Genomic DNA, 72,089 nt, shown 5'->3' with positions numbered 1-72,089 from the left:
GCATTCATTAGAGCCCGAGCTGAAGAGCAACCGAGCAAATGGAAATCATAACAGAGATGTATCTCTGACATTGGGAGATTGATGAATGCACAAAATGGGTTGCATTTTTTCCTTGGAATGTCTTCACTGGACCATTCCTAAATCTTACCATGGCCCAGATTTTATGCATTTTTGTACAGAAGAATATTATTTCAGGCCACATACGATAGGCTACAGATATATAGATATATAGCCCATAGATAGTTATCAGAAAAAATAACTGGGCTCATATGCACACATTATGTTTGAACAAAGCCGGGCATTCTTGAAATGACAGTTATTTCTAGATCATGAAATAAGGTATCTTCACTGGAAATTATAGGAGTGTGAATGACATAACCCTAGTGTCTGGTTATTTACATTTGTTTCTTTAAAAAAAAGCACTAAAAACCAAACCATGTGTTGACAGAAACTTACACTTTTCACACTTGAAAATAAAGATCAATTTGCAAACACAGCACAGTGATAATATATGAGTACAGAACAGGTACAGACACATCTTAGAAACTATAAATTAATGGCAAGGCATTATAAGTAGAGATGAGCGAACTTTTCAAAAATTCGATTCTGCCGATTCGCCGAATTTTCCCGAAAAGTTTGTTTCGATCCGAATTTGTTTGCGGCGAATCAATATTAAAAAAGGCTATTTCTAGCCTACATACAGCCTCTATAGGGGTATAGAACACTTTTCTGTGTCCTAAAAGGCACATGAAGTGTGCTGGGGTAGTGAAATAATACTGTTATTCAGAATAGCATGCAGATTACCGGCATCGCTCTTAGAATCACTGCCGCACAGCAGCACAATGACCGAGCCTGGTGGTGGCATCAGTGTCAGGAGACCATATAGTGACTGAATAACATAGTGTGGACATGTTGGCAGCAAGAGGAGACCATTTAGTGGCTGAATGGCACAGCGTGGAGTTGGCTGATGCACTAGTACACTACACACCAGGGCTTCACAATCCCCCCCAAAAAAACAACACAATATATGACATTTTTGACAAAGATTTCTCATTGGTAGCACCCGCTATCCAAAAATTTGAAATTAACAGACCCAGGCTCCACCTCTGCGGCATCAGTAACCCATATATTGCCTGAAGGACACAGTCTGGAGTTGGCTGATGCACCAGTACACACCAGGGCTTCACAATCCCCCCTCCAAAAACAACACAATGAGAAATTTTTGTCAAAGATTTCTCATTGGTAGCACCCGCTATCCAAAAATTTGAAATTTCCAGAACCAGGCCCCACCCCTGCGGCATCAGTAACCCATATATTGCCTGCATGACACAGCCTGGAGTTGGCTGATGCAAGAGTACACACCAAGCGTTCCGTTGTGTAACGATTAGCATTCTGAAAAATGCAATTTTATTACCGATAAAATTATCAATAAAATAAAAAAAAAAAAACACTACGCAAGAGTGTTTAATTACCTCATACATTACACCAGGAGCAGTCAGGAGTAGGCCTCAGCAGTACCCAAGAGGCTTTGATAACCCCCTACCTTTGCACGATCAATTGCGAGATCGAGCAATACCAGGTGTGTTATGCCCTCAGATTTCCGTGGCCGCAGGTGCGCTCCGCTGAACGGATTAGCGTGTCTCTATCTTTCATCGACCGGTGCTGGTAACCCGCTAACTCCCGGAAAGGTAAGCTGCCGCGAAGCAGGTGGTCACCCCCGGGCACGTTTGGCTCCAGAATTTCCACTATTGCCACACCACGCTGATGCACCCCCCTTCTCCTGAGATCGAGCAATAACAGGTGTGTTATGCCCTCAGATGTCCGGGGCCGCAGGCGCGCTCCACTGAACGGATTAGGGTGTGTCCATCTTTTTTGGTAGCACCCGCAATCCAAACATTTTTAATTCCCAGACCCAGGCCCCTTCTCTGCGGCATCAGGAACCCATAGATTGCCTGAAAGACACAGCCTTGAGTTGGCTGATGCACGAGTACACACCCGGGCTTCACAATCCACCCCAAAAAAAACCAAAATTTTATTGAAATTGTCTGACAAAATACCTGATTTTTAAAAACAAGCGCATATACAGCAGTTCAGAAGACTCTATAATGCAGTACGGTGGACCACCAAAAGACATTCTTCTCAAAAATAATAAACCACACAATGTTTGAAAATTTGGTTGAAAAATTATTACATGTGTGTAAGCGCATCTGTCTCCAAAAAATCAGATGACAAAAGAATTCTAATCGCCAAAAATGATTAAGCAGTGTTAATCCCTCTCCATCTATTTATTTTAATTTTTTTTCATTAAAAAATCACACGCAACAAGCGTTCCGTTGTGTAACGGTTAGCATTCTGCAAAATTCAATTTTATTACTGATAAAATTATCAGTAAATTTAACAATAACACTACCCAAGAGTGTTTAACTACCCCATACATTGCACCAGGAGCAGTCAGGAGTAGGCCTCAGCAGTACCCAAGAGGCTTTAATAACCCCTTACCTTGCCCGATCAATTGCGAGATCGAGCAATAACAGGTGTGTTATTGCCTCAGATGTCCTGGGCCGCACTAGCGCTCCACTGAACGGATTAGCGTGTCTCTATCTTTCAAGGACAGGTGCGTGTTGCACGCTGAAACCAGCTCGTGATAGGGATCTGGGATTGCAATTAATTAACCTTAAAACGAGGAATTACCAGTAAGTGAGGGTCATAAGCTGGCGTTTATTAAGTCCCTGCCCTTTGTACACACCGCCCATCGCTATAAGCGATTGGATTCGTTAGTGAGTTGGTTAGTGAGGTCCTCGGATCGGCCCAGGCGGGGTAGGAGAAGGCCCTGGCAGAGTGCCAAGAATTTAACGATCATTGTTGAAATTTGCATTAAGCATGTATTTAGCTACTGCTAAATATCCAAAAATTTAAGGCCCAAGGCCAGAGGCACCAGGGAGGCAAGTAGTTCCTGAAAGACACAGAATGAGTCTGGAGCATGCATTTGCAGTACCCAAGAGGTTTTCATAACCACTTACATTTAAAGATCAATGTTTACATTTGCATTAAGCATGTATTTAGCTACTGCTAAACTTCAAAAAATTATAGGCCCAAGGCCTGAGGCACCAGGGAGGCAAGTAGTTTGTGAAAGACACAGAATGAGTCTGGAGCAGTCATTCGCAGTACCCAAGAGGGTTTCATAACCCCTTACATTTAAAAATGAATGTTGACATTTGCATTAAGCATGTATTTAGCTACTGCTAAACTTAAAAAAATTATAGGCCCAAGGCCAGAAGCATCAGTCTTCCCCATATTAGAAGCATAGTTGTCCCCCACATTAGGCAGCATAGATGTCCCCCAGATTAGAAGCATACTTGTCCCCCAGATTAGGCAGCATAGATGTCCCCCAGATTAGGCAGCATAGATGTCACCCAGATTAGGCAGCATAGATGTCCCCCAGATTAGGCAACATAGATGTCCACCAGATTAGGAGTTTAGTTGTCCCCCAGATTAGGAGCATAGTTGTCTCCCAGATTAGGCAGCATAGATGTCCCCCAGATTAGGAGGATACTTGTCCCCCAGAGTAGGCAGCATAGATGTCCCCCAGATTAGGAGCATAGTTGTCCCCCAGATTAGGCAGCATAGATGTCACTCAGATTAGGCAGCATAGATGTCCCCCAGATTAGGAGCATAGTTGTCCCCCAGATTAGGCAGAATAGATGTCACCCCGATTAGGCAGCATAGATGTCCCCCAGATTAGGAGCATAGTTGTCCCCCAGATTAGGCAGCATAAATGTCACCCAGATTAGGCAGCATGGATGTCCCCCAGATTAGGAGCATACTTGTCCCCCAGAGTAGGCAGCATAGATGTCCCCCAGATTAGGAGCATACTTGTCCCCCAGATTAGGCAGCATAGATGTTCCCCATATTAGGAGCATAGTTGTCCCCCAGATTAGGCAGCATAGATGTCACCCAGATTAGGCAGCATAGATGTCCCCCAGATTTGGCACCATAGATGTCCACCAGATTAGGAGTTTAGTTGTCCCCCAGATTAGGAGCATAGTTGTCCCCCAGATTAGGCAGCATTGATGTCCCCCAGATAAGGTGCATACTTGTCCCCCAGAGTATGCAGCATAGATCTCCCCCAGATTAGGTGCATACTTGTCCCCCAGATTAGGCAGCATACATGTCCCCCAGATTAGGAGCACAGTTGTCCCCCAGATTAGGCAGCATAGATGTCACCCCGATTAGACAGCATAGATGTCCCCCAGATTAGGAGCATAGTTGTCCCCCAGATTAGGCAGCATAGATGTCACCCAGATTAGGCAGCATAAATGTCCCCCAGATTAGGAGCATACTTGTCCCCCAGAGTAGGCAGCATAGATGTCCCCCAGATTGGAGCATACTTGTCCCCCAGATTAGGCAGCATAGATGTCACCCAGATTAGGCAGTGTAGATGTTCCCCAGATTAGGCAGCATAGTTGTCCCACAATTAGCGCGGGCCGGTCAGAGCCAATCAAAGGGTCATATGTGGCAAGCAGGCCGTACAATGCCCAGGTCTGCCCCAGAGGGTTTCATAACCAACCACAATAGAGAACATTTTGTTGTAGGAGCATGGTCAATCTACTCAGACCCATCTGTCATTGGTGGCTGGAAATCCTGGCTGATCCATCCCTGATTCATCTTGACAAACGTCAGTCTCTCCACATTTTTAGTGGACAGACGAGTTTGCCTTGGGGTGACTATGGCCCCGGCCGCACTAAACACCCGCTCTGATGGCACACTACTGGCCGGGCAGGACAGCTTTTCCAGGGCAAACTCTGCTAGTTGCGGCCATAAATCGAGTTTGGCTGCCCAGAAGTCCAGCGGATCTTTAACGGTTGTTGGCAGGGTCATGTCGAGGTAAGCCACCACCTGCTGGTTCAGGTCCTGCTCCATGTCCACCTGCTGCTGATGAGTAGCTTCACTATGCGGCTGAAGGAAGCTACTCATCAGCGACTGTAGACTCAGGCTGCTGCTGATTGAGCTGGTACTGCTCCTGCCACCCCTCCCCTCCCCAGCAGCCGTGGCAGTGGAAGGTGAGCGCAGAGGGCCCCCCGAGTCAGACCTGCGAGTGGATGGACCATGTGGCCGATAGGCATCGGCCAACCGACTACGTAGAAGCTCCCTTAAGTAGGTCAGTTTGTCCTCCCATCTCAGTGGGTGTAAAAAAGGCCCCCATTCTGGGCCGGTAGCGAGGGTCTAATAAGGTGGAGATCCAGAAGTCATCGCGCTGATGAATTTTGACAATTCAAGGGTCACTACGCAAGAAACTCAGCATGCATCATGCCATTTGTGACAGTGACTCGCTGGGACTACCTGCCTCCATCTCCACTGCATACTGCCACGGTGTGTCTGGGTCCTCTGTCTCGCCTCCCTCGTAATAACCCTCCAGCTCCTCTGGCTGCTCCTGCTCCTCCTCTCCTGTCCAATGACCAGAAACACCGGCCATCTCATCCACCGTAAACTGTGCTCCGCTCTGCCCCTCATCATCCTCCTCCAGTTCATCCCCCACAGGACTCATGTAGCCTTCTGATGTAGGCGCAACATCTCCATTGCCGTGACCAGCCATGTTTTCAATCATTTTTTGGAGTAAATGTAGGAGTGGAATTACGTCGTTCAGGGCGTAATTCGAGCGACTAACAAAAAATGTGGCTTCCTCAAAGGGCCTCAGCAAACGGCAGGTGTCACGTATGAGCTGACACTCGTTCACATTGAAGTTACACAGGGGAGTACTCCTATCTACTTGTATCATCAAAAAATCCGTGATGGCTTTTCTTTGTTCGTATAGTCTGTCCAACATATAGAGGGTGGAATTCCAACGTGTGGCAACGTCACAAATGAGACTATGTTGTGGGATACCGTTCTGACGCTGCAGCTCAAGCAAAGTGTGCTTGGTGGTGTACGAGTGGCTGAAGTGCATGCACAGTTTCCATGCCATTGTCAGGACGTCTTGCAAATGGGGTGAAGACGTGATGAACTTCTTGACAACCAGATTCAACACGTGTGCCATGCAGGGCGAATGGTTCACAATTCCTTGTCGCAGCGCGGCCACAATGTTCTTCCCATTGTCGCTCACCATGGTTCCCATTTCCAGATTTCGTGGAGTAAGCCATACTCGGATTTCTTCCCTAATGAACTTTAGCAGTTCCTCCCCTCTGTGACTCCGTTCGCCAAGGCAAACCATGTGAAGGACGGCTTGACACCTTTGTGCCCTACACACGTGGTACGATGAAGGGCCACCGAGATCTGGACGTGCAGTGGAGGCCGAGGACACGGGGGAGGGGGAGGAGGAGGCGCACACTGTAAAAGGAGCAACTGCCTGGGAGCCAGAGCGTGGAGGAGAAAACGGTGTGACCTGTCCAAGTTGCTGTTGTGGCTGTGCAGGAACAACATTTACCCAGTGGGCCGTAAAAGACATGTATTGTCCCTGCCCGTAGTTACAGCTCCACACGTCGGCGCTGCCGTGCACTTTTGAACACACCGACAGGCTCAAGGACTGGCCCACCTTCTCTTTTACAAACTTATGAAGGGCAGGTACTGCCTTCTTCGCAAAGAAATGATGACTTGGGACTCTCCACCTCGGCTCGGCACAAGCCATCAATTCCCTGAAAGCTGCAGAGTCCACCAGTTGGAAAGGGAGGGACTGCAACACTAGCAACTTGGACAGGAGCACATTCAACTTCTGCGCCGTTGGATGAGTGGGCGAATACTGTTGTCTCTTGGACATGGCTTCGTCGATCGATTGTTGGCGGAATGGCTGACTACGAGCGGAAGAAGCAGGAGCGCAAGAAGGAGGGTTTGACACAATGCTCCCTTCGGCTGAGGTGGTGGAGCCTTGGCTGGATGACGGAGGGAGCGGATGGCCACTGGGTGATGCGGCAGGCTGGACCACTACCTCGGAGCCACTGTTATCCCAGGCCGCTTTATGGTGGTGAATCATGTGTTGACGCAGGGCCATGGTGCCGAGATTGGGACCCTGGCCACGCTTCACTTTCTGCCCACAGATTTTGCATGTGACTACGCTAAGGTCCTCCGGATTCTTTATCAAGCACACTGCAGAGTAGCTGATTTTCCCACCAGCAGTCCGCACTATTTCACTGCCATTGGCGCCGTCTCCAGGAACCCCTGTTCCACTACCTCCCTGAATGGTAGCTTGCCGCGAAGCAGGTGGTCTCCTCCTGGCACGTTTGGCTCCTGAATTTCCACTACTGCCACCACCAAGCTGATTGCCAACCGTGCTACCGCCTTGCTGCCTCATAGACAAAGAGCAAATCTCTTCTCCTGATGATGATGAAGCCCCGGCTTCTGCACCCGGCTCCCAATTGCGATCGGCTTCATCATCATCAAAAGATGTGTGCACGTCACTGATGTCCTCCTTGTGTTCCACAACAGTGTCTGCCTCAGGACCCTGAACAATTGAAACACCGCTTCCCACATCACTCTCCGCATCACTACTTGCCCGCCTTGCGGAGCAAGCGACGCATGTCTCCTCACATTCTTGGCTGCCCATTAGCTGCTGACTGTCCTCTATTGGATCATCCTCAGTAAATAGTGGAGCTGAACCCAAAGCATGAGATACTTCTTTGGTAGAGGGAACAGCATAGGACAAAGGCAATGGGATTACAGGGACTGCTCCCGGGCCATGCCAACTGAGGGTTGTTTCTGAGAAACCCACCGACTCTTGACTGGGGTTGTGAGATGTCGCTTGTGATGATGGGAATGAGTGTGCAAACCAATTGACGAGGAGAGATGGGTCGACGACACGACCGCTGGGTGTTAACAGGAGCTCAGGCCTATTGCTGCAACTCCTGCTGCCACTAGCCCCAAGTCTGCTGCCAACTCTGTCTGACATATGTAGGCCTCTGCCCCTTCTCTGTGCACGTCCTGGCACTTCCCTGCCTGACATACTTAGTGCGTTTATGAGGGTATAGAACAGCAGCAGGCGATTACTTACGACTGTCCTTTCAAAGTACATAGGCCCTAGACAGAATAACAGTTACTAAATAGTACACTCCTTTGTTGTATGCATTCCCTTTGCAATGATGAGCGCACTGGTATGCGTATTTCTGCGCAGAAAAAACACTTTTTTTTTTAAATACACCAGTAGGTGTATACTAATGTGTGGAACAGCACTGAATTTAGCAGAGACAGAATAACAGGTAGTAAATAGTACACTACTTGGTTCTATGTATGCCCTTTGCAATGATGAGCGCACTGTTAAGTGTATTTATACGCAGAAAAAAATCTTTTTTTGTTGTATACACCAGCCGGTGTATACTAATGTGTGGAATAGCACTGAATTTAGCACTGAGACAGAAATACAGGTACTAAATAGTACACTACTTGGTTGTATGTATGCCCTTTGCAATGATGAGCGCACTGTTAAGCGTATTTGTACGCAGGAAAAACTTTTTTTTTCTTTAATACACCGGCAGGTGTATAACGTGTGGAATAACACTGAATTTATCACAGAGACAGAAAAAAGGTAGCATATGGTACGCTATTTGCTTGTATGTATGCCCTTTGCAATGATAAGGCAACTGAAAAAGCATATTTGTACGAAGGAAAACCTTTTCTTTCTTTAATACACCGGCAGGTGTATAACGTGTGTTATAACACTTAATTTAGCACAAAGACAGAAAAAAGGTAGTATATGGTACGCTATTTGCTTGTATTTAGTCCCTTTGCAATGATAAGGCCACTGTTAAGCGTATTTGTACGCAGGAAAAACATATTTTTCTTTAATACACCGGCAGGTGTATAACGTGTGGTATAACACTTAAATTAGCACATAGACAGAAAAAAGGTAGTATATGGTACGCTATTTGCTTGTATTTAGGCCCTTTGCAATGATAAGGCCACTGAAAAAGCGTATTTGTACGCAGGAAAAACTTTTTTTTCTTAACAGTGAAAAATGGTAAAAAGGCACTAAAGTCCACACTAATATGACGTATTTGTGAACAGCAGCAGGACCCAACAGTGCAGCACCACAAAAAAAAAATCCAGGGATTAAACCCTAAATTGCACTCTGTCACACAACTCTGAGCAGCAGAAGATTTGTGGAGCAAAAAAAATCTCAATTGGGCTGAAAAATGAGGAGATGAGATGCTTCAGAAAGTTCAGGCAGCTTGGAGATCTGTATGAGGCAGCTGACAGCTATCTGCCCCTCTCTGCTGCAATGCTCAATAACGTGAATAGGAGGTTTAGCTATCAATGATCCTTCTCAGTGTTACAGCAAAGTACTCTGCACTCCTGTCTTTCCCTAATGCTGATGTGACTAGCAGTTACAGTGTAACGCTTACTTTCAGCCGATGCGACTTGTCACTGAAAAGTCGCTTTTGATAAATTCAGCACCAATGCATTTTTCTTTCTAAAATAGACTAGAATGCATAATGTTCTGAAAATCCTCTAACGCAAAAGTTGCAGAAATGTCGCACATATTTAGACTGCGACTTTCTGTGCGACAAATTTAGACAGGAAAGACCCATCTAAATCCTTTGATAAGTATTCCCCATAGAGATGTAAAAAGTATACCTACAGGTAGCTTATTGTATGTAAGCAGATTCAACCAAAAACAAACCACTTAGGTTCATACCCAAACACATTTTCGGACTGAATCTTTATTTGCCAGGTTTGGTTCTTTCAATGCTTTTATGAACCAATCATCAGATACCTTCTGCTATTGGTCTTCAATTATAATTTTATATGTTAATTCTAGTATCTTTTCACCCACTACAGCATAAGACTTGCCAGTAATGCTCTCTATAAGGATCTTAATGGATTTACTCTTCTGTCCTTGCACTTTTGTTAAAACAATGAAAAATGCAAATATCTACATGGTCTGTGTCAAAAGGGATCTTTCTGTTAAAACTTTTTGATAACCTTTTGTCAGTAACCCAACTTAACTACTGCACATAGTAGAGAGCTGATAGCTTCTTTCTCTGTTGACTGCGTGCCAGCACCATCGCACTAGCAAACAGCTGATTGGCACAGATGCTGCACTTGCCAGAAAAGAAAAGAAATGCGTATTTACCTGTGGGTTTTTCAATTCATGTCCCCAAAAATTTGTCAAAATAATTAATAATTTAAATTTCCCTTAAAATAATAACAAGGACAACATATTCTGCAAACAGTTCCTCATATGCATGAACAGAATTTTTTTTTAAACTATGTAAAGTCAGTGTTAAAAAAAACTATACATATTTGTTATCACCGCATTCATACCAATCCATAGAGAAAAGTTTGCATGTTATTCTTATTAGCACACAGTAAACAGTGAATCTAATTATTAAAATATATGTACTATATAAATGATGTATTTGAAAAATACAGTCACCTGGAAAAAAAATCCCTCATACAGCTACATCAAAATAAAAATAATACACCACATTGTGCTTAAGACAAAGATAAAAAAAAAAAAACTTTAAAAAAATGAAAGGTCTTTAAATGGTAACTCTCATGAAAACAAATTCTTGCTATTGCACTCCTTATGGTAAATAAAAACATTTCTAATAAACGTTGTTTTAAAAAAAAATGACGTTTTCTATGTTTTATTTGTGTTTAAAAAAGCTCAAGAGCACATTTTCCCCCATCTCTTACACAGACTTTGGACCGAAGTCCATACACAGGAAGTGCAGCCTAGAGTGGACACTGTCCAACCAACAGCATATGGCAGTTGTGTGAGAGGAGCTATCATTGGATGAGACTGGACACCCCCCCTCCCTCAGCACTCCAAGCTGCACTTCCTGTGTTTGGGCTTCAGTCCAAAGTCTGTGTATGAGATGAGGGAAAATGTGCTCTTGAGCTTTTTTAAGCACAAATAAAACATAGAAAGCTTCATTTAAAAAAAAAAAACAAAGTATATTAGAAATATCTTTCATTTACCATAAGGAGTGCAATAGCATTAGTTTTAATGAGAGTCACAAATTAAGGCCCAGAATAGGCTTGTCTTTAAAAAGTTAACTTGAATTTGCTTTATAAAAATCAATGCAATTTGTGGAAAAGTGCTAATATATTCTGAAGCGCAAAAGTAATTTTAACTGCCAATGTTTATTTCTATTACTATTTTCCATTTTTTATTTCTCCATGGTACCTGCATATGCTTTCAAACTCCCATAAGAATACTTACAGCTGCAGACAGTAAGCTGTTAAAATCCCACAGGGTAGAAACTAACTGCTTATATGTTGAATGTCATCATAACAATAAAAAACTCAATATGTTCAGGAAGTCAGCTGTTATATTTGTGAGCTAGATTATCTCCCCAAAAAGAAATGAAATCCCCAAAAATACTATTCTGTAATGTAGGACATTATTAATCAAGGTAATCATTATCATTTCTGCTCTCAGTCAGTAAAATAACCTTGTTTCCCTGTCAAAAGTTTTCAAAAATGATGTGTAGAGTTCAAGGAGGTTGGTATTGATATAAGAACAATAAGTGAATGAGCCTCTCTTACTGCATTACAGATTAAGGAAACAAATAGTTTGGCTTTGTGATCTGAGAAAACGTAGATGATAAAAAGCCAGATGACAAAAATAAAAAAAGTTTTTCCCTATTTTTTTCAATACTTTTGATGAAAATTTTTTGAAGGGGAAAAATGCTTACAGGGGTTGTCATGATGGATAGCGTGCCATGTAGGTCAGGAGAGAGTGAGCCATAAGCTGACCTTGAACCTCTTTCACTGACTACTTGCATAGCCACCCTAAAATGGTGACTCTACAACTGAGCGACAGTCCATACACTAACTAAAGTACAGGAGCGTCATGATAAAAACAATAAACAGGAAATGTACAAAGTTGGGGGACACATGTTAGGAAACCAGAATATAAAATAATGGCAGAAATGCAAAGTAGTAAACAGATATCAGGGAATCGTAGCAGCAGGTAAATAGTGTATAGACAACAGTCTCAGGAACAAAAACAAGATAAAAGGCAGATATAATAATATAAACACGAAAGGATAACAAAAAATATGTAGCAGCAAGACTAGACCAAGAATGTAGCGAATGGACAGGTTAAACTGAAGTAATACACTGTGTAAATAAAGGTTGCATAAGAACCAATTCCTAATAGACAAAATACAAAATGCACAAAGACCCACAGGTCTGAACACTGACCAAGATCAGGATACACAGAACTAATTCACACTAGAAACAAGAAACCAAACTGACTCCTAGAAACTGACTCCTATGCTAAGACAATAGCAAAGCTCAGAAACAGACCTAACTTATAGGAGGAACAAGATAGGAACCAGAAGTACAAAGCCAAACTCCATTCATGGAGGGAGACAAAATACAAATAGACTATAAGTTAGGGGGACACAACTATATGGGGCAGGACCTAACCTTGTAGAAATGCACAAATTACAAACACATCTAAACATGGGTAAAGATTCAGTTATTACAGAAACAGGTGTGAACACAAACCAAGACACAGGACTGGTTATAGGACAAGACTAAGGTTCACATATTCAAGCAGGACAGGCTAATACTGACAAAGTACACACAGAATAACTGAGACCAGAACAAGCTCAAATCTAAACACGACAGAAAATCAACGTTTGCACAAACATAGACAAGAGTGCAAGATGAATTAAAATCAGCAGCCAAGCCAGAAAGGCTGGAGACCTACAAATACAACCCACTAGCTGCTGATTGGTCAAAGACTGTAACTCTTACCTTACCAGGGAGAAGAAAACACAGATTTGCCAGGTGTACTCATGACAGGGGTTATCCAGAATCAGAAAAACAGAGTTGATTTGTTCAAAACCAGCAACATACCTGTCCTCAGGTTTTGTATATTATTGTGAATATACACACACAAACCGAGTACAGGTGTGGCATTGTTTTTGGAAGAAATTGGCTATGTTCTTCAAGTCTGATGTTGGGGTTTCCCTTTAACCCCTGTGAGAAGGTGAAAGACATTGTGGTGGATGAGCGATATGTGTCACCAAGGCTCCTGGCTTTGGTGAAGTAAGAGCCGGTATTCATTCAGTGTCTGTGCTGTGATGCAGACTGACACTTCGACCGTGGTATGGCTGGAAGGCCAATTCGGGATGGCTCTTACTGGGAATGACCAAGTGCAGGGTGGGGGTCATTCCCCATAATCCAGGCCACCTTTTGTTGGCCTTAAAGGCAACCTGTTTCACCAGCTTAGGGGAATTTGCCAGTTGCAGCTCACACTGCCAGAGAGAGCTGTATGTGGAGTTCTTCCCTACGTTTACTCCAAGGTTGGAAGCTGGTGACCAGTCTGCCTGGAGGCCAGGAAAAGACTTGCTTGATGCCGCATGGCATGGTCTGAGATGTGAACAAACACCTAAGGAATACAGATGAACTTTTGTTACATTTTCCTTAGTTCTGCATTTAAAGACTGTTTGCTGTGTGAATAAAACACTGAACTTTGATTTGGAAAATACTGCGTCCTGGCCTCTATACTGCAACTGCACCTATTTGCAAGAGTGAGTCATCACACCCCTTAGGGACCAGGGGGTTTTCCAATTTTGAACTTTCATTTTTTTCCTCCTTACCTTTAAAAAATCATAACTCTTTTAATTTTGCACCTAAAAATCCATATGATGGATTATTTTTGCGCTACCAATTCTACTTTGCAGTGACATCAGTCATTGTACCCAAAAATCTATGGAGAAATGTAAAAAATATTATTGTGCGACAAAATTGAAGAAAAAAACACCATTTCGTACATTTTGTGGGCTCCCGTTTCTATGCAGTCATTGTTTTGGTAAAAATGAAACTTTATCTTTATTCTGTAGGTCCATACAATTAAAATTATACCCTAATTATGTAGGTTTGATTTTGTCGTACTTCTGAATAAAAACATGACAACATGCAGGAAAATATATATGTTTAAAATTGTCATCTTCTGACCCCTATAACTTCTTTATTTTTTTTGCACCATGATCTGAAGTTTTTAGCGGTACCATTTTTGTATTGATCAGACTTTTTGGTCGCTTTTTATTCATTTTTCATGATATAAAAAGTGACCAAAAATTTGCTAATTTGGACTTTGGAATTTCTTTGCGCATACGTCATTGACCGTGCGGTTTAATTAATTATATATTTTTTATAATTTTGACATTTCCACATGCGGCGATATCACATATTTTTATTTACACAGTTTTTCTTTAAATGGGAAAAGGGGAATGATTCAAACTTTTATTAGGGAAGGGGTTAAATGGTCTTTATTCACTTTTTTCACTTTTTTTTGCAATGTTATTGCTCCCATAGGGGGCTATAACACTGCACACACTGAACTTTTACATTGATCAATGGTTTCTCATAGGAAACCATTGATCGATGATTCTGATCCTTGACTGCTCATGCCTGGATCTCAGGCACTGAGCAGTCATTCGGCGATTGGACACCAAGAGGCAGGTAAGGGGACCCACCTCGTGTCCTACAGCTGTTGCGGCGGTCCCAAACAGCACCCTGAGCTAACCGGCATTAGTTTACTTAAACTTTAGAAACGGCGATCAACTTTGAACGCCACGTATAAAGGGTTAATAGTGCTCGGCACTGTGATCAGTGCCTCGCACTATTAGCCACGGGTCCCAGCCATTGATAGAGGCCGGGCCTGGCCCGCTATGACAGCGTGGCCTCGCGTTATAGAAAGGGAAACGACCCAGGACGTACAATTACGCCCTTGGTCCTTATCAGGTTAAGAGTGATAAAATAACCATATTGTTTTTGGTAGAGTACAGGCAATCTCCAATAACCATTGTGTGTGTGTGTACAGCATGAAAACAGAGAGTAAAGGGTTACAGAGCAGGGCTGTCATGCTCCTCCAAGAGCGGTGAATCAGCAGAATGAGGTAGGAGGAGGGAGGAGTCATCACAGTAAATGCAAGAGAGGGACAAAGACATCAAAATTACATGTACATGATCAGGAATAGGTACTGAGTAGTATATAACAGTTTTTTTTTTGTGGGATTTGACAGGTACGCTTTAATAACATATTGAAAAATGTATTCAGTTCCTACTATTAAATTAAAGGGGTACTCCAGTGGAAAACAAATGTTTTCAAATCAGCTGGTGCAAAAACTTAAACAGATTTGTATATTACTTCTATTTAAAAATCCTAATGCTTCCAGTACTTAGCTGCTGTATGCTCCAGAGGAAGTTATGTAGATCTTTCCAGTCTGACCACAGTGCTAGCTCTCCCCATATCGAACCTCTCCTGCTCTGGACAGTTCCTGACTAGTGTTGCTCGCGAATATTCGCAATGCAAATTTTATTCGTGAATATTGCATATTCGCTAACTCGCGAATATAGCACTATATATTTGTAATTCCGAATTTTTTTTATGAATTTTTTTTTTCACAGTACACATCACTGTGATCATCCCTCTCTGCTTCCAGCTTGTGTGGTGTAAAGAAGGCTCTAATACTACTGAGTGAGACTGGCGTGCAAATTTTCGCATATGCAAAAATTAGCAAAAATTAGTTAATTTTTTAATATGTTAATTTCCACATACGAAAATAAAACGCAAATATTACGAATATGCGAATTTAGCGAATATATGACGAATATTCGTCCATATATTCGCGAAATATCGCAAATTTGAATATGGCCTATGCCGCTCAACACTATTCCTGACACGGACAGATGTGTCAGCAGAGAGCACTGTGGTCAGAATGGAAAGAACTACACAACTTCCTCTAGAGCATACAGCAGCTGATTAGCACTGGAAGTATTAAGCTATTTAAATAAAAGTAATTTGCAAATCTGTATTACCTTCTTGCACCAGTTGATTTGAAAACATTTGCTTTCCACTGGAGTACCCCTTTAAATACTAGTCAACCATCCATTTAGGTTGGATACAGATAAGATGACAAAATATCTGTAGAACAAAATTGATCTAGAGAACCATTGGTGCATATGTTTTAAACATCTTAACTCCAATTCTCAAGCACCCTAAGGTTTAAAAAAGACATTTACGTGTGAGTACCACTGGAGTTATCAGTAGCACAGTGTGATATGTAACAGATACATTTTTACACAATTTTACTGATTGATCTGTGTGCGTTCAATTGAATATTGATGATTTTTGCAACCAAAAGGAAATCTTTGTTATTCCAAATAACTGACATGCCTGCTGCAGTTTGTTGAAATTTTTTTGCACATATTTAATTTTGACAAATCTATTGTAATGTCTCCTCTGGTCAGTTTGTGCATGCTGCACTTTGGCTAGTTTAGTGTCAATGATTCTAGCCATTCAGAACTTAGATGGGGTTATATTAGGCCTCCAGCCTTTGTGGTCTGTGCTGCTGATTTGATTTAAGTTCATTCTGCACTTTGTCTCTGTGTGTGCACGTACACTTTGTATTGCCATGGCTTTTTGCTCTGTTGTGTTTTTATCCCAGTTATCTATTCTGCAATTCTTGTTATTATGTGTATCTGGTCGGGTTTATTATGTTCTGTTTGTGTGTTGTTTAGGCTAAGTTTCAACTTTTTTTTTTTTTCTGACAATTTTTGGATATCTGCTACTGCAGTTTTTGAGCCAAAGTCAGAAGTGGGTCCATAAGGGAGGAGAAGTGTAAGTCCTTCCTTTATATGTCCTATTCCTTTTGAATACACTTCTGGCTTTGGCTCAAAAACTGCAGTGGCAGTATTCCAAAAACTGCCAGAAAAAAAAAACAAGTGAAACTTAGCCTCTGTATTCTTAGTTGGTATGTGTTTACACCCGCTTTTGTGAGTCTTGTATCTTGACTCTTGTTCAGACCTGCTGAGATGTGTTTTGAGTTTCCTCTAAGGTTAGATTGCCGTATAAAATTCCAAGTTTATGCTGAATTGTTCATATATTATATCTGCCATTTATCTTGTTTTGGTTCTTAGGCTGTAGTCTGTACACTATATTCATGTTGGAAAATAGAAGAAATAAGGTTGCTGAAACGCGTCACTCTACTCCATGATCCGTGTTGCTATTTGCTGTGTGAATCCACAATAAATTATCATCTTGCATCGTGCTTTTGTGCTGGACATTCTTCTATTTTCCATTATCTGTCCTCGTGGTGTCCGCATGAGTCCGTGCACTGAGGCGGCGAAGGTGAGCTGGACGACTTTCCATTTCTCATAACTATATTCATGTTACCATGTTTTGCTCATGTCTGTTTTTCTTACTTTGTATTCCTACTATGTTCTGTATACTGGTTTACTGACTGTGTGTCCCTGACCTGTACAGTTCTTGTTTATTGTTTTGCCTATGATGCCCCTGTAGGAAGAGACTAGCGCTCATTTGTTAGCCACCAATAGGGAAGTTGAGCAAGTAGGCAGGGAAAGAGGTTGAGGGTCAGTTTACACACACACACACACACACACATATGATAACAGCAGTGTTTTCTGTCTGAAGTTGGCCCTAAATAACACTGAAGAATAGGGTAGCACTTCAATCGAGGACACTTATCAAAGTTACTTTTGGAAGCAAGTCCTGTGAGCATTTTTTTTATTTTTTTTTTCTTTGCTTTAGTTTTGCTTATGTATGACACATTTGTCATACTATCACTGGCGGTTGATAAATTTGGCTCACATAAGCAAAAACCAAAAAGTCACTTTTGAATACCATTTTTTAGCACACAAGCAGAAAACAATAAATTACTTCAGAACACTACTTTGCAGCTTTGAAAAAAAATGTGTGATGAGATATATATATATATATGTTTTTTTTGTTATCAATTTTTCTCCCCTAAATGCACTAACCTATATTTTTTTTGCTCATTTTCTCATTTCAGATCTGTGTATCCTGTGGACTACTTTAGATTCAGAGGAGTACGGAGATCAGCGTTTTTTTTCTTTCTATTTAATGTTAATAAAATGGTTAATGAGGGCTTGTGGGGGAGTTTTTTTTTACTTGACAGGCTTAGTAGTGGAAGCAGTCCTACATATGGAGTCCATTACCAAGCCGGGCTTAGTGTTAGCCACAAAAAAAGCTAGTGCTAACCCCCAATTATTATCCCATTTTACAGGATTGCCAGGAAGAGCCGGCACAAACAGGCCCCGAGCATCAAAAATGGCGCTCCTGGGCCTAGGTGGTAACAGGCTGGCATTATTTAGGCTGGGGAGGACCAGTAAAAATGGTCCTCGCCCACCCTGGTAACATCAGGCCGCTGCGGCTTGGTTGTTGTTTGGCAGAGAATAAAAATAGGGGGAACCTTATGCTGTTTTTTTTGCATAAATAAATATATTAAAAAATCGCATAGGGTTCCCCCTATTTTTATTCTCAGCCGAAAACCAACCAAGCAGCAACAGCCTGATGTTACTGGGGTGGGCGAGGACCATTGTTACTGGCCCTCCCCAGCCTAAATAACGCCAGCCTGTTACCGCCTAGGCCCAGGAGCGCCATTTTTGATGCTCTGGGCCTATTGGTACCGGCTCATCCCGACACCCCTGTGGCGGTGAGTACCGGGGTAATTGGGGGGTTAGCGCTGGCTGTTTTTGGGGCTAATGCTAAGCCCAGGCTTAGTAATGGACTCTGTCTCTTAGACAGCTTTCACTACTAATCCTGTCAAGCAAATAAAAAAAACATGTTTAAAAATGTTATTCCAAAATAACACTCCCCCACAAGCCCTTGTTAACCATTTTATTAACATTAAAAAAAAGGATCTGAAATGAAAAAAATAGGTGAATAAATTTTCACCTTCCCGCAAGACTACAACTCCCAGCATGCCTTACAGTAAGGACATGCTGGGAGTTGTAATCATGTACTGCAGGAGATGTGGGGGCGCTTCCTGACTACAACTCCCAGCATACCCTCACAACAAGTAGTTGTGTGGCAGGGGGCAGGTGACAAGCTTGTTATCAGCCCTGGCCGCACAACTATAACTTCCAGCATGCCCTTACTGTAAGGGCATGCTGGGAGTTGTAGTCATTCATCCCTGCCATCTCTCAGTGTGTACCGCAGCAATGAGGGATGACAGGGACAGCTCCTACACATCTCCCAGCCTATCTGCGGGAGTCCCAGGCTCCTTTTAACATATAACGGAGCAGCAGAGTTTTTCTAGGTTCTAGTGTAAGATGAAATTTCTAGCTGGGTCTCGTAATTGGCTGCGTGGTCCCGGACAATCAAGGGAGCAGCGGGAAATGTGAAATTACAGTAGGGACTAGAAAAACTCTGTGGCACCAAGGTATATTAAAAGAATCTCTAGCTCCATCTGATGCTATAGCCACTACTTTATTTAACTTAATGAGGGGACAGGGACACTGCTTACAGAACCCCCCCCCCCCCCCCCCCGGGTCTCCCGCCCGTGCTGCACATCTCCTGCCCACTACAAGACTACAACTCCCAGCATGCCCTCCTCAATGCTGGGAGTTGTAGTCTAGTAGCGGGCCGGAGATGTGCAGTGCGGGCGGGAGACAAGGGGGGAGGAATGTAAGCAGTGTCCCTGTCCCCTCATTAAGTTAGTCCCGGGCAGCTGCAGAGTGATGCCAGCCCGGGCTCTTTTTAACATGCAACGGAGCTGCAGAGCTTTTCTAGTCCCAACAATAATATCAAATTTCCCGCAGGGTCTAGTGACTGGCTGCTTGATCCTGGCCAATCACGCGACACAGCGGGAAATGTGAAATTACAGCAGGGACTAGAAAAACTCTGTTGCGCCGAGGTATGTTTAAAGGAGCCCGGGCTCCATCTGATTCTATCCCTGCTGCCCTAATTTAATGACAGGGACGCCGCTTTACCCCCCCCCCATTGTCTCCCACCTGTGCTGCACGTCTCCTGCCCGCCACAAGACTACAACTCCCAGCATGCCCTCACTGTTAGGGCATGCTGGGAGTTGTAGTCTTGCAACAGGTAGTGGGCGGGAGAAGAGCCCAGCGGATGGGTGGGAGACAAGCGGGGGATGTAAATCAGTGTCCCCATCATTAAGTTAGGGTAGCGAGTAGAGATGAGCAAAGTTACAGCAATTTGATTCGTCACAAACCTCGCGGCTCGGCGATTGCTGACTTTAGCCTGCATGAATTAATTCAGCTTTCAGGTTATCTGGTGGGCTAGAAAAGGTGGATACAGTTCTAGGAGAGAGTTTCCTAGGACTGTATCTACCTTTTCCATCCCGCCAGAGCACCTGAAAGCTGAACTAATTTCTGAAGGCTAAACTCAGTAACCGCTGAGTCGCATGGTTCGTGACGAATGGAATTACTGTAACTTCGCTCATCTCTAATAGCGGTGATAGAATCAGTTGGAGCCCGGGCGGCTGCAGAGTGATGCCAGCCCGGGCTCCTTTGTACAGTTGTTAAATCATATTTCCCACTGGAGCCGTGATCACTGCTGCCAGCGGGAAATATAAAAAGATAGCTTTTTGGAGGGGTTGGAACTTTTTGTGCAACTTTCGCACTTGATAAATCCCTGACCACTGCAAAGTGAAAAATAAAATTCACTTCTGTAAGCTCTTTTGTAGCTTTTTGTTTACAGCCAAAAAGTCGCACAAAAATTAGCTTAGGCGCTTATGCGACTATTTGTGCGACTTTTGTTAGAAAAAAAATATCTAAACGCCTTGACAATGTCCCCAATAAGTAGACAGCAGCACTCCAGTAAAATGTGAATCAAGATGTCTTTATTGGCCAAAAAATGTACAAATTGCAATATTTCAACCCTTTTAAAGGGTCTATTACAAATTTGAAAGGCTTAAAGGGGTTATCCCCCATAATGTGATTTTTAGTACGTACCTGGCAGACAGTAATGGACATGCTTAGGAAGGATCTGTGCTTATCTTGGGGCTAAATGGCTATGTCATTAGATTAGCATAACACTGTGGCTAGCTTTTTGTGAACTGGTATTTCCTGTTTGACTTTTCTTTTTTTGACTACAAATCCCACAATTCCATTTTCCTCAATTCCCAGACATCAGCCACCCCACCCATTAAAACATAAATGAGCTGCATCCATCAAAAGACCTGTGGTTTTCAATCAGGGTGCCCACAGCTGTTGTATTAGTTGCAGTTGATCTCTCTCCCACCAAGCGATCCCTCCACTCACTGAAGCAGACAGGCTTCTTGTCATCAGCTGACTAGTGAGTCAGGTCTCAGCCACATTGCAACCTGGGAAAAATCTGAGACAACAGTCATTTTGTATGCTGATAAAAATTAATATTGGAGTGAAAAATCACAGGAGAATTGTGAGAAAACTGTCACACACAGGTACAGACACTATATTATGAACCACACTAACTTTACAGCCCCTGTAGTATAGTCAAATAAAAAAAATCCTGGAATACCCCTTTAATAGAGAAGGGCTGAAATATTGCCATTTGTATACTTTGGGGCAAAAAATTCCCTGCGATTCACATTAGGTGAAACAGTAAAGTAACAAGTGTACCAAATATTGCAACAAGTAACCAAAAGCTTAAAAATATCTAAAAGCAAAAAAAATATCCATGCTGAATACAGGTAAAGTACTCCAGAGCCCCTTCCAAAGTTACCAACCACACCTCTGACATGCTTTGTTAACAGGGTTTGTCCAGGATGCTTTCTCCAAGATTACTGGTAGCCATATCCTTTGCTCAGCCCACTGTAGTAGGGGCTATGAGGATGAAGGTAGGAAGGACAGTGGGCTCAACAGAAGCTTTTTAATTATTTTTTTATCCCCTCGCTTAAGAAAATCCTGGATACGCCTCTGGTTCTACAATGTTCCCAATCTAATATGGCTTAATCACAATTTAGTTATTTATGGTAGCAAAATTATTGTATTTCAACAGCTTTCAAGTTACTAAAAATGCCTACCCAATGAATAAATAAGATGTCCCCTGTTGGACATTGTTAACCCCTTAAGGACGGAGCCCATTTTCACCTCTAGGACGAAGCCCTTTTTTGCAAATCTGACCACTGTCACTTTAAACATTAATAACTCTGGAATGCTTTTACTTATTATTCTGATTCTGAGATTGTTTTTTCATGACATATTCTACTTTAACATAGTGGTAAATTTTTGTGGTAACTTGCATCCTTTCTTTGTGAAAAATCCCCAAATTTGATGAAAAAATTTAAAATGTTGCATTTTTCTAACTTTGAAGCTCTCTGCTTGTAAGGAAAATGGATATTCCAAACAATTTTTTGGGGATTCACATATACAATATGTCTACTTTATGATTGCATCATAAAATTGACGAGTTTTTACTTTTGGAAGACACCAGAGGGCTTCAAAGTTCAGCAGCAATTTTACAATTTTTCACTAAATTTTCAAACTCACAATTTTTCAGGGACCAGTTCAGGTTTGAAGTGGATTTGAAGGGTCTTCATATTAGAAATACCCCATAAATGACCCCATTATAAAAACTGCACCCCCAAAGTATTCAAAATGACATTCAGTAAATGTTTTAACCCTTTAGGTGTTTCACAGGAAAAGCAGCAAATTGTAGACCCAATTTTTGAATTTTTACAAGGGGTAAAAGGAGAAAATGTATACTTATATTTGTAGCCCAATTTCTCTCGAGTAAGCAGATACCTCATTTGTCTATGTAAAGTGTTCGGCGGGCGCAGTAGAGGGCTCAGAAGTGAAGGAGCGACAAGGGGATTTTAGAGAGTATGTTTTTCTGAAATGGTTTTTGGGGGGCATGTCGCATTTAAGAAGCCTCTATGGTGCCAGAACAGAAAAAAAAAAAAAAACACATGGCATACCATTTGGAAACTAGACCACTAGAGGAACATAACAAGGAATAAAGTGAGTTATTTTTATTGGGGAGGGGGGGGCAGTGTACGTGTGTATATGTAGTGTTTTACTCTTTATTTTATGTTATTGTAGTGTAGTGTTTTTAGGTTACATTCACACTGGAGGCAGATTACACTGAGTCTCTCGCTAGGAGTTTGAGCTGCGGCGGAAAATTTGCCACAGCTCAAATTTGTAGCTGGGAACTCACTGTAATCTGCCGTGCCAGTGTGAATGTAGCCTGTACATTCACATGGGGGGGGGGGGGGTCAAAACTACAACTCCCAGCATGCACTGACAGACCATGCATGCTGGGAGTTGTAGTTTTGCAACAGCTGGAGGCACACTGGCTGGAAAACCTTGAGTTAGGTTCTATGACCTAACTCAGTATTTTCCAACCAGTGTGCCTCCAGCTGTTGCAAAACTACAACTCCCAGCATGTACTGATTGCGGAAGGGCATGCTGGGAAATGTAGTTATGCAATGGCTGGAGGCACGCAAGTACAACTCCCAGCATGCCAAGACAGCCTTATGCTGTTCCTGAATGCTGGGAGTTGTAGTTTTGCAAGATTTAGAGGGGTTCAGGTTGTAAATCACTGTCCAGTGGTCTCAAAACTGTGGCCCTCCAGATGTTGCAAAACTACAACTCGCAGCATGCCCAGACAGCAAACTGCTTTCTGGGCATGCTGAAAGTTGTAGTTTTGCAACATCTGGAGGGCTACAGTTTGAGACCACTTAGTGATCTACAACCTGAACCCCTCTAAATATTGCAAAACTACAAGTCCCAGCATGCCCACACAGCAAACAGCTGTCTGGGCATGCTGGGAGTTGTAGTTTTGCAACATCTGGAGGGCCACGTTTTATAGACCACTGTAACCTGTGGCCCTCCGGATGTTGCTAGGCAACAACTCACCTAGCATGACCCGGAAGTATTGCTGGCGCTGCCGCCGCCGCTGCACGTGGGGGAGGGTCGCACTCGGGGATCCGGGATCCAGGTAAGGGACCTTCGGCGCCGACCTTCCCTGGACAGTTCCCCCATTTTGCCCAGACACCGATAGGTGGGCAAAGCGGGGGAACCGAACTTTAACCCCCCCTCCCCCGGTTTGCTATCGGTCGGTCACTCGGCCGACCAATAGCAGGGATAGGAGGGGTGGCACCCCTGCCACCAAACTCCTATCCCTTCAGGGGGATCGAGGGTGTCTCGGACACCCCCGATCCCTCTTATTTTCCGGGTCACCAGTGACCCGTATGACCCGGAATTGCGCAGATCGCAGGTCTGAATTGACCTGCGATTTGCGCGCATTGCGGTCATGGGGGGGTCTCAGGACCCCCCTCGGCGATATGCCGGGATGCCTTGTTAGATAACAGCAGTAATCCCGGCCCGATCACCACTACCGGTGACGCAGCGCTCCCGGAACCCCGCGACGTACATGTACGTCGCCGCGCGCCAAGTGACACTTCGCGGCACCGTCGTGAAGGGGTTAAGTTGATACAATGATTTGCTGTGGGTTTAAGTGAGGAAACAACTGCATCCTATCAATTAATTGTCAAGCTTATAATTTGGTTAACATCACAATGCCTCTCATATTTGTTCTTTTAGGTGGACATTTAATAAGGTACTAAGAGCCTTTTTTTTGCTTACTCCGGGCGCACAGAGTCGCACGTGTATCTAAGTACTTTTTTTGCGACTTTTGTGGGTAAGCAAAATAACAGCCTTACCTAAGAATATTTCAGTTTTTACTTTGCAGTGGGCATGTATTTCTGATGTGCGAATGTCGCATGTAAGCAGATAAAAGTCGCAAAACTCTTACAAAAAGTCGCAAGTCTGCTCCAGGTCTAACCTGGAGCACAAAACTCCCGAATGTAAGCAAATTCAAAAAGTCGCAAAAAAAGTCGCACAAAAGTCTCAATTGCGACTTTTTTGTTTTGCTTATGTGCTCCAAATGTATCAACCCCCCCCCTCCCCACTATGATAGTATGATAAATATGTAGCACATAAGCAAAACTAAAGGGAAAAAATACTACAGAACTCTCTTACCAAAGCAACAATGAAAAATGCCCTCCATAGTTCTTAGCTCTTGTACATGCTCTAGTAACAGCTCCATTCAAATACAGATTTTTCAGTGTAAGAAATGTCTCCAACAAATGTATCCTATATGAACATAACACTATCATAGAATGTCATATTGCAGGGCTGGCCAAACATGCATATAACATATTTTTACAATATTGTAGTTAAGGAAGGCTAAAAAATGTGATTTGTAAAGTATAAAATCCATGATTTTATTGGAAAAGCCAACTTGATTTTATGGGATTTACTTTTATTTATATGGAACATAAAACCTCTATATTTATGAATACATTTTCAGACAATGATACAATTAAACTAAAGTCACAGAGACCATCACTAGACGCATCTATTAAATAACTATCTGACAATTTGAGAAAAGTGCCTGCTATATCATTTTCCATGCTATTAAATAGCATTATAATTGCTAGTTATGAATAATATCCTTCTCATTACCTTCATTCTGAATTAAAATAGCTTATTTAAGGTAAGGCGCACACACTTCAGGGTACATTTAAAGTCTGTCCCCTAATGTGTTCATGTAAGTAAGGACGGAATCTTTATAAATTGTTCTGTAGCTGAACAAGCCATATTAAACTTTTAGAAGTCATATGGGGTATGAATATTTAGGAGTTAATTTCAATATCTTAGCAACAACCCAGAGGCATGATAGTCCGACTAATCATCTAAGTATTACTACATCCAATAACATTTTATTCAAAGTTGGGAAAAAAAAATTCAGATGAGATGGAGTTGTTTGTGATTATCCATTAACATTAAGCAGATCATTATTATTCACGCTTTGGATGAAGCATTAGTTATCAGTGAGGATCATGACGGAAGAATTAAATTGTCTGAGTGATTTACAGTTTTACAAGAAAGCTTCTCATGGTCCTCTGCATTTAATAAAATTATTAAAATTTTGAATTTTATGGCTTGTTTAGTCAAATTGGAATTTTGAGCAAAAGTAAAAGCTGATCAAATGAAACTCCAAAAACTCCTATGGCCTGAATAAGCAGTCACATGAATGCTTGGTGCGGGTGGCCGTGATTGTGATGTCATGGTCACGCCCCATTGTGATATCATGCCACGTCCCCTCCATTTATGTCTAGGGGAAGTTGTCATGCCACTCCCATAGACTGGCAGATGCGGAGGACGCGTTGTGTGACATCATGATCACATCACCATCACGGACACCTGCTCCAAGCATTCTGAACAAAATGTTCAGAATGCTGGGGTATGGGAGCACCCCTTTAATTTTATATCAGATTAAATATATGTCTATTTTTCTGAGGCATGCATTTTTTTTATTCAACTTAGCATTTACAGTAGGTGTCATTTAGCAAACATAGAAAGAATGGAAGGAACACTATCAGGGTATAAAAACTTCAATTTATTCCATATCAAAAATGATAAAACAGTGTAGTGGGGAGACAAGGAGCAAAGGGGAGCGTGGATAGGCGACAATCGTTTCTCACCAAACAGGTGCTTCTTCCAGCCAGAATGCATGATTATGAGCTATTAGCAATACAAGCTTCAAACAATCCCTAAAAAACTAAGCTTTTATGCTCACTATATTCCAATGGGATCTGGAAATTAGGGGGTCCATGAAATATAATCTATGGTCCTTTTCCTAAGAAGTGTCATATTTGAATAGACTAGAAATTCAGCAAACCTCAGACTTAAAGAAATTGCTTGTCATCTAATAAAAAAAGGTGTTTACACTTAAAAAATGTTTTGTTTACTTATTTAAAAAAAACACAAGAAGAAAAAAACGATTTAGTGAACTCCTTCTCCAAATAGTCGGGTCTATCACAGGGATATTGTATATTGGTCTTTCATCAACATATACACATACTTCAACCAATCTATTATGATTGGAGATTAGCAAATTTTTTGAAAAATTCGATAAGGCCGATTCAACAAATTTTCCGAAAAAATTTGGTTCAATACGAATTTATTTGCAGCAAACAGCTTTATTTATTAAAAACAGCTATTTCTGTGCTACAGAGAGCCTCAATAGGGGTGTAGAACACTTTGCTTTGTCGTAACACTCATAGGGAGTGTGCTGTGTTAGTGAAATAATACTATTATTCAGTATGATATGCAGATTACAGGCATCACTATTAGAATCACTGCCACACAGCGTCTGGATGTGGCAGTAGGGAGATCATTTGGCGTCACAATTGAAGAGATTAAAGAGATTTTTTAATGAAATTTTTATTTAATTAAATTTTTATTTATTTTAATTATTTTAAATCCTTTTTTGAAGACCCATTCTGGTGAGCATCGAGCTGGCGGTTCGCTGCCTCTCAGCTATATCGACCCCCCCCCCCCCCCGACTGTCTTACTCTGTGTGGAACTGCAAATGTTTCATTTAATCAGTTATGGTTCATTGTCATCACTCCAACCTGTTTCATTGGATTATTGTGGTAGTTCCAGAGGTAATAAAAGACGACGACCATGGTGCCTCAATCTTGAAAAGATTACATAGATTTTTTTTAAATTTAAATAGAAGATGTTGAATAGATTCACAAAATCACATGGCGGTACAATGACAGAGCCTGGTAATTGGAATGAGCAAACTTTAAATCCTTTTTTGAGGACCCATTGGAAGGCAAGTCTGGTGCCAGCAGCCTTGGTAATTCCAGCTCCAATAGTGCAAAATTTCTGCAGTGTAAACTATGGTAAAGCTCCCAGTTGTATCTTAAAATCGAGCTGGTGGTCCGCCGCCAGGCAAGCTACCACCTGTACCAGCCCCTGCCTCTCAGCGCACCCCCATGCTCTGAGTGTCCACTTGAAAAGGGAGGGGCTGCAGTATCAGCAACTTGAATAGGAGCATATACAGCTTTTGTAGCATTGGATAAGTGGGCGCATAAAGCTAGAAGTGTCTGCAGTGAAATAAGCTAGTACTTGTATCTTAAAATCGAGCTGGCGGTCCTCTACGAGGCGAGATACCTCCTGTTCCAGCCCCTGCCTGATTTAATCAGTTATGGTTCATTGTTAATGTTCCAACCTGTTTTTTTTATTTCTTGTGGTAATTCCATAGGTAATATATGACGTCGATGACCATAGGGCCTCAGATTACATAGAATTTTTTTAATTTAAGATTTTGATTAGATTCACTTAACGTTTACCTTCAACTACTAACGTTTGACCACAAAACCCAATAAAACAAATAGAGTCACATGGCGGCACAATGACAGAGCCTACAATGAAAGAGGTGGCAGCTGCCCGACGAGACCATGGGCCTCAAAATAGAGAAGTTTAAATATATTTTGTAAAATTTTAATTGAAGATTTAAAATAGATTAAAATCGTAAAAGTTACATTTTATGGTGCCAACGGCATGAGGAGACCATATGGTGGCCCAATGACACAGCCTAGAGGTGGCAGCAGTATGATGAGACCTTAATGTGGCAGAATGACACAGCCTAGAAATGAAATGGATATATATATATATATATATATATATATATGCATTTTGCAATCAATTAGATAAATACCAGTCCTCAAAGGTGCAAATATGAATAAGCATAAGATAGTGGATCCAATTAAAATTTTTATGGTAATTTACTCATATAAAAAATATAACTATAGAAGTAAAATCACATGAAAGTCTCAGAGATGAAGTCTCAGTAGTCTGCGGCTGGCAAGGGATGGTGTCCGGTGCCAGCCGCAGACTACTGAGACTTTATCTCACAGACGGGCACCATCCCTAGTGCCGTATGCCTCCGTGCCAGCCTGGACTGCGTACATCTCCATCATGCGTACGGTTGGTGAGTGGTGCTGTGCACCAAACCCTGTGTCATGCAAGTACTATTATACCATAAATGATCATACAATATACTGCGGAACTGTTTCATATTCTATTGCTGAAATTTACACTGCGCTACTAATAGTAACATAGTTCATAAGGTTGAAAAAAGACCAGAGTCCATCACGTTCAACCTATATCCCTAATGAGTCCCTACTGAGTTAATCCAGAGGAAGGTAAAAAGTTCCTTCCCGACTCCAAATATGGCAGTCAGAATGAATCCCTGGATCAACGTTCTGTCCCTATAATTCTAATATACATAACCAGCATGTTCCTACTCTCCAAAAATGCATCCAGACCCCTTTTAAATTCTTTTACAGAGTTCCCCATGACCACCTCCTCCGGGACAGAATTCCACAGTCTCACTGTTCTTACAGTAAATAACCCCCGTCTGTGCTGATGTAGGAATCTTCTTTCCTCTAAACGGAGAGGATGCCCCCTTGTAATAGATACAGTCTCATGTGGCCTAGAGATGTAGGTGCCACGTCTCCAGTGCCCTGACCAGCCATTGTTTCCAACACATGTTGCAGTAAATGAAACAGTCGAATGATGTTGTTCATCCCGTAATCCTGGCTACTGACTGATAATGTGGCTTCCTCAAAGGGCCTAAGCAAACGGCAGGTGTCACGTATAAGCTGCCACTTGTTGACATTGAAGTTACACAGGGGAGTTCCCCTATCCGTTGGATCATCAAGAAATTGGTGAGGGCTTTTCTCTGTTCGCATAGTCAGTCCAATATATGGAGGGTGGAATTCCAGTGTGTGGAAACGTCGCGAATCAGACTATGTTGGAAGATGCCGTTCTGACACTGCAGCTCAAGGAGGGTGTGTTTTGAAGTGTACGAGTGGCTTGAGTGCATGCAAAGTTTTCTTTCCATTGTTAGGATGTCTTGCAGATGGGGGGAAAAATTCAGTAATCGCTTGTCAACCAGATTGAACACGTGTGCCATGCAGGGCGCATGGCTCAGGCTTCCTTGATGCAGGACAGATAATGTGTTCTTCCCATTGTCTGTCACCATGGTTGCCATTTCCAGTTTTTGTGGAGAAAGCCATGATTCAATTTCTTGAATGATTTTTAGCAGTTCCTCTGCTGTGTGACTCCGTTCGCCAAGGCAAACATGTGAAGAACATATATATATATATATATATATATATATATATATATCCAACGCATGGTATGCTGGAGGGGCATTGAGACTTGCCCACGCAGTGGAGGCTGAGGACACGGTGGAGGATGAAGAGGCTGAGTCACACACTGTCGCAGGACAAACGGCCTGAGAGCGTGAAGGCAGAAGCGGCGTGATCTGTCCAAGTTGCTGTTGTGGCTGTACAGGAACAACATTCCCCCAGTAGGCCGTAAAGGACATGTATTGTCCCTGACCGTAGTTACAGCTCCACACGTCGGCACTGCCATGCACTTTGGTACACTTTGGTAGAGTAGGGTGGTGGGTGTTAATACCAGCACCCGGTGACGAACGTGGGTGAAAGAAGAACGTGGCATCAGATGTGTGGCATCAGGTGGGTGGCAGGATTAAAATAGTAATTGAGACAGGTAGGCAGAAGAAAACAGTCTCTTTTGGCAAAGTATTGGTGTGCACAGGTAAGTATTGAGGATATGTATTATTTAAAATGTAACTTTTCTTAAAATATATGGACCCAAACATTTTTTGAAAACCTACAAAAGGAAAGGTGTGCAAAAAACACCATGTGCCACTTACACAACCAAGTATTGATGCAATGGGAACAATGTATTGTTCATTGTAGCAGGTAGGGGTAAAAACTTCCCCTGTAATGCCCTACTCTCACCCTATTAATTCATTTTTTGGCAAGTGTTACTCGTCATATAAAGGGCAGCCCCACACAGGAACCTGTCCCTATTTCCAACTAAAAACCCTGGGAAACAGCAGTTGTTTTAGGTGGAGAGGTTCCTGTGTGGGCCACCCTTTAGAGGGTGAATAACACTTGCCAAGAAGGGAATTAATAGTGCGATAGTAGGGCCTTACAGGGGAAGTTTTACAATAAGCTCAGCTTAAAACTATATAAGGCTACAAAAACAAGGGTATAGCTTTGGCAGACCTTTCACAGTAAATAGGCCCGTGAATGTACGTACAGTTTAAACTTAGGAAAGGAGGACTATGCGCTCCACTACAAACTGTATAAGGCTACAGAAACAAGGATGTAGCTTTTTCTGGCCTTTCACAGTAACTATGCCCAAATTAGTTTTTCAGGAAAACAAAAACGTACACCACGTAAGTGTACCTACACTTTACACTTATGAGAGCTGGACAATATGCTCCGCTTAAAATTGTATAAGGCTACAGAAACGAGTGTGTAGCTTTGGCTGGCCTTTCACAGTAACTAGGCCCTAATTAGTTTGTCAGGAAAAAAATCGTACACCATGTAGGTGTACCTACAGTTTACACTTATGAGAGCTGGACAATATGCTCAGCTTAAAACTGTATTATCCAAACAAAGAGAAACAGTCTTATGTTGGCACTGCCACTGGGGTGTCACCACGATTTTTATAATGGCACAATCACAACGCTACTGAAGGATCCTCCGCCTGACGTTGGTGCTCATCCAGACAACAGAGCCACAATAGTAAATGAAGATGCGGAGGCACTCAGGTCTTCAGTGGACGGTTTATTCAGGATCAGGTCATAGAGCAATGCCTGGCCAACGAATCGTTTTGCGCACCTGCGCTTAATCAATGACCTCTAACTTCCTTCCACTCCCCTTACTATTTATACAGGTAACTTTATTAACAATGCAAACAAGACACATATCTATGAAAAACTATTAAAATTGTATAAAAATACACACAAAAAATACTGAATATACTGAATATACAGGGAACCCTATGCATTTTTTTCATAAATAAAATAAAAAACGAATAGGGTTCCCCCTATTTTCAGTATCAGCCAGATACCAACCAAGCAGCAACAGCCTGACGTTACCAGGGTGGGCGAGGACCATTGTTACTGGCCCTCCCCAGCCTAAATAATGCCAGCCTGTTACCGGCTAGGCCCAGGAGCGCCATTTTTGATGCTCCGGGCCTGTTGGTACTGGCTCTTCCTGGCACCCCTGTGGCGGTGGGTACCGGGGTAATAATTGGGGGTTAGCGCCAGCTGTTTTGGGGGCTAACGCTAAGCCCTGGCTTAGTAATAGATTCCGTCTATTAGACAGCCTCCATTACTAAGCCTGAATATTCAATAAAAAAAAACACAACACATTGGAAAAATGTGCAATGTCTACCTAAACCGGGAGCCTCCAATTGGTGCAAAACTACAACTCCCAGCATGCCCAGACAGCCTTTGGCTGTCTGGGCATGCTGGGAGTTGTAGTTTAGCAACAGCTGGAGTCTCCCTGTCTGGGTAGACACTGGCAGAAGGGTCTGTTCCCATTATCCAAAACGGACAATGTGAACAGAGCTTCAGACTTACTAGCCTGGATCCTGTCTGTAGCTCGGCCCCTAATGACGTCATCCCGAGGGGGCAGAACTACACAGACCCTTGGGACTTCTTCATCTTCTGCATACACTATATGCAGCTATCTATAGATAGCTGTATATATTGTAAACTGCCCCAATGGTTAACCTACACTGTACAGCAGTGTAAGTTAACTCTTTCATTGCCGGGCTGGCTTAGCGCACAGCTCAGCAAGGGGTTAAGTGAGCCAGCAATGTGTATACTGTATACACATTGCAGGCTCACTGTAAGTTCTTGCTGGGCAGTATATATACAATGTATATATGCTGCTTAGTATCAGCTGTTCTCTCGACTCTGTAGCCTTGAGAACAGCTGACTTCAGGAGGATCGCAGCGAGTGTCAGGAGAAGTGACATCAGCTGTGATCTGTCCCTTACTGCAGGTACTTCTACTCCCAACATGGAGCACACTTTGCTCCATGCTGGGAGCAGCAGTACCTTCATTCATAGACAGATCGCAGTGAGTGTAACTTCTAACACACGCTGTGATCCTCCTGTATAATGTATAGATGCTGCCGCTCTTCTCTGGTCCCCTGAACTGAATTATATATAGACCTATTCATATATCCCACAGAGTTTTGATTGGCTGGAACCATCTGGCCAATCACAGCTCTCTGCAGGAAATATGAATAGGTGTGTATATACGTCAGTGCAGGGGACCATAGAAGAGCCGCATCTATACATTTTACAGGAGCGGAGATCTTTCAATTAGTACAGGTAACTACTACTCCCATCACGGAACAGTGTGTTCTATGCTGGGAGTAGTAGTACTACCTAAAAAAAAAAGTAAAACACACTCACACTACATTTTTATTATTGTCGGCAAAATTTTTAGTGCTTTACCCGCCCACATAAATTGATCCCTGTTTAAAAATTAATTAACCCCTTAAGGACCAAGACGTACTGGTATGTCCTGAGTCCTTTCCCCTTCTATAACGCGGGACCACGACGTGGCCCCGTGTCATAGCGGGTCGGGCCCGGCCTCTAACAATGGCCTGGACCCGTGGCTAATAGCGCGCGGCAGTGATCGCGGTGCCGCGTGCCATTAACCCTTTAGACGCGGCGTTCAAAGTTGAATGCTGCGTCTAAAGTGAAAGTGAAACCATGCCGGTTAGCTCAGGGAGCTGTTCAGGATCGCCACGACGAAATTGCGGCATCCGAACGCATCCGATCCATGGTGTGACTGCTCAGTGCCTGAGATCCAGGCATGAGCAGTCAGGCAGCAGAATCATCGATCACTGGTTTCCTATGAGAAACCAGTTATCAATGTAAAAGATCAGTGTATGCAGTGTTATAGGTCCCTATGGGAGCTATAACACTGCAAAAAAAAAGTGGAAAAAAAGTGAATAAAGATCCTTTAACACCTCCCCTATTAAAAGTTTGAATCAACCCCCTTTTCCCATTTAAAAAAAAAAACTGTGTAAATAAAAATAAAAATAAACATATGTGGTATCACCTTGTGCAGAAATGTCCGAGTTATAAAAATAAATTGTTAATTAAACCGCACAGTCAATGGCGTACGCGCAAAAAAATTCCAAAGTCCAAAATTGTGTATTTTTGGTCACTTTTTATATCATGAAAAAATGAATAAAAAGTGATCAACAAGTCCGATCAATACAAAAAGGGTACCACTAAAACCTTCAGATCACGGCACAAAAGATTAGCCCTCATACCGACCCATATGTGGTAAAATAAAAAAGTTATAGGGGTCAGAAGATGACAATTTTAAACACATAAATTTTCCTTCATGTAGTTATGATTTTTTTCAGAAGTACGACAAAATCAAACCGATATAAGTAGGGTATCATTTTAATCGTATGGACCTACAGAATAAAGATAATGTGTCATTTTTACCGAAAAATATACTGCATAGAAACAGAAGCCCCCAAAAGTTACAAAATGGCGTTTTTATTTTAAATTTTGTCTCACAATAATTTTTTTTGCCGTTTCGCCGTAGATTTTTGGGTAAAATTACTGATGTCATTACAAAGTAGAATTGATGGCGCAAAAAATAAGCCATCATATGGATTTTTAGGTGCAAAACTGAAAGGGTTAAGATTTTTTAAAGGTAAGGAGGAAAAAACGAAAGTGCAAAAATGGAAAAAAAAACTGGTCCTTAAGGGGTTAAAATTTTGTTATAAAAAAGATAAATTTCATTAAATACTATTTTTTCCATCACTACTGTATCTTTTTTATTATAATTTTTTAATGGTACCCTGCGAAATTTTTATAAAAAAAAAGGTATTTCCATCACTTTTTTGGGATCCAATAGAGAATAAAAACCACCTGAAAAAACGCCAAAGTTAAAACCCACATGGCTTTTTTCTTGGCGTTTTTTCACTCCCATCGACTTCTATGGGAGGAAAACGACAAGATTTTCCAGAAAAAACGCCACAGTCTCGACAAGAGGACATTTTTAAAAAACTGCCAAGGAGCCCAAAAACGCCAAAGGGATTCAAAAAACACCAAACTGGAAAAAAAGGCCAAGTGGATATGGCATTTTGCAGTTCCCTATTGACTTGCAGCTAATATCTGGCCGCAGCGTTTTTTCACAAAAAAAATGCCATGTGGCAGAATGGGCTTTTTATTGGCGTTTTTGTAAAAAAAAAAAAAAGTGGAAACCTAGCCTTAAACACATTTTGTTGTTTATGCCTTAGTATGTAGTTGTAGAAAATATTATAAAGGTAAAACAATCAGACCCCTTACACATAAGAATAAAAGAACATTTAAGATCCATGTTAACAGGTACGGGAAGTCCGAGATTATTGGAGCATATGAATAGCGCTCATGAAAATAAAAAAGAACATTTGAAGTGTATAGGACTGTTTGTACAACATATGCCTACGAGAGGTGGTGATAGACCAAAATTATTGTTACAAAAAGAAACAGAATTAATCCTCCAAACAGATGCAATAGGACCTTTAGGCTTGTACGTCCTGGTTTGGCTTTCAGCAGCCGGCGACTCGCCAGTAATGACCGACATCCGTGATCGCGCATATGTCTGCCATTAACCCCTCAGATGCCGTGATCAGTACAGATCACGGCATCTGCGGCAATGCACATGTTAAAATAGATGATCGGATCGCCCAAAGCGCTGCGGCGGGCATCCGATCATCTATAATGGCAAACGGAGGTCCCCTCACCTGCCTCCACCCATCTCCCGGCGTTTCATGCTCTGGTCTGAGATTGAGCAGACCAGAGCAGAAGATAGCCGATAACACTGATCAGTGATATGTCCTATGCATAGCACTGAACAGTATTAGCAATCAACTTGCTATAAATAGTCCCCTATGGGGACATAAAAAGTGTAAAAAAAAGTTTAAAAATGTAAAAAGAAAAAGTAAAAAAAAGTAAAAAAAATCCCCTCCCCTAATAAAAATGAAAATTTTTAATTTTTCCCATTTTACCCCCCAAAAGCAGAATTTTGTAATGAACATATTTGGTATCGCTGTTTGTATAAATGTCCAAGCTATCAAAATATAATGTTAATGATCCCGTACAGTGAACAGCGTAAACATAAAAAATAAAAAAAGTCCAAAAATACAGCTTTTTTGTCACATTTTATTCCCCCCAAAAATTACCGTATTTATCGGGGTATACCACGCACCGGCCTATAACATGCACCCTCATTTTACCATGGATATTTGGGTATAAAAAGTTTTTTACCCAAATATCCATGAAAAAATGAGGGTGCGTGTGTGCGCGTGTATACCCCGATCTACCCCCAGGAAAGGCAGGGGGAGAGAGGCCGTCGCTGCCCGCTTCTCTCCCCCTGCCTTTCCTGGGGTCTAGAGCGCTGCCGGCGCCGATAGCCAGGGGGAGAGAAGCGGCGCCGACAGCCAGGGGGAGAGAAGGGGCAGCGGCACCCATTGCCGGCGCTGCTGCCCCGTTGGCTCCCCCCATCCCCGGTGGCATAATTACCTGAGTCCGGTCCGCGCTGCTCCAGGCCTCCGTCGTGCGTCCCCAGCGTCGTTGCTATGCACAGCGCGGCGCTCTGACGTCATGCGCCGCGCCGTTCAGCGCATAGCAATGACGCCGGGGACGCACGACGGAGGCCTGGAGCAGCGGAGCAGCGCGGACCGGACTCAGGTAATTATGCCACCGGGGATGGAGGGAGGCAACGGGGCAGCGGCGCCGGCAATGGGTGCCGCTGCCCCTTCTCTCCCCCTGGCTGTCGGCGCCGCTTCTCTCTCCCTGGCTATCGGTGCCGGCACCGATAGTCAGGGGGACAGAACGGGCAGCGGCGCCGATAACCAGGGGGTGAAAAGGGCCGACAGCAGCGCTCTAGACCCCAGGAAAGGCAGGGGGAGAGAAGCGGGCAGCGACGGCCTCTCTCCCCCTGCCTTTCCTGGGGGTGTATCGGCGTATAACACGCACACAGACTTTAGGCTAAAAATTTTAGCCTAAAAAGTGCGTGTTATACGCCGATAAATAAGGTATATAAAATTATCTAAAAGTTTTATATAAGCAAATGTGGTATCAATAAAAAGATAACGGTGCAAAAAATCAGCCCTCCTACCGCCCTATATACGGAAACATTTATAAGTTATAGGTGGTCAAACTAGAGCGATTTTAGATTACTGATTTTGTACAAAAAGTTGTAGATTTTTTTTAAGCGGTACAAAAATATAAAAGTATCTAGCCATCAGTATCATTTTAATCGTATTGACCCACAGAATAAAGAACACATGTAATTTTTACTGTAAAGTGTCCAGTGCGAAAACGAAACCCTCCAAAATGTGAAAAATTGGGATTTTCATTTTATGGTAAAAAGAGAGGTTTCATTGCAAAGTACATTTGGCCAAGTAAAAAACAAGCCCTTATATGGGTCTGTAGCTGGAAATATATGAAGTTATGGATTTTAGAAGGCGAGGAAGAAAAAATGAAAACACAAAAACAAAATTGTCCTGGTCCTTAAGGTCAAAATGAGATTGTTCCTTAACCCCTTAACGACCAAGGACGTATATTTATGTCCTTGGTCGGCTCCCGCGATACAACGCGGGGTCACACGGTGACCCCGCGTCATATCGGGTCGATCCCGGCATGTATCTGAAGCCGGGACCCGGGGCTAATAGCGCGTGGCAGCGCTGAAAGTTTAATGCCGCGTCTAAATAAAAAGTGAAAGCTTCCCGGCTGCTCAGTGGGGCTGATCGGGACCACCGCAGTGAAAATGCGGTGTCCCGATCAGCTGGGACACGAGCGGAGGTCCTCTTACCTGACTCCGGCATGTCCCTTCGGCGATTGATTGCTCCAAGCCTGAGATGCAGGCTTGAGCAATCGACCGCCGATAACGCTGATCACTGCAAAACTATGGCTTTGCAGTGAACAGTGCTGGCAATCAGTGTGTGCAGTGTTATAGGTCCCTATGGGAGCTATAACACTGCAAAAAAAAGTGTAAAAACAAGCTAATAAATGTGATTTAACCCTTTCCTTAATAAAAGCTCAAATTACCCCCCTTTTCTCATAAAAAAAAACACCATGTAAATAAAAATAAATATAAACATTTGTGGTATCGCCGTGTGCGTAAATGTCCGAACTATAAAAATATATAATTAATTAAACCGCATGGTAAATGGCGTACACGCAAAAAAATTCCAAAGTCCACAATAACGTATTTTTGGTCGCTTTTTATATCATGAAAAAATAAATAAAAAGCGATCAAAAGTCCGATCAATATAAAAATGCCATCGCTAAAAACGTCAGATCACGGCGCAAAAAATTAGCCCTCATACCGCCCCATAGGCAGTAAAATAAATAAGTTATAGGCGTCAGAAGATCACAATTTTAAACGCATACATTTCCGTGCATGTAGTTATGATTTTTTCCAGAAGTACGAAAAAAATCAAACCGATATAAGTAGGGTATCATTTTAATTGTATGGACCTACAGAATAAAGATCAGGTGTCATTTTTACTGAAAAATGTACTGCATAGAAACGGAAGCCCCCAAAAGTTACAAAATGACGTTTTTTCTTCAATTTCGTCGCACAATGATTTTTTTTTTCGTTTCGCTGTAGATTTTTGGGTAAAATTACTGATGTCACTGCAAAGCAGAATTGGTGGTGCAAAATTGAAAGGGTTACGATTTTTAAAAGTCGAGGAGGAAAAAACGAAAGTGTGAAAACCAAAAAATGCTCAGTCCTTAAGGGGTTAATAGTGTTGGGAGCGAATATTCGCATTTCGAATTTTTATCGCAAATTCGCGAATATTGCAAATATATTAGCTATATGTTCGAAATTGTGAATATTCGTTTTTTTCTTGCATATTCGCATATGTGAATATTCGCATATGTGAATATTCACATGTGCGCATATTCCTTCTTTTCACTTGTGGGCCAATTAGAATGATGCAAATACACTTGTCAGAGGTTATCAACAACATCCCTAACAACCAATAGTAAAGTTGCCCACCCCCTCACTGTTTTCTTCCTCGAATATGCTAATATGCAAATATTCACAAATGTGAATAGTCGCATATGCGAATATGTGAATATAACGAATACGCGAAATTTGTGAATATAGGAAGAATATTCGTCTATATATTCGCGAAATATCGCAAATTCGAATATAGGCCATGCCGCTCATCACTAGTCCTTAAGGTGTTAAGTGTATTTCCCCTTTAAGCAATTAGCACTTGAGTACTCAGTAAGACGTGGTCTCTTTGGGAACTATATAGCTGGTAGCTCGCAATAAGAAGTGCCGGGAATATGAAGCTGGTTACTGTGATATTTACAGTTTTGGAATATGAAGCATCATGACTCTCAGTTATGTATTTTTGTACTTTTGTATTTTTTGTATTTTTATACAATTTTAATAGTTTTTCATAGATATGTGTCTTGTTTGCATTGTTAACAAAGTTTCCTGTGTCGTATAAATAGGAAGCGGAGTGGAAGGAAGTTAGAGGTCATTGATTAAGCACAGGTGCACAAAACGATTCGTTGGCCAGGCATTGCTGTATGACCTGATCCTGAATAAACCGTCCGCTGAAGACCTGAGTGCCTCTGTATCTTCCTTTCCTATTTAAACTGTATAAGGCTACAGAAACAAGGGTGTAGCTTTGGCTGGCCTTTCACAGTAACTAGGCCAAAATTAGTTTTCCAGGGAAAAAATAAAAACCTACACCACCTATGTACGCACAGGTTACACTTATGAGGGGACAATATGCTCCGCTACGCAACCTGTATTAGCCACTGTAATCAGGTGACTATGGCTTTTCGTGCTAACAGGCCCCTGTTAGCTTCACAGTTGTTGTGCAACCAACTGCAACAGTACAGAATCGCTGTGTAGTAGTGCACAGTAGAATACTATAAGGCACTAATAGCAGGTGAAAATGGCTTTTACTGCTCTGTCTGGCCCCTTTTAAGCTTTAGAATTGCTGTACACCCCACTGCAGCAGTGGAGTCGCTGTGTATTACACCCAAAAGTGTTCTTTCTCTCTGTCAGTGCTTTTCTGCAGTCATTTGGGCCTGTAGTGAATCGCTGCTGTAAAGCTGTTTTTCTGTGCAACTCACACAATGCTCTATATCCCCCTGCAGTGAAACGCTCTCTCTGAAATAAAACTCTGAAGTCACTGGCCGCAAGATGGCTGTCGATTATATAGGGCTGTGTTGTCACAGGGGTGGGTGGCTGGCCATTGATGGGCTGCATGCTGCATGTGATTCATTGTCATCCCGCATACCCGCCTTGTCGTCTTCCCAGAGTTCCTTGCCACATGTCCTCACATGTGGATCCGCCATTTTAGATGCCCTGGAGCCAGGACCACACTAAATGGAGTTTAATGAAGCGATTTGTGCAATTGAATCGCGGCGATATTCGGATTTGTTACAAAGCACATTTTTCCAGAATTCGTAACGAATTCGGATTCGTCAGATTCGATTCGCTCATTCCTAATTATGATGGATATATATCACTCCAGATTGTGTATTCTTTTTCCATCTATAAGGTGTTTTATAATTCTGCTTTGATATGGTATGTTATCTATGGATGTAAGTCTGTGACTTGAAATTCTTCCCACCAGTATTGTATGTTAAAGGGTACCTCTCATCAAATAAACTTTTGATATATTCTAGATTAATGAATGTTGAACAACTTTCCAATAGCATGTTAATGAAAAATACGCTTCTTTCTATTGTATTTTTCCCGATCAGTCCTGTCAGCAAGCATTTCTGACTCATGCTGGAGTCCTAAACACTCAGAGCTGCCAGCCTGCTTTGTTCACAGAAAAACAGGCTGTGAACAAAGCAGGCTGGCAGCTCTGAGTGTTCTCCTTTGTGAACAAAGCAGACTGGCAGCTCGTAGTGTATAGGACTTCAGCATGAGTCTGAAATACTTGCTGCCAGGACTGGTAGGGAGACCCCTAGTGGTCATTTCTTAAAAGTGGAAAATTAAATAGAAAGAAGCATATTTTTTTAATAACATGCAATTGTGAAGTTATTCTGCATCCATTAATCTATAATATCAAAAGTTTTTTTGATGAGAGGTACCCTTTAAAATATGAACAAAATCACTATACAAAGTGTACAGTTAAAGTGTACCTGTCATTAGCAAAACATTTTTATATTATGTAGAAAATAGCATTAAATGTACAGTTGTAATATAAATTGGTTAAACAATATGTATATTTTTGTCACTGCAGCTATTGTGTGTGTGTCTCTGTGAGGAGTCCAAATACAGGAAGTGTGGGTGGAAAATCAGGGCTCTGTACACTGAGGACAAGCAGGGCTCTGTGGACTGAGGACAAGCAGGGCTCTGTACACTGAGGACAAGCAGGGCTCTGTGCACTGAGGACAAGCAGAGCTCTGTACAGTGAGGACAAGCAGTGCTCTGTGCACTGGGGACAAGCAGGGCTCTGTGGACTGAGGACAAGCAGGGCTCTGTACACTGAGGACAAGCAGGGCTCTGTACACTGAGGACAAGCAGGGCTCTGTGGACTGAGGACAAGCAGGGCTCTGTACACTGAGGACAAGCAGGGCTCTGTATACTGAGAACAAGCAGTGCTCTGTGCAGTGAGGACAAGCAGTGCTCTGTGCACTGGGGACAAGCAGAGCTCTGTGTACTGAGGACAAGCAGGGCTCTGTACACTGAGGACAAGCAGGGCTCTGTGCACTGAGGACAAGCAGGGCTCTGTATACCTAGAACCAGCAGGGCTCTGTGCACTGAGGACAAGCAGGGCTCTGTGCAATGGGGACAAGCAGGGCTCTGTACACTGAGGACAAGCAGGGCTCTGTACACTGAGGACAAGCAGGGCTCTGTATACTGAGAACAAGCTGTGCTCTGTGCAGTGAGGACAAGCAGGGCTCTGTGCACTGGGAACAAGCAGGGCTCTGTACACTGAGGACAAGCAGGGCTCTGTACACTGAGGACAAGCAGGGCTCTGTGCAGTGAGAATAAGCAGGGCTCTGTACACTGAGGACAAGCAGGGCTCTGTATACTGAGGACAAGCAGGGCTCTGTATACTGAGAACAAGCAGTGCTCTGTGCAGTGAGGACAAGCAGTGCTCTGTGCACTGGGGACAAGCAGAGCTCTGTGTACTGAGGACAAGCAGGGCTCTGTGCACTGAGGACAAGCAGGGCTCTGTATACCTAGAACCAGCAGGGCTCTGTGCACTGAGGACAAGCAGGGCTCTGTGCAATGGGGACAAGCAGGGCTCTGTACACTGAGGACAAGCAGGGCTCTGTACACTGAGGACAAGCAGGGCTCTGTATACTGAGAACAAGCTGTGCTCTGTGCAGTGAGGACAAGCAGGGCTCTGTGCACTGGGAACAAGCAGGGCTCTGTACACTGAGGACAAGCAGGGCTCTGTACACTGAGGACAAGCAGGGCTCTGTGCAGTGAGAATAAGCAGGGCTCTGTACACTGAGGACAAGCAGGGCTCTGTATACTGAGGACAAACAAAGCTCTGTGTACTGGGGATAAGCAGGGCTCTATAAACTGAGGACAAGCAGGGCTCTGTACACTGAGGACAAGCAGGGCTCTGTGCACTGAGGACAAGCAGGGCTCTGTACACTGAGGACAAGCAGGGCTCTGTGCAGTGATTCTTTATGACATGCTCCTGGCTCATACAGCAGGATGATTGACAACTGGGGAGCCTGCACAGAGCCCTGCTTATTCCGCCCTTACACAGACACACAGGCAATAGCTGCAGGGACAGCATTTTTTTATTCCAAATATACTTATACTGGTATTATCTACATTATATATAAAAAGTTTTTGCTAATGACAAGTACACTTTATTGCTGTTTTCTGCACTCCTGTACAATGTTATGTTTTATATAAAATAAAATAAAAAATGTTTCAAAAAAGAGACTACAATCAATGTAACAACTATTAAAGGTTATGTAGTAACAATTACATATCAACTAAAGCAATGAGCTTTAAAGGGGTACTCTGATGGAGGGCATCTAATCCCTGATGACTCCTATTGTCTAATCATGAGGGGTCCGCCCCTAGGACCCCTGAGATCTCCTGCCTGGCACCCTCTCCATGCACGAAGCGACCTCCACTCTGTGCATGGATTACTGTCGACTACCGTACTTTCACATAGAGATACATGGAGGAGCGTGTCGTCCACCGCTCCATGTGGTGGTTAACAGTTATCCGTGCATGGCATGGATCCCCGCAATCAGACACTTATCTCCTATCTGCATTATGAATTACAATACAAGTTCTAATAAATATATATTTGTGTAATATTTAGAAAATGAAACCAGCTAAGTATTATAATAAAAAAAAAACTGGTGATCTAAATCTATGAGTTTGCAATCTAGGAAGATTAATGTTGTGGGGGCCCTATACGTACGCAATGTTCCCATAGACATAAAACATCTCCAAAGTTCATGAGTGCAAAGGATAACTTTTTATCTAGAGATAAACCATGACAAATGATGTTCTCAAACAAACAGATGGCAAAGTCTCCCCTGAACAAGATATAGTTTATCACAAACAGCTTGCAAAAATCTTGCAAATGTGAGAATGAAGAAGAGACAGGAGATCCTTCAACATTATTTACCTTTTTGTACTTATTTCTCTGTCAAACTTTAGATTTGCCAATGTATACTTGATATATGAATTTCTGGTATTAGTTGCTTAAAGATGCCAAGCAAGTAAAGTATATTTCCCTGTTTTCTAGGTACAAATATTTAGAGGCTGAGAGCAGTCATAAGAAATTGATACAAACATGGTTCACATCATGTCTGTGGTGAATATTTGGAATATCTTGCAATCTATATGTAATAGCGGTATTGAGGTATGTGGAAGCAAGAGGGTCAGTTTACAGTATGAGACCATTCGTATGGCGGAATATCCAGCTGGAAAAGGTTTGGGTGGACATTCCTGTCACGATTCGGCTAGCTGGATGTGGATCCTCTGTGTCAGCGTTACATGTGACCCGACCCTAAAAGGTGACAAATGGCTAATATACTGTTTACAGAGTCTTGGGTAGAATTAATAATTTGACATGAAATGGGAATCATTTTCAGGTTATCCGGTTGTGAACAAAAGACAAGAACACTTTTATCTTATGAAAAATAATAAAAGTTAATACTGTTTTATGTATTCAGTTCTGCTTTTACAAGAAAATGTATGAAGAAGGTATAATTTATTAGATATTATAAGCATATTGTGGACCCATGAACAATAACTGGCTTCAGCATTAAACAGCCATATATCATATCCCCAATACTGTTTGCATCACTGCCATAAAAACTTCAAATTGCTGGCAATTTATAGAAGGGAAAGCTCCCTACAATACAATTTAGTTCCTCTATAAATCACAGGATTTTTTGTTGTTTTGCTGCTTAGGTCAAACTGTCAATCTGCAGACAATGAGGGAAAACATACTTGATCCCCTAATGATTTTTTACATTTGCCCACTCACATGATGAGTCTATCATTTCTAATGATAAGTTTATTTAATCAGCGATTTAATGACAGCAGAAACCATTGAGAAAAACTAATTTTAAATATGTTATGAATGTATTGATGTCCTATCAGTCAGCAAGATTTCTAGCCCCCAGATATCTTTTAATACAGATAATTAGCTGAAATTAGGAGCACTCTCTTAAAGGGACCGATCCTAATCTCAGCTTGTTATCTGTATAAAAAGCACCTGTCCATTGTCCAGAAGACAGGAACCCCGGTGGATGTGGATCCGCTGGACCTGTGTTGCAGATGACTCAGACCGCACCAGGGAGCGGAGTCTAAGGTGCCGCTGGTTTTCACCAGTGCCCTCCGCAAAGCGGGATGGACTGCTGCGGCAGGTGGCACCCAGGTTGCTACCCCTGGCATGGCTCGATCACACAGGTGGCTGAGGACATGAGAAGCACAGGAGAGATAAGGCAGCTCGCAGTCAGGATAGCAGAAGGTCACGGCAGGCGGCACAGTAGCGTAGTCAGGAATGTAGCAAATGGTCAGTAGCGGCAAGGAGCAAGGTCACGGAGCAAAGGATCAGATGCACAGCAAGGCAATAACAGGAATGCTTTCTCTCAGGCTCAAGGCAACAAAGATCCGGCAGGGAAGGGAGGAGGGTGGAGGAATTTATCAATGAGCCACAGGTGAATTACACTAATGAGCACACTGGCCCTTTAAATCTTAAAGCTCCGGCACGTGTGCACCCTAGGGGACAGGGACACGCGTGCTGGAGCAGAGAGGCAGAGGTGGGGGCAGGAGAAACACCCGGTGAGTGACGGACTGGGGACAGCCCCATTGGCAGCAGCAGGTAATAAGACCATGTGCTCACGGCCAGCGTGTGTGGCCGGAGCGCATAACATAACATCCATAGAAGCAATTAGCCTGATTCCAAACTCTCCACCATGGCCAAGACCAAACAGGTTTCCTAGAATGTCAGGGATAAGACTATAATCCTACAAAAGGCTAGAATGGACTACAAGACAATTGCTAAGCAACTTGGTGAGAAGTTTACAACAGTTTGTGTGTTTATTTGCAAATGGAAGAAACAAAAATAACTGTCAATCTTCCTCGATCCGGGGCTTCATGCAGGATCTCACCTCTTGGAGTTATCATGATCATAAGAATGGTGAGGAATCAGCCCAGAACTACACAAGAAAGCAATTAGTAATACATTACACCATGAAGGATTAAAATCATGTAGCACAGCAAAGTCATCCATTCCATCCACCACCAGCTTCATTCAGAGGTTCCTGGCTGCTGGATGTACAGACCACAGCTTCTCCTGTTCAGCATAGGCATGATTGTGTGGAGAATGGTGAACTTTTCCTGCACATTCATATGAACTTTAGGTAAAAGAAGAGCAGTGAAACAGCTAGTAGGTATCCTTTGTAAACAGTGAATATCATACTCCTCGGGCCACTCGTTCCAGCTGCAGGTCAGGAGGGAAGCCATTTTGGTTCTTAAGAGTTCCGGTTGACATGGATTCTTTTTGTGCAGCCCTAAGCCTAGCATTTGTTCTGGACTGACCTATGGAAATGTCCTTTCCATTTCTGCCAACAAACCTGGTTTAAGCTCTCACAGTTGGACATGTTTGCCTTTGCCTGTGTTTAGTCCTTCTCTGTTTTGCCTGGATTCTGGATTGTTTTTAAATTGTTTTGGATCATACCTGTCATGTCACAGAAAAAAATCTTATATATGTTAATTATTATTTAATGCACATGCTTTACATGTCTTTTTTATGCGTCTAGCTCTTGTTTTTGGATCACAAATCCCTCTGTTCTTCTGCTCACTGATTCTGACATTCACTGCTCAGGAAGGGGCATGTCCGAGGCAAGCACTGAGCCCGCCCTCTCTCACCTTGCATTCACTTCCTCCCTGAGTCTGCAGTGCTTTGCTAGGTCTCTTCATCGATTCACTGCAGGCTGATCTGTAACCCCCTCCTCTCTATTTTTATGCTGCATGTGTTATACAGAGAGGAGGATTATCAGAGTTTGCCTGTATTGCACAGTAAATGGTGAGTCTTCATTAGGGAGCACTGTGTAAGAGTAGAGCTTTCACACTCTATTTCTATGTTAAGTTATGTATATAATGTCCATCTCTTATGCATTTATCTGTGTATTTATATTGTAGGTCTTCCTCCTATGAAGCTCAGAGCCGCATTGAGCCTCTGTGCTTGCTCCTAGTGAGTGCTCTCTGCAGTCTCATAGACAGAACAGGAGTAAATGAAGAGGGATCCTAATCCCCTGACTTCCTAGACTATGTTCCAGCCCTCTAGTGGTTTTGCTGTTCTGGTTTAGTTTTACATAGTTCGCTCGGCACCAGTGACACTTGCAGCTGCTGTCAGGTGTTCAAGCCAGGGGTACAGTAGAGAAAGAAGGATCACTGAGAGGGAAACACTGGCAGCCATTCCCTAATGGAAAAGGCAGTGGCTGCCTTGAAAAGGCAATCATGTAAAAAAGAATTAATAAATAAACAAATAAACAATTATAAGGATAAAAGACATATTAAATAGAGAAATCGATGATAATTAATGGGGCTTACAAAGTATTCCTAAAATAGAGTCGCACAGAGGGGATTCTGGCAAGCAGGAGCAGGATCATCAATGACTGGTCAGATTGTATGGCCAGAATGGGCTAGACCTCAAGGTCCGCACCAGCACTGTGACAGCCTGGCTCAGTACGGGCCATGGGGAAGAGTCCGACCCAGACTCCAAAACCAACTTTCAAAATTGAAGATCATTCTTGTTTCTGCTTTAGACATCTGAGCTGTAAAATTTCCCCCTTTCCCATCTCTGACACTATGAAAGGATGCAAAAGTAAACCACTAAGGTTTTTAAGTTGCACAGAGAGAAGTGTGTTGAAAGTGGATGTTTAAGTTCCCCCCCTTTTTAATACTATATTCATGTTCCAAGATGTGTGTTGTCATTTGTCGCTTAGTCATGCCTATATAATGTTTTGGATAGCTGCATTGGATGACGTATATTACACCTTTGCTTTTACCTTTAAGGAGTTTATTGATCTCCCATTCAAAGTTATTGAAAGCCATGATGGAAGAAATCTAAGTGACTTTCTATAGGAAGTTTGTCAGTTCATCAGCCACAATGATAAAAACCATTCATAGTCAACTAAAGGTCCTAGTTATTTTACCTATCTGGATTATTAATTATTGGGGTGACCTTAATTCCCAAATTTGGAGCTTTAGTGTAAATAACTGGTGATTGGATGAGCAGATAATTTGTCATTTTGGAGGAAGTGCCAGCGTTTATAATTATTTTCCTCACTCTCTTATAATCTATGTTAACAGTGAGTACTAATCATTCTTTGAAAATCTCATCATTGTACCAATGATGAGATGTTCAAACAAGAAGTGGAGTCCCTGACTTAGAAATTTCTGGATAAAAAATATCCACAGACTGTTCTAAGTAACTACGTAATACAAGTCAGAGGAATAAACAAACCAACATATTGAATAGACACTGGCATCGCCGATTATTTAAACTAAAGCTCCAAATTTGGGAATTGAGGTCGCCAAATCAATCAAGAGTCCTGATACAGAGAATAACTCGGACACTTGGCTAACTATGAAAGGCTTTTACATTTGTGGTTTCTGAAGCAACTGCAAACTGACGGATCTCCTATAGAAAGTCACTAAGAGTTATTCCACCACCAGCGACTGGATGGGAGATCAATGAACTCCTTATATGTAAAAGAAAGGGTGTAATATACATTATCCACTGCAGCTGTCATAAAAAGTATACAGGCAGAATAAGTGATAAATGACAACATGAAGTACAAAACATGTTTACAATATTAAAAAGGGTCTTATACAAGAAAAATAAAGTAGACAGCCTTGGAACTTCTGCAAGTTGCTGCAATAGCCATATGGCGTGAAAAAGGAGGAAATATACTTCTATACCAGAGGTGTTCTGGCATGGAAGAATTACTGCACAGAAATATATATAGAGAAGCATAGTAACACACTCACCTGGAGTTGAAGAAGTTCAGTACTTTATTCCATCTTGTAGGGAACAATATAAGGGAGGGGAGGAAGGGAAAGATAGGAGCTCTTGTCTTTCCCTCCCTCCCATCCCGGCTATTGTTCCCAGCAAGATGGAATAAAGAACTGAACTTCAGCATTAACTCTGAGTGAATGCATTACTATACTGTAGAACCAAGTAAAACCAACATTAATACATAGGAACTTACTTTTCAATGAATACTATTGCATGTTAAAGCATGCTTGATTCAGTTCACTGGCGGGTGTGGATATGGGCAATTTTGGTTACAAATGTTTTATCTGTAATTTTACCATTATCTTTAACTCACCTCCTAACCACAATGGCCTTGTGGTGGAGGTATTGTTTAGCAATTATCAATAAATCTAACCTTATTTCTGACTACATAAACTTTACTTATTTATCAACACTTATCTCTTAACTTTGAGAAATATACTCTCTTATTGAATTTTCTAACAAACCCTACTTTTAGGTTATGTCTCATTCAGTCATTGCTGTCCTCTATCAGTTTTAGAGACAACATGATATGAGAAAATAACAATGAATCAGAACACAGGAAAGCAGCACTCCAGAAAAAATGTAAAGTGGTGATGGGGTGCATGCAGTTGCTTGAGATCCTGGCCAAAGATCCATCCACATAGAAAACAAAAGGGCAACAGCACTCCCATAAGGTGCAAAATGTAGGTCTTTGTTCACACAAACATGGTGGCAATGTTTCGGCTGGCTCACCCAGCCATTATCAAGCTTGATAATGGCTGGGTGAGCCAGCCAAAACTTCGCCACCATGTTTGTGTGATTAAAGACCTACATTTTCCACCTTATGTGAGTGCTGTTGCCCTTTTGCCCTTTTGTTTTATATATATATATATATATATATTAAACTAAATTATATATATATATATGTTACGTTATGCGCTCCGGCCGCACACGCTGGCCGTGAGCGCACGGTCCCGTTACCTGCTGCTGTTGACGGGGCTGGGACTCTCATCGCAGGACGCGCCCGCATGCAAGCCCCAGTCCATCACTCACCAGGTGTTTCTCTTGCCCCCGCCTCTGCCTCTCTGTTCCGCATACTTGTCGCCGTCCCCTAGGGTGCGTGCGCACCGGAGCTTTAAGATTTAAAGGGCGAGTGCACTCATTAGTGTGATTCACCTGTGGCTCATTGAGAAATTCCTCCACCCTCCTCACTTCCCTGCCAGACCTTTGTTGCCTTGAGCCTGATAGAAAGCATTCCTGTTATTACCTTGCTGTGTAATAACCTTGCTCCTTGCCACCTGCCTACTGACCATTTGCTACGTTCCTGACTACGCTATTGTGCCGCCTGCCCTGACCTTCTCCTGTGTGGTCGAACCGTGCCAGGGATAGCGTCCTGGATGCCGCCTGCCGCAACAAGTCCATCACGCTTTTCGGCGGGCTCTGGTGAAAACCAGCAGCACCTTAGACTCCACTTCCTGGTATGGTCCGAGTCATCTGCCACACAGGTCCAGCGGATCCACATCCACCAGGGTTCCTGTCTTCTGAAATGTGAGTGTTATAGTAAGATCCGGCCATGGATCCTGTTGAGGTATCCTGCCCGAAGTCACGGATCTTCCCTCTGTTGTCGTACGTCAGTCTCAATTTGCCCGACAGGCGCAGCAACTTTCTCAACATTCAGCTATGATGCAACAGCTTTTGGCCTTACAACAGCAGCAGGTACCGCAACCTGGCCCACTCCCACCAACAGCTCCTGCAGTGACTTCTTGATCTCAGCTACGTCTGCCTTTAATATCCAAGTATGATGGGGATTCCAAGTCATGCAGAGGCTTCGTTTCACCGTGCTCCATGCACTTGGAGCTCATGTCTGAACTGTTTCTGACGGAACGTGCGAAGGTGGCCTTTGTCATTAGTCTACTGTCCGGAAAAGCCCTGGCCTGGTGGGACTATGGTGATCCAGTATACTCCAATTTGTCGGCCTTCTTGGCAGAATTTTGCAGTGTCTGTCAGGAACCCGCACGTGCCTCTTCTGCTGAGACTGCTTTGCTGAACCTCTGTCAAGGGAATTCTTCCATTGGTGACTAGGCGGTTCAATTCCGCACTCTTTCCTCTGAACTTGCATGGAATGATGAGGCCTTGTGTGCCACATTCAGAAAAGGACTGTCAAGCAGGATTAAAGAGGCCCTGGCAGCACGTGATCCTCCATCTTCTTTGACTGAACTTATCCACTTGGCCACACGGATCGATGTGCATTTTGAGAGACAGGAGGAACAGCGCTTAGAGAGGGAACCTGTATACCCTTGCCTGGCACCCGTGTTTCAACTTCCACCTCTTCAGTTTCCTGCGCCTCTTGATGAAGAGGCTATGCTAGTGGATCGTTCTTGTCTAATGCAACAGGAGAGGTCTCGACGACGTAGTCAGAATTTGTGCTTGTATTGTGCTAGCCCGGAGCATTTCCTCAAGGACTGTATGGCTCGCCCACAGCGTCCTGGAGAGGTTCGCACCTAGGGTTTGTGGGAGAGGCATTGCTGGGTGTGAATACTACCTCTCCATGCTTAACTATTTCTGTACAAGTCTTTGCTTCAGCCAAGTTTTCCTTCAGTGCTACAGCATTTTTGGATTCGGATCAGCAGGTGACTTCATTGATGCTTCTTTGGTCCACAAGTATCATCTTCCTATCACTTGGATTGCCAAGCCCTTGTTCATCTCCTCCTCCAAAATCTGGACTGTATGGTTCACTTCTGTACAGAATCTCTTGTCATGCAAGTGGGAGTATTGCACAAAGAAAAGATTGAATTTTTTTATTTTCCAAATTTTGAGTTTATTACATATTTTCAATAGAGCATACAATAAAAAACATAAAACTTAAAACACAAAATTTTGTATGTCAGGAAGATAAGTAGTATATGTTAGGGACAGTACATAGAGTCATAACATAGTTATCAGTGTGGTTCAGAACAGTAGAATCCGATGAAATATAGCATCCACACCCATGCAGGGCACAGTGCACAGTAACTCTGTCATTAACCGAGATGTGATAGCAATAATTACGAGAATTACACGATATAAAGGAAGGGAGAGAAGCGTAGGAGGGGGAGAGCAAAAAAAGGAAAAAGAAAAGAAAGAATGAGAGGGGGAAAGAGTAAAGAAAGAAAAGGAACATCAAGAATGTGATAAATTCCAGACCTCCGCGAGACCCAGGCAGTTTCAGCAGCTGTCTTGTGGTTGAGGGGGAGGGGAGAAGGGGTCATTGCATAGGAAGTATGGGGGGGATGTCTAAATGGTGGAAGGGAGCGGGAAGCTGTGAGTCTTTTTTTATGAGATGCATAGTAGTGAAGTCCAAGGATGATTGGAAATTAGCCCAATTAGCTCCACGTGTTGTGCGGAGGTACGTGTTTGCTGCGAGTTCTTCCTTTCTGTGGACGTAGGACACTTCCCGAAGCAAGGACGATATGTTAGGTGGAGGAACTGATTTTCATAGTCTTGGTATAACCGTCCTTACAGCCAGTAACAAGAAGGCAATCAGTTTGGAAGTGGCTCTAATGAGGGGGGAAGTATGGATAGGAGGACAATCTCTGGTGTAGGATCGAGGCGCACGGAGGTGACATGGGCTATCACGTCTTGGACATTGGACCAAAAGTTAGATAAGGAGGGGCAAGTTAGCCAGATATGGAGCATGGTACCTTTGTCTGAGGAACAGCACCAACATACATCCGGTACATTGTGATGAAACGCTGCCAGGAGAGAGGGGACCCTATACCATTGAGTCAGAATTTTATAATTGGTTTCCTGTGGCAGTTTTTGATCCCATGTCTTTTTCCCAGCCTGCTTTGAAGGGAAGGGGTTGTCCTGACATCTGGTCCAAGAGGAGAGCATAGAGAAAACTGACTGTGTGTGGTACAGGGCGGGAGGACACACACAAGCGTTCAAATTTTGTCAGTGGGCGATGGAAGTGGAGTTCGTCTTTCATGGATTGGTAATAGTTGGTTGGCTGTACATAGTGGAAAGATTGAATGAGGGAGGGTGTAGTGCCTGAGAAGATATCAGCGAGGGATTTAATAGAGGGCTGGTCCAGGAGACTTAAAGGGTAGCTCCCACCATCATGTTTTTTTTTTCTGTCCCTGCCTATTGCCCTTCTATCCCTAACACCCTCCCTGCCTTTATTTAATTTTTTTACTATTTTAAAAATGGCATTTAGTCTGCCTGGTAGTGTGGCATTTAGTCTGCCTGCTGGGGGGGCCAAATTCCGCCCTCAGTTCTCCTAAGAGGGTGCCTCCAGCTATTTTACCACAACAACTCCCAGCATGCCCTGACATCTATTGGCTGTCAGGACATGCTGGGAGTTGTAGTGGTAAAACAACTGGAGGCACCCAGGACAGGAGCTTCATGGGGGAAGGAGTGAGCCGGGAGCCGATGCGGGAGGGACGGGTGCGGCGGAGCCTCTTCCAGCCGCCCGGTGAGTAACACCCAAACACCCTTGCCCCCCGTACCTTGCAGCTGCACCCCACCCCCCGCAGCAGCCCCGCGCCCCCCATACCTTGCAGCAGCCCAACCCCCCGCACCTTGCAGCAGCCCCCCCGCGCCCCCTGTACCTTGCAGCAGCCCCCCGCACCTTGCAGCAGCCCCCCCGCACCCCCCCGTACCTTGCAGCAGGGCCGTCGGCAAGTGTGGGGAGCCGATGCGCAGCCCTGAATGTTACTGTGCCTGCACAAATGCCGGAATCAGTCGGCATTTTGCAGTGACGTCACTCCGCACTGCATTCGGCCACTAGGAGGGCGGCCCCTAGTGGCCGAATTTCAAATTGCTTTTAAAATGTTTTAAAAGCATTTTTTTTTTATAAAAGTATATTAGAGATATGTTGTAGTACTTAAGTACTACAACATATCAAAAATTATTTTTCATGACAGTGCCCATTTAAAAAAGGGATCCCTTGACCCTGGCGATAGGCCGGGAAATGGCGACTAGTAAGAGTCGGGATAAAGGTTGGATTATCAAAAAGTTGTGTCAGGGGGCCATCAGTCGGAAAGAGTGCGAGTTTGGGTAGGTATAATTTACGTGTGCGGTGTATAGAATAGAGTACTGGAGGAAGTGTTGAGGGTCAGACAGATGGAGATGCGGAATGGGGACGCCACAGAAATGCCATCAGATCGCTGCCCACCGTCAAGCCTTCCAGTTCCACCCATTATTTATCAGTACGGTGGTGGCAACAAACCAGGACCCTAGTCAACACAGTTGCCAGTGTGGTGTCCCAGTACCACATTCTATATGGTACTTGTTTATTTGTGGGTCCCCATAGCCAGAGTCCCTAGGACTTAGGGATCCCTGTTAGCCAGTCTACCCCTAGTCGCCTCTATTCTAGTGTATAAATCTCTAATTTATGCATAGGTAATTTAAATAGGATAATTTATGTAAATAAATGGTTAATTACTTGTTTCCATTAGCGTTGCAGGACCTGCGGGTGAACTCTATGGTATTTAGCTTAAGGACCTTTGATGGCCCTGTGACATAAGCAATCCCATCACACCATGTAATGGTGAATGGCAGATATTCGGACCAATCAGATTCGCCACGCCCCCTGCCATATAAGGGAGTGGCGGCCATGTTTCTCTCTCTTACCTCGTGGGCTGTCAAGCAAGCAAGACCTGTACAGCAGTAATCGCAGTGAGTTAGGCCTGAGCCTTGCGGCAACGGCTGAACAATTATAACTATAGAGTGTATCAATTCCCAGACACTCTGCAGCATCACCGGACCTAATAACTCCCCTAAATCCGGACGGATCTGCAAATCTCTTCCTAAATTCAGAGACTTCATGTCTAGATCAAGGTCCGCAACTACTGCTAGTCACTAAGCAACTCAAGGACTGTTTGTATGAGACTGTTACTGTGCCGTGGTTATTGCAAGCACTTCAGTAAAAGTTATTCAAGTTCAAGTTCAAATCTCCTTGTGGGCCTTCAGTTATTTTATGCACCTATCGTTACTGGGAAGGGCGGTGATAGGCCGGAACATTGATTCAGCATACCAGCCCTCAGCCTGGTGTCACGAACTCTAGGGTTAACGTTAACCCCTTATATGCCTACACCATACCACCACTACCATACACCCCCCAAGGGCTACCACACCAGGTAGTATAGATGATAGTCTGGGAGGGTGAGGACTCCATCCCTTTTCCTTCTGATAAGGACATGTTTGGCCAGGCTAGAGGGTTTCCAAGCCCACACAAAACCTGATTGGAGTGAAGATAGTTCCCTGAAGAAGGTTCGGGGGAGATGAAGCGGTGTACAAGGGAAAAGATAAAGGAGTCTCGGGAGTGCATTCATCTTCATGATGTTCACTCTGCCCACCCACGAAAAATCCTTCTTTTCCCATCTAGCCAGATCCCTCCTCAGGGAATGAAGGAGAGGGGGGGGGGGAATTGAGTTTGTAGGCATCCGACAGTTGGGCCGGCACCCGAATCCCCAGGTATTTAAGGGAAGAAGTATTCCATTTAAAGGGGTATGTGGTCTGGAGGTGTTGTATTATGGGTGCGGGTAGGGTCAGGTTTAGGGCTTCGCATTTGGCATGGTTTAATTTATAGTTACTAAGTTGTGAAAAGCATGTGGGTGAGAGTATAGGGCCATTATGCAAGAGAGCATAGACCTTCCTATTCTAATTTGGGATAAAGTAGTGGACATGAAGTCCCAGTCCACCCTGTCAAATGCCTTTTTGGCATCGAGAGAATGGAGAAAGAGCGAAGATTTATGTTTTTGGGCATGATGTATTACTGAGATTGTACGGAGGGTGTTGTCCCTCGCTTCCCTGCCAGCTTGGCCTGGGTGGACTAGGGAGGTCATGTATGCCAACAGTCTATTGCAGTGATGGCAAACCTATGGCACGCGTGCCGCAGGTGGCACGCTGAGCCCCCTCTGTGGGCACACGGCCATAGTTCGCCATGGATGCTTATACAGTGGGTCGCACAATGAAGGGGCTGGCCGGGCCGCACCAAGATTTCTCTGACGTTTTCTGCAGGAAACAGGCTGAGTCTCTGCCTCCACATCGTCCTTACGGCGGCCCTATTGATCTTCTGCCTGGAACCACTCCTCCTCGTGGAAGGATATACCCGGTTCCTGAGACCAAAGCCATGGCTGAGCATATCCAGGAGAATCTCCAAAAGGGATTTATCCGTAAGTCCCCTTCTCCTACTGGAGCAGGTTTCTTCTTTGTAGGGAAGAAGGATGGTTCACTCTGTCCATGTATTGACTACAGGGGACTTGGCAAAATCACGGTCAAGAACCGTTACCCTCTACCTCTTATATCAGAACTTTTTGACCGTCTCCGTGGTGCCAAGGTCTTCTCCAAGTTGAACTTACGCGGAGCATATAACCTTATTTGTGTCCGCAAGGGAGATGAATGGAAAACGGCCTTCAATACTCGTGACAGACATTTTGAGCATCTCGTAATGCCTTTTGGTCTCTGCAATGCTCCAGCCATATTTCAAGAGTTTGTCAATAATATCTTCCGTGATCTTCTTTACACCTGTGTCGTCTTATACCTAGATGACATCCTGATCTTCTCTTCCAAGTTAGAGGAACATTGTACTCATGTTTTTCTGGTTCTTCAGCGATTACGGAAGAATCATCTCTATGCCAAACTGGAGAAATGCCTGTTCGAGAAATCTTATTTTCCGTTTCTTGGCTACATTGTCTCTAATCAGGGCCTGCAGATGGATGCAGAAAAATTGTCTGCAGTATTGCATTCGCCTCATCCTTCAAGACTATGTGCTATTCAAAGCTTTCTGGGATTCGCAAACTATTATCGTCAATTTATCATAAATTTTGTCATACTTGGTTGCTCCTATTGTGGCTCTAACCAAGAAGGCATCTAATCCTAAGTCTTAAACTCAAGAGGCTGAAGAGGCCTTCTCCCGTTTAAAATAAAACCAGTGGTCCTCCAAATACCAGCAGAGTAATGAAAGCGCTGAGGCCAGGATAAAAGTAAGGATTCTTTATTCCCACAATGCAACACGTTTCACGGAAGTTCCACTTCATCAATGCCTGATGAAGTGGAACTTCTGCGAAACGCATTGCATTGTGGGAATAAAGAATCCTTACTTTTATCCTGGTCTCAGCGCTTCCATTACTCTGCTGGTATTTGGAGGACCTCTGGTTTTATTGTGATTGTTTTGGTGCGGAGCAGCTGCAGAGACCTTCCTCATTTTATCTATATGTTCATATCCATGGTTGTACTTGGACAGGAGTGCAACCATATCTGGTAAGTGCAATTCACATTGTTGCGTTTGTCCCGTTAACCCTAAGATCTCACACTACGGAGCACATCCCTTTATCTCTTTTTTACATTTGGACAGTTCTCCCGTTTAAAGTCTGTGTTTGCCTCTACTCCTGTGCTGACAAGACCTGATCAGGAGAGGCCCTTTGCTTTGGAGGTTGATGCCTCATCTATTGGAGGGGGTGCTATTCTCACTCAGAAAAGCGCCAAGGGCAAGACTGTTACTTGTGGGTTCTTCTCTAAGACCTTCTCTCCTGCTGAGAGGAATTACTCCATTGATCTAGCTTTGGAGGAATGGCGACATTTATTGGAAGGTTCTTCTCATCCGGTCAGCATCAACTCAACTCTGTAGGGACTTATTAGGGTTATAGGTTGAACTTGATGGACTTTGGTCTTTTTTCAACCTTATGAACTATGTTACTATGTTACATAAGAATCTTCAATACCTTCAGTCTGCTCAGCATTTGAACCCCTGCCAGGCAAGGTGGTTACTGTTCTTTTCTAGGTTCAACTTCTTAATTAACTTCCTTCCATCAGACAAGAACATCAGGGCTAATGCTCTCTATAGGTCCTCGGCTGATATCATTGGTTTGGACTCCCTGACTAGGCATATTATTCCTCCTGACTGTTTGATTCCTGCCTCTCCTGCCGAGATTCCGCAAGTCCCTCCGGGAAAATCCTTTGTGCCTGCCAGATTGAGATTCAAGGCCCTGAAATGGGGTCATTCTTCCATGACAGCAGGACATTCTGGGATACGCAAGACTATACTTCTTATTTCCCGGCACTACTGGTGGCCCAATCTTGAACGTGATGTTTCTGATTTTGTTCGTTCCTGTGAAACTTGTGCCCATGACAAAACTCCTTGACAGAGACCTGAAGGACTCTTACAGCCATTACCCATTCCAGAGACTCCCTGATCCCATATTGCTATGGATTTCATCACCCATTTGCCACCATCTCATAATAACACTGTCATCTGGATCGTTGTAGATCGATTTTCCAAGATGGCTCATTTCATTCCTCTACCAGGTCTTCATTCTGCCCCGCAGCTGGTGAAGTACTTCTTGTTGCATGTCTTTCGTTTACATGGTCTTCCTCAGCATATCGTTTCGGATCGAGATGTGCAGTTTGTCTCTAAGTTCTGGCAAGCCCTTTCTAACCGTCTGGACATCAATCTGATCTTCTCTTTGCCCTACCACCACAGTCCAACAGTCAGGTGGAGAGGGTTAATCAAATCCTTGAGACTTATCTTCGGCATTTTGTTGCAGCTCGCCAAGATGATTGGTTCAATCCTTCTCCCCTGGGCTAAATTCTAATATAATTATAAGGATTCTGAGTCCACGAGGTCGTCACCCTTTTTTGTTGTCTATGGACTCCATCTACGTTCTCCTCTTCCTCTCCCAGTCTCCTCCGGTGTGCCTGCTGTTGATGAGCTGGTCCGTGACTTCTCTACCATCTGGCAACAGACCCGACAGTCGTTATCCCAGGGTCCTTCACGTACGAAGGCACAAACGGATAAAAGTACAATACCTCCTCTGTCCTCCTCTCCTGGTGAAATGGTGTGGCTTTCATCCAAGTACATCCGTTTTAAGATCCCCTGTAATAAGCTCGGTCCTCGCTACCTTGGTCCCTTCCAGATTCTACAAAGAATCAATCCTGTCTCCTACAAACTCCGTCTACCTGCTATGTTACATATCCCCAATTCCTTCCAAGTCCCTCTCCTAAAGCCTCTTTTTATAAACCTGTTTTCTCGAATCTTGTCCCCACACTTGTCTCCGGCTCTTCTGACATTTTCAAGGTTAAATAGATTCTTGCTACAAAAACTGTGAGAGGTAAACAATTTTTGGGGGTCGACTGGGAGGGTTACGGTCGTGAGGAGAGATCTTGGGAGCCTGAGTAGAATATCCTGGACCGTGACCTTCTCAGGAGTTTTCTGACTCCTGGAGGGGGAAACCAAAGGGGGGGTACTGTTACGTAATGTGCTCCGGCCGCACACGCTGGCCTTGAGGACATGGTCCCGTTAGCTGCTGCTGCCAACGGGGCTGGGTCGCATGCGAGCCCCAGTCTGTCACTCACCGGGTGTTTCTCCTGCCCCTGCCTCTGCCTCTCTGCTCCAGCCCGCATGTCCCTGTCCCCTAGGGCACGCGCACACCAGGGCCAGTGCGCTCATTAGTGTAATTCACCCTCCCCACTTCCCTGCCAGATCTTTGTTGCCTTGAGCCTGAGAGAAAGCATTCCTGTTATTGCCTTGCTGTGTGTCTGATCCTTTGCTCCGTGACATGACCTTGCTCCTTGACTGTTTGCTATGTTCCTAACTACACTACTGTGCCGCCTGCCCTGACCTTCTGTGCCTCGCATCTCCTCAGCTGCCTGTGTGGTCGAGCCGTGCCAGGGGTAGTGAACTGGGTTCTGCCTGCTGCAGCAAGTCCATCTCACTCTTCGGCAGGCTCTGGTGAAAACCAGCGGCACCTTAGACTCCGCTCCCTGATACGGTCCGAGCCATCTGCCACACAGGTCCAGCGGAGCCACCGGGGTTCCGGTCTTCTGAAACGTGAGTGTTACAATATATATTACTAAAAATCAGTCATGTGTCTCTCTGGTAGAAGAAATAAATACTTCCTGTCTGCACAAAATGTTTTTTTATTGCTAGCATGTGTTGCGTAGAGGTGTGAATGGTATATTTGGTTTACATGTGAAAAGCAATTACTGCACACTACAGTAAGCAGCAGTTACTAAGGTTCATAACCCCTGTTGGTGGGATTCCAATCCAAGAGAAGAAAGCAGATGCTGTCTTGGATGCTGAAACAGATTAAGGAATGTGGAGATGGATTTAACTGCAAGTTTCCTTATTGTTAAACGTATTTGTCTTTATGCATATAGTAAAGCAAATAATTCTAGATGAAAATAAAGTGTGAATTCACTCCAGAAGTATCAGAGATTATAGTGGGAAATAATCATGTAATCACAGCAATTTGTTTTATTTATGCAGTAAATTAATGTCTGAAGTGTTAAGTGCTATTAAAAGAATGTTATGTAAAAAAAAAAAACATCATAACCTCATAAGGCAACAATCCTTATATATTCTTGGCCAACATCACGGTTGGTCAGCATATGATACTACGTATCCTGGCAATGTCTAAAGCTAGATGGAAAGCTAACTCTTCATAGCGGTTTTATAACCATCCCTGCCATCCCAATCACTGCATGAGCACTGTGTATAAAGTCTAGCAGGTAGCCATGACACTTCCTGTTTTCATCCATTTGCATCATGTGAGCACCGGTGCAGGATAGCTGCAGGAGCTACTTGGTCTTAACAGACCCATATTGGTTCTGCATTCAAGGTGTTGCCCCACCTTCTCAATTAGCCTTATCTGGACTGTTTTCATCTGCAGGAGGTGGTTAGGAAAGCCTAAAGCAGCCGAAGCAGGGAAATTACCCAAATTGCATACATTCAATTGACTTTAAGGGAAGTTACATAAATGGTGTAGCCCCACAGGCAACTCCCTGGGTTACATATACAGAGTAGCTCGTAGGGCTACGTTATTTGTGTAACTTGTATTAAAGTCAATGAAGTTAAGTAACTTGCATCACTTCCCCACTTTGGCTGCTTTTGATTTTCCAGACCACCTCTGGCGGACAGAAAAAGTCAATTAACATGGTGGAACAACCCCTTTAAGCATTAGAATAGCCAGCAATAAAACACAAATATTGCAGTGTTAAAATGCCCTCCAATGTCCTGTATATGTATTCTCTACAGGAGTAGGGACTTTATGTGGGACCTTATGCTATTGGCTCATCAATAATGCTGGTTTTGGCTACATCTATATTCCACAAGTATAGAAGACAGGTAGCACTCACCGCTTCTGGCATCTACACACAGGGAGGATCGGACTCACAGGGAGGCATCAAAGGACGTTAGGGAGCACTCAAGGGCGTCTGCCGGCCATTTTGCGTAATCAACCATGCCTTTTCTGGCCTCATAGGTACTTCATCGCCCTGTTTCCTCTTTTCTCAGCAAGCTACAATGGCTACGAGCTTTAGTGTTTGGTCATAAAGAACTGGAATTCTTGGATGTTAATATTAAAGCAGTGGCTAGAGACAGAAGGAAATTGCCAAGAATGAGTGCTGCAGGTGCTAAAACCTCACTGATGCGTGATAGTCTGCTTTGAGATGAGATGTTCTGCATAGCAGGAGTGCAGTGAAAGGGAAGTAGGAGGATTGGAAGGGCTGTGATGAAGAGGGAAAGTAATGCATTCTAGTAATTATAGTACTGAGCAACTGCTCAGCCAGGGGGTAGTGATAGAATATGGTGGGGAAGAGGATTACATACTCACGAAACAAATGAAAATTTTGTGGTTACAGAACTGGGGCAGACATGTTAGCAATGCCACTGTATATGCTTCTGTAGCATTTTCCCATTTAACAACTTAAATGGACACTGTCAAGATTCTAAAACTTTTTTTTTTGTTGTACATGTGAAAGTAGGGGGCTTTCATCATTGTAGGTGTAAGCTAAGCTTTTTTCTACACCTTTTTTTTTTTTTTTTGTGCTGGTAATGTGTAGGATCACCAGATTTATTAAATGGTCACAGGGCATTTGATACATTTTGTGGAGGTACATATTTCCTGAGATTTAACTTTTCACATACACCAAAAAGCTGAGCTAAGTCTGGGCTTGTGCAGTTTAGAGACTTTTCAGTGGTTTTGCGCCTTTTCACAGAAAGTCTCAGTTGATAAATTCATTACCACTGCATTAGACTAACCTTAACAGCTGGTCTGTACACACTTAAAAAGAAAAAGTGTAAATCAAAAAGATGCAAAAAAAGAGTATGAGGTGCAGCGCTGTGCCAAAATAGAGACAAATCTACACTTAAAAACATCTCTAAAGACAATGATAAATGCCCCCATAGTCCTGTCCAGCTGCAGCGGCATCTTGGTCCCAGCTGAAGTACAGGCATGGACAAAGTCCATTAAATGAGGACTAGCACTCCTCTGTGCTCACTCCTGTTCTATCAGACTCCTGTCTGAAAACAGAAAGGAGAGGGTTACAGAGTAGCCTGCAGTAATTGGATGAAGAGACCCAGCACAGCAATCTCAAGAAGGAAGAGGGGTCATGCAGACTAAGGACATGCTCCCTCCAGAGCAAAGGATGAAAAACCAAGTGAGCATGAAAGAAGGTATTTGTGAGAGAAATATATGCATGCACATTATCAGGATAAGGTACTGAGTAACATATAATTTTTTTTTATATGAAAGATACTCTTTTATGACATTGGATGTAAAGGCATATATACATCTTAAAGGGATATATGTCTTAAAGGGGTAATCCCCCCCTAGAAATCTTATCCCCTATCCAAAGGATAGGGGATAAGATGTCTGATCGCGGGGGTCCCGCTGCTGGGGACCCCCGCATTATTGCTTGCGGCACCCACCTGTGTTCTCACCGGAACCGCTGGAAGATCTGAGTTGCGACTCCGGGAACGGAAGTCCGTGACGTCAGGGCTCCGCCCCCATGTGATGTCCCGCCACGATAGTCATTTTGTATGCTGTTAAAAATAAATATTGGTGTGAAAATCACAGAAGAATTGTGAGAAAACCGTCACACACAGGTACAGACACTATATTATGAACTACACTAACTTTACAGCCCCTGTAGCATAGTCAAATAAAAAAAAAATCTGGAATACCCCTTTAACTCATCGGACTACCCTCAGCACGAATGAGGGTTTTGAATGAGTGAAAAATGTGGCAAGAGCTCTGCTTACTTGCTCCATGCTGCTCAAGGGGTCTTCTTGTATAGTTTATAGAGGCAGACAGACTATTTAGGTAGATTGCAGATATCATCGCTATGTCAATGCATTTGTCTGAACAGTACGAACCAACAACACACAGTGCATTACAATACTGTTGGACAGGGAGGATCAGTGTCCACATATACTCCCCATTGAAAAAGTGATAGTCAAATGCAGCCTGCTATAGCAGCTATATTAAATATAAGCCTACAAAGGAGCAAACTGCAGCAGACAAATATAAAAAAGATCTAATCTTTATTAACTCCTTAAGGACAAAGTGTTTTTCGACTTTCGTTTTTCCTCCTTACCTTTTAAAAATCATAACCCTTTCAATATTCCACCTAAAAATCCATTTAATGGCTTTTTTTTTTGTGCCACCAATTCTACTTTACAATGACATCAGTCATTTTACCCAAAAATCTACAGCAAAACGGGAAAAAAAATCATTGTGCTACAAAATTGAAGAAAAAACATAATTTTGTAACTTTTGGGGTAAAAATGACACCTTGTCTTTAGTCTGTAGGTCCATATAATTAAAATGATACCCTACTTATATAGGTTTGATTTTGTCTTACTTCTTGAAAAAATCATAACTACTTGTACGAAAATTAATACGTTTAAAATTGTCCTCTTCTGACCCCTATAGCCCCTACATACAGGTATAGCAAAGTATTGAAAAAAACACATTAAAATACTTAAAAACGAACAGCCATAAGCAAACATGAGAGCCACATGTAAACACATACTAGAGATCACCAGCAGAACGACCGCCCCTACTGTCGTTTCTGAATGAATTCCTTCTTCCGCGAGCAAAAGTAGCACCAATAAGAAGTTCAAATCATGGCACAAAAAATGAGCCCTCATACAGTGCAGTATATGGAAAAAAAGAAAGCTATAGGGAGTTAGAATATGACCCTTTTAAACAGACTTATTTTGTTTAAAATATTTTTTTTTTTAAGCAGTAAAAAAATAATTGAAAAGCATGTAAACATGGGTGTTACAGAGCTGCATGTGGATCCACTGACCTAAGTGGCTGATGACATGGGCCATATCGGGGAGCGGAATCTAAGGTGCTGCTGGTCTTCACCAGAGCCCGCTGCAAGGTAGGATGGGCTTGATGCGGCAGGCGACACCCAGTTCGCTACCACCGATACAACTCGACCACACAGGTAACTCGGCGAGGCGAAGTACAGTAGGATGAGGCGAAGTTGAACTAAGCAGAAGGTCAAGGCAGGCAGCAAAGGTTCGTAGCCTAAATAACGTAGTGGAAGGCTCAGAACAGGGGCTATGCAAACAGACAAAAGGATACACTCACATTTTTGTTGGGGTGACAGCAAACTTCTTTATTTCAGGTGCGGCGTGCGATCATCGGCGTGGGAGCAGTGCAGACAGGTAGTGACAAATGTTTCACGCCCCTTCTGGGCGTTTCTTCAGGACTTGAGTGCCTCCTTATTTTCTGTTCTTCTTGGACTGTGTACTTTATATTCACTAAAAGGATTGTGCACCCGGGTCGGTTCGGACGGCATTACCACACCGCTCGCTGTATAACCAGCACATGGTTCCGTTACAGCTCAAAGGGGAAAAAAAGGGGATAGTAACAGCTGTGCTGGTGCTGTTTCTTCTTTGTGAAAGACAAAAGGATACGCTTAATCTCAGGCAAATGGCACTGAAGATCCGGCAGGGAAAAGTTGGAGGAGCAGGCTTAAATAACAGAAGGACCAGGCACCAATCAGCCCATTTAAATTTTAGGAAGCATCGCACATGCACCCTTCGAGGCGGGGGGTGGGGGGCACGCACAGGGAAGCAGAGAGCCAGGCAGAGGAAGGTAAGGGACGGGCTGCGGTTCGCAGGGCGTCCCGTGAGCGCTCACGGTTAGCGCACCGGCCCAGAGTACTCACCTTAACAATGGCTATTATTTTAGATGTATTGACCCACAGAATAGATAACATGTCATTTTTACTGTAAAGTGAAAATGAAATCCCCCAAAAGTTGCACAGTAAAATGAAAGATGTCAATACAAAGTACAATTAGTCGCTCAAAAATAAATAAAAGAGTTAGAACTCTTAAAAGGAAAGAAGGAAAAACAAAGACACAAAAAAAAATGTTTCCTAATGGCAAAATAGGCTGTGTCCTTAAGAGGTTAAGCCCAAAGATGATGTGAAAATTGATCTTACAATATGTAACTAAGATGTGACCAGGTACACTAAATTACACAATTACATCCATAGAACTTGAAACATTAAACTGATTTTTTTACTTTTTTTTACTTTATTTATTTATTTATTTATTTTTACTTCTAAATATATACTTTGCTTTCATATATCACATTTGAACATGTTAATCATTTTATTTTGGTTATCCATATTACCAGATAACATAATTTCAAATGTTTAATTACTTTAAGAAAAGCAGACTGTGTAATACCATAGCACAATGTGCCACATGACACACTCAACATCACTACATTTATCAACTCAGCTCTGCCACATCTGAATGATCTGGCAAAATGAACACCACACAGTAAAGTAAGATGGTTATAACCAGATTTATCTTAGTTTCTGCAATATCTAAGGGATCAGATAAATTCAGTATATAGAAAAACATAGATAATAACTAAATGTCTGTGTATGTATATAAACTATGAGGTACCTGTGTGTCATTTCATTCTCTCATTCTCATCTAATCCAGCACCATAGATAGCTCCACACGCCGGAGCACTTTTTCATTGGCTATTATGACCTGTAGTTATAGCCCTCAGTACAATATTTGTGAGATTTACCAGCGAAGGTGAGTCATTGCAGGAAAAATGCCCATGTGAATGGACCTTTCAGCCTTTAAAGCTGAGTTATTGGAATGGGAATAACGTAGAAGGATCGGGGTAAGGTATTTTATGTAGGCATTTGATGGGCAGCCTTGAGAGATTTGCTTAGAGGATTGTGACATTAACTGAGATATGAAATGGCACATATGGGACAGGTGCTAAATGATGTTGCTCTCCACATTAGCTTTTAGGTGCTTGGATCATACAGTGAGATATAACAGGCATTTAGTAAAGCACAGACATAACCGCAATAACAGCACTGCTGTGAGAACCATTTATTATGTTATACTAAAATAGTAAAAGGGGGGGACATGTATCAAAGATTTTATCCCTGTTCTGTGTGTATTTTTTTGCGCAAAATTTTGCGCAAGCCCTTTTTTTTTGCGCATTTATTTGCGCACGTTTTGGTAGAGCATGTCCTCCAGATGTGGCTGAATCAGGGTACCTTGGAGTGACATCTATAGTACACATGGATTTATTACCTGCGTTCTTTTCCTTTGCACCAAAAGTTTTGACGCAAGTGCGTCTTTTTCCCAGCAAATATAAGCCAACTTTAACTGCACGTAGCAATCCTTTCTATTTCTGAAGGAAAGTTCTACTAAGGAACCACCAGAATGTTTTTACTTTCCTATCTCAATTCCTCATTTGGTTTGCTTTATATTGCTTTTTACTCCTTGGTTATTCCAAAGCACTTATAAAATAATTTGCATATAGAATATTTGTTTACAGTTCAGTTATTCATTAGATCACTTGTATATTGGTATTGTTATTTTATGATCCAACAATTTAATACATTTACATAGGAAATGTTTGATAACTTATCATTGAACAAGATCCGTCACATTAAAATAGCTTTGTAATCCACTTAACACTGTAGATCATTCTCCTTTTATTTTTAAAATTTACTGCTTTCCGTTATACTTTCCCCCAGCGCCCGGAAAGATGGTGGCTATCACTGATAGCCAGCCATCTTACCATGTGACCACGGGGGGTTTCATCCCCCCCCCCCCCCCCCAGCGATCGCTGCTATCAGCTAGTCAAATCTGACTAGCTGATAGCAGCGTTTTGCTATGAGAATACTTAGCAGCGCGGTGTGTGAGTCCGGATCACGGTGCTAAGTGTCCCTTACCCGTCCCCCAGCGTCACTTACCCGGCCATGCGGTGTCCTGAGCAGTCCCGGTGCGAGCGGCGTCCTCACGCGGTCCTGGAGGTGGTGCGTCCCCGGTGGTGAGTTTGCAGCAGCAGGGCGGCATCTTCATTGGCAGCAGTGAGATCGCCGTAAAGCGATCTCACTGCTGCCTCTGGGAGTTTCAAAACTGCAACTCCCAGCATGCCCAGACAGCCTTTGGCTTTCTGGGCATGCTGGGAGTTGTAGTTTTGCAACATCTGGAGGGCCACAGTTTGGAGGCCACTGTATAATGGTCTCCAATCTGTGCTCTTCCAGATGTTCCAAAATTACAAATCTCAGCATGCCCACTCTGTCGAGGCATGCTGGGAGTTGTAGTTCTGTAACATCTGGAAGACCACAGATTGGAGACCATTATACAGTGGTCTACAAACTGTGGACCTCCAGCTGTTGCAAAACTACAACTCCCAGCATGCCCAGACTGCCCAAGCATGCTGGGAGTTGTAGTTCGTCATCATCTGACCCTTCAGATATTGCCGAAATACAACTTCCAGCATGTTCGTTTCCTAACTCTTTTTCCCAACCCGTGTGCCTCCAGCTGTGCCTCCAAACTATAACGCCCTGCATGCACTGACAGACCATGCATGCTGGGAATTGAAGTTGTGCAATAGCTGGAGGCACACTGGTTTGGAAACACTAAGTTAAGTAAAAAACTTTCAAGTGTTTTGCAACCAGTGTGCCTTCAGCTGTTGCATAACTACAACCCTCAGCATGCACGGACTGCCAAAGGGCATGCTGGGATTTGTAGAAGTATGCCTCCAGCTGTTGCATAACTACAAGTTCCAGCATGTCCTTCTGCTGTCACTGCATGCTGAGATTTGAAGTTTTTGCAACAGCTGAAGGCACACTGGTTCTGAAACACTGAGTCTGTTTCCGTGTTTTCGCAACCAGTGTGCCTCCAGCTGTTGCAAAACTACAACTCCCAGCATGCACGGACAGCCAAAGGGCATGCTCGGAGTTGTAGTTTTGCAACAGCTGGATGTTTCCCCCCCCCCCCTCCCTCCATTGTGAATGGACAGGGTACACTCACATGGGCAGAGGTTTACAGGGAGTGCTGCAAGATTGAGATGCAGCAAACTCGCTGTGAACCCCCGCCCGTGTGACTGTACCCTAAAAACACTACACTACACTACACTTAAATAAAATAAGTAAAAAACACTACATATACACATACACAGCCCCCTCCCCTCCCCAATAAATATGAACAACGTCTGCTACGGCACTGTTTCAAAAATGGAGCCTCCAGCTGTTGCAAAACAACAACTCCCAGTATTGCCGGACAGCCATTGACTGTCCAGGCATGTTGGGAGTTTTGCAACAGCTGGAGGCACCCTGTTTGGGAAACACTGGCATAGAATACCCCTATGTCCACCCCTATGCAAAACCCTAATTTAGGCCTCAAATGTGCATGGCGGTCTCTCACTTTAGAGCCCTGTCGTATTTCAAGGCAACATTTTAGGGTCACATATGGGGTATCGCCATACTCGGGAGAAATTGCCTTACAGATTTTGGGGGGCTTTTTCTTCTTTTACCCCTTATGAAAAGGAACAGTTAAAGTCTACACCAGTATGTTAGTGTATAAAAATAAAATTATTTATACTGACATGCAGGTGTTGCCGCATACTTTACATTTTCACAAGAGGTAAATGGGAAAAAAAGACAATTTAGCCGGAGTATGGAGATACCACATATGTGGGCGCAAAGTGCTCTGCGGGCGCACAACAAGGCCCATAAGGTAGAGTGCACCATGTACATTTGAGGTGATTTGCACAGGGGTGTCACAGATGTTAAATGAAGAATAAGGACATTGGTATAATTGATGTGTTATAATTGGTGCAAAAAGTGGTATTATTGTGAGATTAAAACTCTACATAATGAAGAAAAAAAATTCTAAAACTAATAACGAGGACAAAACTTACTGTTTAGGTGCAGATACGCTGCAGACAAAGCACCTACTGAATAGAGCTGCAGTGTAAGTTTATGCTCTGAGGAGAATTCTAAATTTAAATGCAATTCAAGAAAGTAGCTGCACAAGAATGATAAATTTAACGCAGCTGCGCCAAATTTAGACAATAGGCAGAGGGGTAAAAAACTTCTATTATACACTGGAAATGATACATGTCCCCCAGGGTGTAGTTGGAATTTAGGGTACATAGGGCATAGTTGGAATTATTTCACCACATATTTAGAAATCTGTATGTGTTATTTGTAAAATGTAGAAGTACAATGCTCAACATAATGCAGAATGAAAATCCATACAAATTCGCCATCTGTGAATGTATTCTTTTTTATACTGATCTTTAGGGTGTGTGGGTGGTGAAATGTGTTTACTTTAATATCTCTTAAGGTTTATTGTTATTTTACATTTTATTTTATATTACACCTTGTTTGCTAATGGGGTTGGCAATTGAAAGTGTCTGTTAGGATCTGCACTCCAGCCGCACACGCAGGCTGTGAGCACATGGCCCCGTCTCCTTCTACTACCGGCGGGACTGGGATTCGCATCGTAGGACACTCCCGCATGTGAATCCTAGTCTATCACTCACCTTGGTCATCTGCTGCCTCCTCTCCTGTCTCTCAGCTCCGGCACGCAAGTCCCCGTCTCCTAGGGTGCGCGCGAGATTTAACATTTAAAGGGCCAGTACACCCTTAATCATGTGCAACACCTGTGTCTCCTCTATAAGTTCCTGCTCCTCCCCCACATCTCTGCCGGATCTTTGTTGCCCTAGTGCCTGAGAGAAAGTGCTCCTGTGTATTGCCTTGCTGTGTACCATACCCTTTGCTCCGTGACCTGACCTTGCTCTTTTGCCAAGTGCCTACTGACCACTTGCTACGTTCTTGACTACTCTACTGTGCCGCCTGCCCTGCTTCTGCTATCCTGACCAAGAGTTGCCGTATCCTACCTGTGCCTCGAATACCTCAGCCGCCTGTGTGGTCAAGCTGTTCCAGGGGTAGCGACCTGGGTGCTGCCCACCGCAGCAAATCCATCCCGCTTTGCGGCAGGCTCTGGTGAAAACTAGTGGCACCTTAGACTCCGCTCCCTGGTAGGGTCCGCGTGATCTGCCACACAGGTCCAGCGAATCCACATCCACCGGCAGTTGGCTAGACAGGCACAGCAACTTACCCAACTATCTGCTAAGATGCAACAGCTATTGACCATGCAGCAACAACAGCAGCACCAACCTCAACCGGTCCCACTCCCTCCACCAGTTCTTGCAGTGTCTTCTGGCTCTCAGCTGCATCTGCCTTTACCTTCTAAGTATGATGGTGATTCCAAGTTATGCAGAGGCTTTGTTACACAGTGCTCCATGCACTTGGAGCTTATGTCCGAACAGTTTCCGACAGAACGTGCAAAGGTGGCCTTTGTCATTAAGCCTAATGTCCGGAAAAGCCCTGGCCTGAGCTACACCCCTTTGGGACTGCGGTGATCTGGTATGCTCCAACTTGTTGGCTTTCTTGGCAGAATTTCACTGTGTCTTTGAGAAACCCGCCCATGCTTCTTCTACTGAGATGGCTTTGCCGAACCTCTGTCAAGGGAATTCTTCCGTTGATGACTATGCAGTTTCTGCACTCAAGCACTCAAGCTGGATTAAAGATGTTCTTGCAGCACGTGATTCTCTGTCTTCCTTGACTGAACTTATCCACTTGGCCACACGTATTGATGTGCGTTTTGCTGAGAGGCAGGAAGAACTGCGCTTAGAGAGGGAACCTGTCCAAACACAGAGACATCCTCGCCTGGCACCCATGTTTCAACGTCCACCTCTTCAGTTTCCTGCGCCTCTTGCAGAAGAGGCTATGCAAGTAGATCGTTCTTGTTTTACGCAAAAGGAGAGGTCACAACAATGCAGTGAGAATTTGTGCTTGTATTGTGCTAGCCCAGAGCACTTCCTCTAGGACTGTGCAGTTTTTCCACAGCATCCAGGAAACGCCCACACCTAGGGTACGAGGGAGAGGCATCCCTGGGTGTGAATGCTACCTCTCCTCGATTAAAGCGTACCCGTCAGATCCAACAATTTATTTTTTTAATATATCACTCAGAACTTAATCCTGACCATTTACATCTAATTTGTATGCGTCTAGCACCTCACAGCTGTTAATTAAGGAAGTGTGTCCATGACGCATTGACACAGCAGGACTAGTATGTGTCCAACCAGACGGGGGGGCAGTTGTTTGACTGTGACTTCTCTGTGACTTCTCCACCATCTGGCAACTAACTTGACAGTCATTATCTCTGGCTTCCACACGCATGAAGTTGCAGGCTAATAGGAATAGAAGAATTCCTCAGGGTAGCGACCTGGGTGCCGCCTGCTGCAGCAAGTAACTTTGTGGTGGGCTCTGGTGGCAACCTGCGGCACCTTAAACTCCGCTCCCTGGTATGGTGTCATCTGCCACACAGGTCCAGCAGATCCACATTCACCGGTGTTCCTGTCTGCTGAAACGTGAGTGTTACGGTGTCCCTGTCAATTAAAAAAAAAACTTTTGTCACATGAGGCAGACTGGTGAAAAGTTTTGATGCCCTGGGGTTAAAGTGATCAGACACCAACCAAATTTTTAGATATCACCAGAAGAAAAGCTCAGAAGCACTTCCCTCCCCAGCTGGCCACTATCTCTGTCCAGCTGCACTACACTGCATTCATTATAAATCTATTGAGTCTATCTAATGTAGCTGGATGGAAATCATGACTAGCTGAGGAGTGAAGCGCACTAACACATGCTACTCCCAGTGAGATCTGTAGATTGATCAGGGTCTGAACATTCAGGGGGAGAATTATCATTGCCTTCCTGACATTTTATCGGTTGGAATTTAGAGCAAAATTTTTGCCCAACTAGTTTTTGCCCAGAACTTTTGCGCAATTTCAAAATAGAAACTTTCTGCAAAACTGACCTTAAAATGCACTGAATCATTCTTGACATTGCAGTGAAAGATATTTACCATGTGCACCTTTTACAAAAAAAATATAAAAAATCCATAACAGGTCTGTCTTGCCTTTGAAAAATGACATCCCACAGCAAATTTTGAGGTGGTCGATCATTTGCTCAACATTTTTTTAATTCTGTGGTCCTTTTTGATACATTTGGAGCAAATAAGGCAAAAACATTGCTAAAAACAGAAGCAGCAAGAATAAATGCACACAGCCACCCAATGATAAATCTCCCCCTCTGTCTCTAACCGATCAAAACTTTTGACATATCTCTCTGACATGACCAACTTTTGTTCAATGATATGGATACTTTAAATTGGAGCATGTAGAAGAAGCCCAGGCAAGCATTAAAAAATATACAGATTGTGCATATGTTACTAGGGTTGCCCTTTGCAGATGAAGCCCAGGTTCCAAACTGGCATTCTTGTATCCAAAAAGATATTGTTATCATTTGACAGAAGCTTATACAGTATTGCATATTTTTAGTACATAGTTTTGGCTATGTTTTTGCTCTCTATATTATGCTCATGATTTAAATATGCAGCCTGTTCTCATATGCAGTATTTGCCTAATATATTTTATATACAACCTGGGATAAAACTTATCAGCTTGCAACATGTTGAATCAGCATATAGAATCCAGCAGCTGCTTCAGTCAGAAATGGAACTGAGGTAGAATAAAATTTGGAAGCAAGTGGTGTATTTATCAGATTGGTTTATGTATCTGGAGTTAAACGCGAAGCACTGTGCCCATGATCCAGACATCTTACAGGCTGTGTTTTGTTGTGCTACACTAAACCATGTGGCTATGATTTCAGTCTTACAAGAAGCTGACAGTCTTGGTCATTAGGGAATTTCTATACTGTCACCATCAACACTTGCTAAGTACATACACCGATAAGCCATAACATTAAACCCAACTGCCTAATATTGTATAGGTCCCCCTCATGCCACCAAAACAATACTGACCTGTGAAGGCATTTACTCCACAAGACCTCTGAAGGTGATCTGTAGTAGTTGGCACCAAGATGTTAGCAACAGATCCTATAAAGGAAACCAGTCACCACAAAAATGCAGTTTAATCTACTGGCATTATTTTAAAGTATGTAATGTGCATTATCCTTGTAAAAAAGGCCACTGTCATAAGGGCATATTGTTCAATAATGGGGGTATTTTATCTGTA

The sequence above is a fragment of the Hyla sarda genome, chromosome 3 (genome assembly GCF_029499605.1).
Source record: "Hyla sarda isolate aHylSar1 chromosome 3, aHylSar1.hap1, whole genome shotgun sequence".
In the NCBI taxonomy this organism is placed as follows: Eukaryota; Metazoa; Chordata; class Amphibia; order Anura; family Hylidae; genus Hyla; species Hyla sarda.
This window is presented reverse-complemented; position numbering follows the sequence as displayed.